This window comes from Chrysemys picta, unplaced genomic scaffold (genome assembly GCF_011386835.1).
Source record: "Chrysemys picta bellii isolate R12L10 unplaced genomic scaffold, ASM1138683v2 scaf157, whole genome shotgun sequence".
In the NCBI taxonomy this organism is placed as follows: Eukaryota; Metazoa; Chordata; order Testudines; family Emydidae; genus Chrysemys; species Chrysemys picta.
The window spans coordinates 8,923-81,011 of NW_027052864.1; the positions used below are offsets into that span (position 1 = coordinate 8,923).

The 72,089-nt window shown below is 45.4% G+C and overlaps 1 protein-coding gene and 1 long non-coding RNA gene across 4 annotated transcripts; both read right to left on the minus strand.

Annotated features, from left to right (window-relative positions):
- Positions 1-9,524: 9,524 nt before the first annotated feature.
- Positions 9,525-28,115, minus strand: LOC135978182 (uncharacterized). 3 transcript variants are annotated; one of them, XR_010595599.1, is made up of 7 exons: positions 27,992-28,115; positions 24,790-24,975; positions 24,093-24,316; positions 23,325-23,516; positions 17,614-17,683; positions 15,532-15,605; positions 9,525-10,454 (listed from the first exon to the last, which is right to left on the minus strand). It is a non-coding gene; the product is annotated as an uncharacterized LOC135978182 (long non-coding RNA). The 3 variants fall into 3 exon arrangements; XR_010595600.1 differs by lacking the exon at positions 24,093-24,316; XR_010595601.1 differs by lacking the exons at positions 9,525-10,454; positions 15,532-15,605; positions 17,614-17,683 and adding an exon at positions 18,659-21,272.
- Positions 28,116-59,796: 31,681 nt separating this feature from the next.
- LOC135978185 (olfactory receptor-like protein COR4) lies at positions 59,797-60,579 on the minus strand. The gene has a single exon (XM_065579218.1). The coding sequence runs from the start codon at positions 60,577-60,579 to the stop codon at positions 59,797-59,799; it is 783 nt and encodes a 260-aa protein (XP_065435290.1).
- Positions 60,580-72,089: the final 11,510 nt, after the last annotated feature.

Below are 72,089 nucleotides of genomic sequence, written 5' to 3' on the forward strand. Positions count from 1 at the left end.
GGAAGGAGACTCCACCACCTCCCTAGGTAACGCATTCCAGTGTTTCACCACCCTCCTAGTGAAATAGTTTTTCCTGATATCCAACCTGGACCTCCCCCACTGCAACTTGAGACCATTGCTCCTTGTTCTGTCATCTGCCACCACTGAGAACAGCCGAGCTCCATCCTCTTTGGAACCCCCCTTCAGGTAGTTGAAGGCTGCTATCAAATCCCCCCTCATTCTTCTCTTCTGGAGACTAAACAATCCCAGTTCTCTCAGCCTCTCCTCATAAGTCATGTGCTCCAGACCCCTAATCATTTTTGTTGCCCTCCGCTGGACTCTTTCCAATTTTTCCACATCCTTCTTGTAGTGTGGGGCCCAAAACTGGACACAGTATTCCAGATGAGGCCTCACCAATGTCGAATAAAGGGGAATGATCACGTTCCTCGATCTGCTGGCAATGCCCCTACTTATACAGCCCAAAATGCCGTTAGCCTTCTTGGCAACAAGAGCACACTGTTGACTCATATCCAGCTTCTCGTCCACTGTGACCCCTAGGTCCTTTTCAGGAGAACTGCTACCTAGCCATTCGGTCCCTAGTCTGTAGCAGTGCATGGGATTCTTCCGTCCTAAGTGCAGGACTCTGCACTTGTTCTTGTTGAACCTCATCAGGTTTTTTTCTGCCCAATCCTCTAATTTGTCTAGGTCCCTCTGTATCCGATCCCTACCCTCTAGTGTATCTACCATGCCTCCTAGTTTAGTGTCATCTGCAAACTTGCTGAGAGTGCAGTCCACACCATCCTCCAGATCATTAATAAAGATATTAAACAAAACCGGCCCCAGGACCGACCCTTGGGGCACTCCACTTGAAACCGGCTGCCAACTAGACATGGAGCCATTGATCACTACCCGTTGAGCCCGACGATCTAGCCAGCTTTCTATCCACCTTACAGTCCATTCATCCAGCCCATACTTCTTTAACTTCGTGGCAAGAATACTGTGGGAGACAGTATCAAAAGCTTTGCTAAAGTCAAGAAATAACACATCCACTGCTTTCCCCTCATCCACAGAGCCAGTTATCTCATCATAGAAGGCAATTAGGTTAGTCAGGCATGACTTCTCCTTCGTGAATCCATGCTGACTGTTCCTGATCACTTTCCTCTCCTCTAAACGTTTCATAATTGATTCCTTGAGGACCTGCTCCATGATTTTTCCAGGGACTGAGGTGAGGCTGACTGGCCTGTAGTTCCCCGGATCCTCCTTCTTCCCTTTTTTAAAGATGGGCACTACATTAGCCTTTTTCCAATCATCTGGGACCTCCCCCGATCGCCATGAGTTTTCAAAAATAATGGCTAATGGCTCTGCAATCTCACCCGCCAACTCCTTTAGCACCCTCGGATGCAGCGCATCCGGCCCCATGGACTTGTGCACGTCCAGTTTTTCTAAATAGTCCCGAACCACTTCTTTCTCCACAGAGGGTTGGTCACCTTCTCCCCATGCTGTACTGCCCAGTGCAGCAATCTGGGAGCTGACCTTGTCCGTGAAGACAGAGGCAAAAAAATCATTGAGTACATTAGCTTTTTCCACATCCTCGGTCACTAGGTTGCCTCCCTCATTCAGTAAGGGGCCCACACTTTCCTTGATTTTCTTCTTGTTGCTAACATACCTGAAGAAACCCTTCTTGTTACTCTTAACATCTCTTGCTAACTGCAACTCCAAGTGTGATTTGGCCTTCCTGATTTCACTCCTGCACGCCTGAGCAATACTTTTATACTCCTCCCTGGTCATTTGTCCAATCTTCCACTTCTTATAAGCCTCTTTTTTGCGTTTAAGATCAGCAAGGATTTCACTTGCTACAATACCCACCTGCTGAAGTGAAAAAACAGATTGACAGAGCCAGACGAGTACCCAGAAGTCACCTCCTACAAGACAGGCCCAACAAAGAAAATAACAGAACACCACTAGCTGTCACCTTCAGCCCCCAACTAAAACCTCTCCAGCGCATCATCAGAGATCTACAACCTATCCTGAAAGATGATCCTTTACTCTCACAGATCTTGGGAGACAGACCTGTCCTCGCTTACAGACAACCCCCGAACCTAAAGCAAATACTCACCAGCAACCACACATCACTGAACAAAACCACTAACCCAGGAACCTATCCTTGTAACAAACCCCGATGCCAACTCTGTCCACATATCTATTCCAGTGACATCATCATAGGACCTAATCACATCAGCCATAGCATCAGGGGCTCGTTCACCTGCACATCTACCAATGTGATATATGCCATCATGTGCCAGCAATGCCCCTCTGCCATGTACATTGGCCAAACCGGACAGTCTCTACGCAAAAGAATTAATGGACACAAATCTGACATCAGGAATCAAAATACTCAAAAACCAGTGGGAGAACACTTTAACCTGTCTGGTCATTCAGTGACAGACCTGCGGGTGGCTATATTACAACAGAAAAACTTCAAAAACAGACTCCAACGAGAAACTGCTGAGCTGGAATTGATATGCAAACTAGACACAATCAACTCCGGTTTGAATAAAGACTGGGAATGGCTGAGCCATTACAAACATTGAATCTATCTCCCCTTCTGAGCTAGCTTGATTATCACTTCAAAAGTTTGTTTTCTCTTAATTAATTGGCCTCTCAGAGGTGGTAAGACAACTCCCACCTGTTTATGCTCTCTGTCTGTGTGTGTATATATATCTCCTCAATATATGTTCCATTCTATATGCATCCGAAGAAGTGGGCTGTAGTCCACGAAAGCTTATGCTCTAATAAATTTGTTAGTCTCTAAGGTGCCACAAGTCCTCCTGTTCTTCTTTTTAAGGATTTCACTGTTTAGCCAAGCTGGTCGCCTGCCATATTTACTATTCTTTCTACACATCGGGATGGTTTGTTCCTGCAACCTCAATAAGGATTCTTTAAAATACAGCCAGCTCTCCGGGACCCCTTTGCCCTTCATGTTATTCTCCCAGGGGATCCTGCCCATCTGTTCCCTGAGGGAGTCAAAGTCTGCTTTTCTGAAGTCCAGGGTCCGTATTCTGCTGCTCTCCTTTCTTCCTTGTGTCAGGATCCTGAACTCGACCATCTCATGGTCACTGCCTCCCAGGTTCCCATCCATTTTTGCTTCCCCTACTAGTTCTTCCCTGTTTGTGAGCAGCAGGTCAAGAAAAGCTTTGCCCCTAGTTGGTTCCTCCAGCACTTGCACCAGGAAATTGTCCCCTACACTTTCCAAAAATTTCCTGGATTGCCTGTGCACTGCTGTATTGCTCTCATATAGATTGTTGAGTTAGACACTAATAAGTGTTTTATCTTTATTTTTCTAGTAACCATTTCTGACTTTTGTACCTCATTACTTATCCTCATTTAAAATTTCTTTGTAGTTAGTAAACTTCTTTTACTGTTTTATAGAATCCAGTGTGTTTAAGTTGAAGTGTCTGGGTAACTCCATTTAAGATAATAAGTTGGAATATTATTCCCTTAAAGGAGTAACAGACTTAAAATATTTGTATTGTCCAGGAGAGGGCTGAGCAATACAGGACATACATTTCTGGGGGGAAATCTGGGACTGGGGGTGCATTGGGGTCACCCTGCAGTATAACCAAGACTAGTGAGAACCAGAGTGTAATTGGCAGGCTGAAGTTACACAGACACTCAGTGTGTGGCTTGCACTTCGTTTGGCTATTTGTGAGTGGCCCAGTTGGGAGCTCTACAGCAAGGCATTGTAAGGCACCCAGGGTTGCAGGGCAGGGGCACACAGCCCCGCACTGGTTTGAATTGTACCCCAGTATGTCACAAGTTCCCACAACACTCTCATTGACCCTGAAATCAATGTCACGGGTAGGATTGTTAGCAGCTTTCTCAAATCAACGCCAATACCATGGCTCCCCGTTTTGGTGGGAATCACGCCAGCCAACGTCAGGCAAGACACTGCTGTGGTCCAGGAGAACAGCAAGATTCTGGCTGATCTGGACATGACGATCAGTGCCGGCTCCAGGCACCAGCCGACCAAGCACGTGCTTGGGGCGGCACCTGGTAAGGGGCGGCCAATCTTGGGGTGGCGGGGGGGTGCTCAGGGTTTTTTTGGGGGGGGGGTCAGTCGGGCGGCGCTGGGGGTGGGGTGGGTTGTTTTTGTTTCAGCGGCTGGGCGCGCGGGGGGCACTGGGGGGTGGGATTCGGTAGCGGCGCTCCGTGGGGGGGGGTGGCGTCGCTGTGGAGCGCTCTGTGCGGGGGGGTGTTCGGCAGAGCGGCTCGGCAGTGTTTGGTGGCGCGGCACTCGGCAGGAGGTGTGTGTGGCAGCGGGGGGGTTCGGCAGCACAGCGCTCGGCGGGGGGGGTTCAGCAGCGCTGCGCTCCGCGGGGGGGGGGGTGTTTGGCTGCGCGGCACTCCGCGGGGGGCTGGAGGGTTCAGCAGCGCTGCGCTCCGCGGGGGGGCGGGGTGTTTGGTTGCGTGGCGCTCCGCGGGAGGCTGGGGGGTTCGGCAGCGCTGCGCTCCACGGGGGGGTGTGTTTGGTTGCGTGGCGCTCCGCGGGGGGCTGGAGGGTTCGGCAGCGCGGCGCTCCGTGGGGCGGGGGGTGGTTCGACGGCGCTCCGCGGGAGGCTGGGAGGTTTGGCGGCACAGCGCTCCGCGAAGGGGGGCTGGGGGGGTTCGGCGGCATGGCGCTCTGCGGGGGGGTGGGGGGGTGGCGTCGCAGTGCTGAGGGGGTGTGTTATGGTGGCACTATGGAGGGCAGTACTCTTTTTTTTTTGCTTGGGGCGGCCAAAAAGTTAGAGCCGGCCCTGGGTGTCGATATCTTCTCCACAAATGGAAAAATAAAAGAATCACCAAATTGTGACTGTGATACAAACCATGCAACACACCATGGAGAATTGCCCCATTCACTCTTAGAGATTTGGCACAAAAGGGATCCACCTATCTACCCCAGAAGCACTAGAATGGCTTTCAAATCTCAATATTCAGTTATAATCCCAGCCCATTGCTTGTCAAATGCCATATGGAAAAAGAAGAAGAACAAGAAGAAAACAAATTAAGAAAAGAGTAGAAAAAACCTGAAACTGAACCAACTAAAGACTTCAGGAAAGTTAGTGTTTGAAGGAAATGCTACAGAGAACTGGAGAAAGTGGAAGGGGGGATTTAAGCTCTGCAGCATTGTGAGTGATGCAGACAAAAAGATGAATGGCTGCATTATTTCCTCATTTGGCAGGTGAAGAAGCAAGAGAGGTTTTAATACTTTAAAATTTGATAATGCAGCAGATAACGAAAAATATAAGCTTTAAAAAATAAGTTTGAGGCATACTGTGCCCACAAAGAAATGTCACATATGAGAGGCACAATTTTTTCACCAGCAGTCAGACAGAAGGGAAAATTATAGACCAACATGTGACTTCTTTAAAATGGCAGCACAATGTTGTGCATTTGGAGATCTGTGTGACTCACTCATTAAAGACCGCATTGTGCGTGGTACTGTCTCAGAGTCAGTACAAGCTAGGTGGTTGAGGGAGACTAATTTAACCCTTGAACGTTCTGTGGACATATGTTGTACAGCGGAAATGACTGCAAAACAATCGAATGAGCTGGGTGAACCCAAAACCATGTGCACACATTGCTGCATAAGTCTGCCTTTAGTAAGTACCCAGACATACAGTCATGGACTGGAGGATGTTCTGTGGTCAGTAAAAGCCTGTAATCAAGAGAAGTGAAAAAAGAGCAGTTAGAGGCAACTGAGGGTTGTTATAAATATGGCCACAGCCATGCCATAAAGAACTGTCCAGAGTATGGGCAAGAATGCCAAAGATGTGGCAAACACCATCATTTAGCCAAAATGCACAACTCTGGAAAGGAAAAGTCCCAGGGCAAACACATGTTTTCCCTCACAGAAGCAGATGAGCACTCACAAGATCTGTTCCCTGGTATGCTGTGTACTTAGCCATCCAAAGCTGAGTGGAATGTGGTTTTGCTCATTAATGATCACAAAACTGAGTTTTTAAATTGATATTGGGGCACAGGCCAATGTGCTGTCTCTAAAGTTATACAACACTTTAAAGACCGAACTACTTTGCAGCTCCACTATCTGGCTGATAACCTACTTGGGGGAAAACTGAAAGTATGTGGTAAATTCAGCTTGGACTGCGAGTATCAGGGTAAAAAGAGCATTGATGACTTACAAGCCATACTGGGTTTTGAGGTTGTGACAAACTTAAACTTAGTGCAAAGTGTCAATATAGTAAAAGAAGAACTGGAAGGTGACTGGGATATAGTTAAAGAATACAAGGATGTATTTGAAGCTACATGGCACTTGCCTGGTAAGCACATCATAAAGATTGACTCACAAGAACCACCTTTAATTCATGCACCTCGTAATGTTCCCGGGGAGTTAAGGAACAAAGTAGAAGAATTGTACCACATGGAACTTTTGCAAGTAATAATAAAAGTGCAATAACCTACAAAATGGGTCAATTCTATAATAACTGTAGACAAACCAGGTTGAGATGAAAAAAGAATATGCTTGGATCCAAGAGATATGAATAAAGAGATATGGAGAGAACATTTTCAATTGCCTACAGTAGAAGAAATCACGAGCAAGTTAGCAAAAGCTACAATTTTCATTTCTTAGATGCTAGTAGTGGATTTTGCTAAGTCCAGCCAGATGACAAAATGTCTAGACTCTGTATGTTCAACAGACCATTTGGCAGGTACAGGTTTCCCAGACTTCCTTTTGGCATCTTTTCAGCTCGTAAAATGTGCCAAAGAGTGACCCAACAGACATTGGAAGGACTGGAAGGTGTTGCATATTACGTAGATTACATAACGGTCTGGAGAAATACCAGAGGAGAACATAATGGAAGGCTCAAGAGAGTTCTAGACAGATGTTGTGAAAGGAACATCCAACTAACCAAGAGCAAATGCAAAATTGGCTATGACAGAGATAAAATATTTGGGGCATCACTCGACAAAAGAAGGTCTTAAACTTGACAACTAAAAAAATTCTGTTATAACTGAAATGGCCACAGCGACCTGTAAGGCTGAATTGCAAAGATTTTTTGGAATGGTTTATTACCTTGGGAACTTACATGTCAATAGTAGCCACTTCTGTAAGACAACTGTTGGAAAAAGATGCCGAGCTCTCCTGGATGCCAATACACAAGGTGGTATGTGAACACTTGAAAGAATTGCTTACAGAGTCACCCAGGCTGAAGTACTTTAATGTCAAAGAACCAATCAGTTCATCAGCAGATGCCAGTTCTGCTGGAGTAGGGCCTGTATTGCTGCAAATTGGGGCTTCTGTCACTTCTGCCTCTAGAGCTCTGACAAGTGCACAACAGAGTTATGCCCAGATAGAAAAAGGAACGCTGGCAACAGTATTTGGCTGCACTCGACTTCATCAGTTTATCTATGGAAAAAAAAGTAATCCCGTGCTTCTCCAAGCCATTTTCAGAAAATCTTTGTGCAGTGCTCCACCAAGGATTCAAAGATGGTTGCTAACACTCCACAAATATCAACTGCAAGTGGAATACAGACCATGGTAAGAGTTAGCAATTGCTGATGCTTTATCCAGAGCATACATACTGCATGGTGCCGGAGTAAGTTGATGTTGAAATATGTTACATGATGTCTTCTTTGCTTATTTCACAACAGAAATTGAAGGAATTTCAAGCTGCTATTGCAAATGATGTTGTCCTGCAAAACTTACTGTTTTGCAAGGATGGCGAGGAATACCAGAGGATATCTGTGCTTATTGATCATATAGAGAGGAACTAAGTGTGCAAGATGCACTTGCCTTTAACAGTGACAGAATCATAGTACCAGCAAGTCTAAGAACAGAGATCTTAGCTATTATCCATGAGAGTCTTCTGAGAGCAGAGCTATGTAAAATAAGAACTTGAGATGCTGTCTATTGCCCATAAGTGTTTAATTAAATTGTGGATATGGTACAGTCTTGCAACATACCAAACCTTCAGACACAAAAATCAAAAGAACCAGTGCTACCATATGAGGGTTCAAACTGACCTCCTTACCTGCTCAACTCCTTATGGAAAGACATCTAAGTACCAGATTGCTGACTTAATCAAAGTTGTTGCAACCTAACCTGATACAAAGAGACATACAAAGTAACCTAAAACTGAGGCAAGCAAAGCAGAAATATTTCTCTGACAAAGGTTCAAAGCCTTTATTATCACTGGAAAATGGAGAGGCTGTTTGTATTAGTCAAAAGGGGGGAGGGATAGCTCAGTGGCTTGAGCATTGGCCTGCTAAACCCAGGGTTGTGAATTCAATCCTTGAGGGAGCCATTTAGGGATCTGGGGCAAAAATTGGGGATTGGTCCTGCTTTGAGCAGGGGGTTGGATCAGATGACCTCCTGAGGTCCCTTCGAACCCTGATATTCTATGAAAAGGAACAAGGAAACCTGCAAAGGTGATTGACCAATGAACTGGTCCAAGATGATAGAGGCAGGAGATACCTACTGAAGAAACAGAAGCGATTTGATGAGCATTAAAAGAATTGTACAGGAGAATGAAAATATGGAACAAACAGAAACCGTGTTAACATCCAACTCAGAAATTCAGGCAATTACAAACCAATCTACTGAGTCTCAAGTAGTCAGTTTGAATACACAACAAAAATGGGACACTGAGACTTCTATTACCTCTAAAGGCAGAACGATAAGAAAACCTTCTAGAGATTAATTGTAGACTCTTAGCCTTGGTCTACAATATGGGGGAGAGGGGTCGATGTAATGTACGCAACTTCATCTATGTGAATAACGTAGCTGAAGTTGACGTACCACAGGGTCGACTGCAGCCGCTCCCCTGTCGACTCCGCTTCCACCTCTCGCAGTAGTGGAGTACCGGAGTCGACGGAAGAGCGATTGGGGATCGATTTATCACATCTAGACTAGACACGATAAATTAATCCCCAATAGATCAATCACTACCTGCCAATCCGTCGGGTAGTGTAGACGTACCCTTAGGGTTTCAGATTAGAATGATGCTAAATTAAATTAAAAATGAAATGTAAATATTTTTTTAAAAAGGGAGTGATAATGAGCAGGAACATAATGTTGCATGGTGTAGGAGAGGGGGAATATTGTGTAGTGAGCTTTATCAGCAGAAAACACGTTGCTACAGATTACACTTGCAGCCATACAGGGAAACTAGCAATTCCTATCAGTACAGCTCTCAGTCATAAATGTTTACTGTTACTTAAAGTCTTCAGTATCTTTTCTTATAATAACTAGTTGGCAACAGCTATTACAGATTGTCTTGGACATTGCTCTGCTACATCAAGGCCAGAGGTGCAGTTAGAGGTGTACATTTTGAGTGATTTGGTCCCACAGGCCAGGGCATACAGCCCCCGCAAAAATGGTCAGCTTTAAAAAAATTTAAATTCTCAGCAAAGTTTTTGTCCATAGCTGAAGGGAAATATACTCAGAACATAAACGAAACTCACATCGGACAACTTCCCCTGATCTCAGCTTGTGAACACCACCAAGAGCAAGCTGCAGAATACAGAGATTCAGAAGTTATTAGACTTTCATTCTAGTTCTATAAGGTGGTGCACAAGGCTGCTGTGCACCAGCTCTGACAGAGAAGCAAGAGTGCAATGAAACCTGTCAGTTTAAAGTTCATTTTTCAAAGTGTTCTAAAATTTACAAGCCCATTCAGATCAGGTTGAAATTTGGTATGCCTGGTGGGGGCCTGGGGTAGTGTCAGTCTGGAGTCATTTGGTTGGCAGTTCCTGATACACAGTCCCTAATTAAAAGCCTGATGTTGACAGGTTAGGGTGGCATTTATGGCCAGTTTTACCTTCACCTGCCCGGAAGGAGGTGCCTTGCAGAACAGAGATTTCGATGGAGCTGGTATTTAGGAGAAAGTATCTGGGAAACGGGGAGATTCTGCTGTTCTGAAGGAGGCTCAGCAAAATGTCAACTCCCCTGAAAGTTCATATTAGTATGAAATGAAAAAGGATTCAATTAATCAGTATCAAAAGTGTTTCTTACCTTATATTTCTGGACAGCCTCCTTAATGAGAACCACTGTGTGCATTTTGTGTACTGGGGATTTGTCACACTCCACACATATGAATTCCCCATCCTCTTCACAAAACTGACTGAGTTTTTCCTTGTGTCTCTCACACAGATTCTCCTTTTCCTCTTTTTCTTGTTTTAATCCCAATTGTTTAACGTGTTCCACTAAACTAGCCAGATCCCAGTTAGGCCTGAAATTCACTTTCTCAATCTTTTCTCTGCAGATGGGACAGCACAAAGGGCCATGATTTCCCTCTTCCCAGTTGTCACAGTATGTAGTTACGCAGGTTTTGCAGCTGCTGTGCCCACAGTCTACAGTCACTGGGTCGCTAAAATAAAATAAATTGGACATGTGGCTTCATCTTCCACTTCCCTTTCAGGAGTCTCTGAACAGGCCATGGCTGTTGCCCTCTCTGGGTTCTCATTCTCTCTTCCTGTTAAGAGTAGCAGACAAGAGACTTTTACAATGTAACAGCTTTAGTGAACCTACAGACTTGTCAATATTCCTATATATTCTTTAGGGCTGGCAAGTGATTAAAAAAATTAATCCCGATTAATTGTGTGATTAAAAAAATTAATCGTGATTATTCGTGAGATTAATCATGTTGTTAAACAATAACAGAATGTCATTTATTTAAATATTTTTGGATGTTTTCTACATTTTCAAATATATTTATTTCAATTAAAACACACAATACAAAATGTACAGTACTCACTTTATATTTATATGTGCACTGTCAAAAACCAAAGAAATTGTATTTTTCAATTCACCTCACACAAGTACTGTAGTACAATCTCTTTATGATGAAAGTTGAACTTACAAATGTAGAATTATGTACAAAAATAACTGCATTCAAAAATAAAATGATGTAAAACTTTTGAGCCTAAATTCCACTCATTAACTTCTTGTTCAGCCAGTTGCTCAGACAAACAAGTTTGGTTAAAATTTCTAGGAGATAATGCTGCCCACTTCTTGTTTACAATATCACCTGAAAGTGAGAACAGGCGTTCGCATGGCACGGTTGTAGTCGGCTTCACAAGATATTTACGTGCCAGGTGCGCTAAAGATTCCTATGTCCCTTCATGCTTCAGCCACCACTCCAGAGGACATGTGTCCATGCTGATGAACAGATTGCCTAGGAAGGTTGTGGAAGCTCTTTCACTGGAGGTTTTCCAAAGGAGGTTGGATAGCCATCCGTTGTGGATGGTTCAGACACAACAAATCGTCCATCTTGGCCAGGGGTTAGATTAGATGACCCTTTCAGTCCCTTCTAATCCTGTGATTCTACGAAAACCCAGAGTCACTTCATCAACCCTCTATTACAAGGCTCTGAAGTAGCAGGGCCCTGTACTGAGCTGTTGAAGAACCTGGCTCTTGAGCAATGTTCAGATTACCGCCACCCTAAATGGAAAGACGAGGTTTGACCAAGGTAGGTAGAGTTGGACCTGGTCTCTGAGAAGGGAGGGGAGGTGAAATGGTCCTTGCTACCCACGGATCTGACACTTCACAGGGACGGGATGAAGGAAGTGGGTGATAAAAGATGTGATCTAGGATGATCAAAGAGTTAGGGGCAGATTCTGATTCTTTTCCTGGCAGGAGGTAGTACCTTTCTCCTCACATGGTGCCACTGGTTTGAATGAAACTGGGGGAGAAAGTACTCAACATGATCAAAGTGATGAAATCTGGCTGCTAGCTGTTTTGACTGCATTGCCCATTGAACAGATGATTTCAGAGAACTATCCACAGTGACTTCAAGATCTCTTTCTCGAGTGGTAACAGCTACTTTAGACCCCATCATTTTAGATGTATAGTTGGGATTATGTTTTTCAATGTTCATTACTTTGCATTTATCAGATTTGAATTTCATCCGCTAGTTTGTTGCCTACTCACCCAGTTTTGTGAGATCCCTTTGTAATTGTCACATTCTTCTTTGGACTTAACTACCTTGAGTAATATTGTACTGTCTGCAAATTTTGCCACCTCACTGTTTACATTTTTTCCAGATAGTTTATGAATGTGTTGAACAGTACTGGTCCCAGTAGAGATCCCTGTGGGACACCATCATTTACCTCTCTCCATTCTGAAAACTAACCATTGATTCCTACACTTTGTTTCCTATCTTTTAACCAGTTACTGAACCATGAGAGGACCTTCCTTCTCATACCATGACTGCTTACTTTGCTTTAGAGCTGTTGGTGGGCAACCTTGTCAAAGGCTTTCTGAAAGACCAAGTACACTGTATCCAATGTAATTATATTATGGTTGCTATTATCAAACAATTCAGCTTTATTCACCTCTTGGATCAGACCTCATGCTTCACTTAGGTCTAAATCAAGAATTGCTTCTTTCCTTGTGGGTTCCAGGACTAGCTGCTCCAAGAAGCTGTCATTTATGATGTCTAGAAACTTTATCTCAGCATCCCATTCTGAAGCAACATGTACCTAGTGTGACATTTCCCAGGGTACAATCTGGACTGATAAACAGCTGTGTCCCTTCAATTCTCTAACTGGGGGTGCCTTTTACACTGCTTTCCCGTGAAAGCTATTACTCCTGGTGTCTTCACAAGCAGCCCCTAGCATGTAAATCACTCCCAGTTCAACTGTGAGAGTGTTCTGGCCAGCCAATCATGAATTATACTATAGGGTAACACCAGCAAATTTCCAGTCCCAGACATAGTTCTCCAGCTGAGGCCTAACCAGTGCTGAGTAGAGCGGTACTATCACCTCCCACGACTTGCCTCTGTTAATGCAACCTAAAATTGCATTTTCTTTTTTGCAACAGCATTGCATTGCTGACTCATGTTGAGATTGTGATCCACCACAACTCCCAGCTCCCTGCTCTTCCTCCAGGTACAGCCTGGGAAGTTAATTGGCCCACCTACCTACCTTAGCACTTTCATGCCTTGTGTGAGGTGCTCACATAGGATTGACCTCAATTAGCTATTCTGAAGTAAACACTATTTGGTCTTTGTCTCTGCTGTGATTTTACTGCAAGATAGTTCTGTCAGTGTAACAATATGTAAAATGCTTTGCATTGAAGACATAGCCTGATGAGACTGGAACATGGATGAGGGCAATTTGGCTGAGGTTCAGTTATAACAGAGTGCCGGCACTGATGTAGTTAAGGTTGAGTATCACTCTCTGTTAAAAGGTGGGCTAACCTAAGGACTCTAAAATCTAGATGCTTAATCAGGTTGTCTTGACATTTGCTGTTCTTCATGGGGATGCAGGGTAAGATTAATAGTCCAAATTGGGGATCAACTGTGCAAAGGTTCATGAAATAGAATCCCCCCAAAATATCATTTTACACACCAACTCATTTTTTAACTTTTTTGGTGCACACCTGGAGTTCAAACTATGACTCTAATCATCCCCCCAACTGATCTCAGTCATTCAGCATTTTCCTCAGCCAGTGCATGGCACCCACTGTCCATTTGGATAAGCTATATTTTAAAAGTTATTAATCTTTGTCATAACCATACAGCTAAGGGTAGCCTAGAATTCCTCCTTACCTGTAAGGGGTTAAGAAGCTCAAATAACCTGGTTGGCACCTGACCAAAAGGACCAATGGGGAAAGAAGTTACTTTCAAATCTGGGGGTGGGGGTGGGGGTGGGGGTGAGGGTGAGGCTTTGTTTTTGCTCTTTGTTTGTGTGCTCTCTCTCGGGACTGAGAAGGGCCAGGCAGAAATCCATCTCCTCCAAACTATCCTGAACTAGTCTCTAATATTACAAAAATAGTAAGTAAAGCCAGGCAAGGCGTGTTAGGTTATTTTTTGTTTTAGCTTGTGAATTTTCCTTTTGCTAGAGGGAGGTTTATTCCTGTTTTTTGTAACTTTGAAACTAAGCCTAGAGGGAGTTCCTCTATGTTTTTGAATCTTTTGTTACCCTGTAAAGCTACCTTCCATCCTGATTTTACAGAGGTGATTCTTTTACCTTTTCTTTAAATAAAATTATTCTTTTAAGAACCTGATTGATTTTCAATGTCCTAAAGACCCAGGGGTTTGAGTCTGTGCTCACTTTGTAACCAATTGGTGAGGATATTATTCTCAAGCCTCCCCAGGACAGGGGGTGTAAGGGCTTGGGGGGATATTTGAGGGGAGATAGGGCTCCAAGTGACCCTCCCTGAATGTTTGTTTAAATCACGTGGTAGTGGCAGCACTACCAAGGGCAAAGAAGGAATTTGTGCCTTTAGGAATTTTTTAACCTAAAATGGTAAAAATAAGCTTAGGGGGTCTTTCATGCAGGTCCCCACATCTGTACCCCAGAGTTCAGAGTGGGGAGGGAACCCTGACAACCTTAGAGTTTAGAACTCTAGATCAGAGCGGAATGAACTGCCAGACTAAAGAGACTGAAGTGTGCATGAAAAACTGAAAATTTCTGTGGAACATTTAGATAAAAAATGAAACTTTTTTGTTTTTATTGAAAAATTTCAAGTGAAACTATATTATTTGTATGAGCTGTACAGTTAAGTGCCCTTTTCATCCAAATCTACTTTTACAAGAATCATTGTTGTGTATGCATCTCCATGAGCCACCAGTATGATTACTCCAAGAACCTCCCGAGAGTCTGAATGAAAGGTGCATTCTGTAGAATGCATACAAAGCACTCCCACTGTGGGGTAGGAGGAAAAAGGAAGGTCTCTGGCAGCACCTCATTTGTGATCTCCATAGTTAGGCAAAAGTTTCTGGTTGCCGTTGAATCCATCCACACACCACAATGAAAGGACTCCCCCTTCACATCTTTTTTATTTTTTGATCCCTTTTCCTACAAATGCAGGATCCTCTATGCTCTATGCCTCTCGTTGAGATGGTTTTATTTTGTAGGAAGAGAGTTAAATTGACGGGAAGAGCATTGTAGTGTGTACACCTCCACTGTTTTGTCAACAAAAGCTTCCTTTTGCTGACCAAACTGTGTAGTGTAGACAAGACCTTATGGTATGTCTATACTTAAAATGCTATTGCAGCACAGTTGTGCTGCTGTAGTGCTTCATAGTCGACACTCACTACAGTGAGAGAACGGGTTCTCCCATCACTGTAGCTAATCCACAACTCAGTCAGTGGCAGGGTTGAAGGAGGGAAGACTGGTGGGTGAAAGGGAAGAGAGGGTTTCTGTCCAGATTGCATACATTTTCCCTTTGTAAAAGTGGCTGAGATTCAGGGTCAGGAAGTGTTGGGATGACAGAAAAAGTATGAAAAAAGAGTAAAGGCAGAAAAGACAGTATATTTCTGGCACTTATAAGATAAGTATATTTCTAAAATCACCTTTGTCCTAGTATCATAATTCATTTATTTTATATAATTCACAAGAATTAAAAGGTTTTTTGTCTAAATTCTATTCAAAACTGATGGACACACTTAACAAATCTAAACATGGGAACATGACATACTTGTGCAAAGACTTATTAAAAAAGAATTGTGTGCACATGAGTGTTATGGTGCAAAAGGTGAAGACGCCATAAAGCCATCTGTATCAAATGCAATACATGCAACAAAGAATTCAACATGAACCCACCGTATGAACTACATGTGGTCACTATTAGCCAAACTGCATTTGATAGATGACTGGATATCCCATTTGAAGGGCTGCTAAAAAAGAGGACATACTTGGTATTGTTGTTGTTGTTTAGTATTTATGTTTCAGTAGCACATAGAGGCCAACCAGGTCAGGGACTCCATTGTGCTAGGTGCTGCACATAGTCAATAAATGACAATCCCTCCCCCAAAGACATTACAATTTAAATAGGCAAGATATAACAGGTAGATGAGATAAACTAGTGCAGGGGTGGCCAACCTGAGCCTGAGAAGGAGCCAGAATTTACCAATGTACATTGCCAAAGAGCCACAGTAATACGTCAGCAGCCCCCCATCAGCTCCCACCCCCACTCCCAGCGGCTCCCACCCACCGGCAGTCCTGCCAATTAGCGCCTCCCCCTCCCTCCCAATCAGCTGTTTTGTGGCATGCAGGAGGCTCTGGGGAGGAAAGAGGGGAGGAGCGAGGTCACTGCAGGCTCAGGGATGGGGTGGGGGCAGAGCCTGTGGCAGAGCCAGGGGTTGAGCAGTGAGCACCCTCCGGCACATTGGAAAGATGGCGCCTGTAGCTCCAGCCCTGGAGTCGGTGCCTATACAAGGAGCCGCATATTAACTTCAGAACAGCCACATGTGGCTCCGGAGCCACAGGTTGGCCACCCCTGAACTAGTCGGTTGGGGATGGGGAGACAGGGTAACAAAATCAACAATAGACTAATTAATCAACAAACACTGCACTTTTAGAGAATCGACTAGATGCATATCATTGAAATAACTGGACTAACATTCCGATTTTTGACTTGGAACTACACTTACTGGGATTATGGCTAGACATGGTCCTGAACTATTCCTGTCACTATTGCATATTTCCCATATAATCTTGGCGGTAAGTCGGATAGGGCAAAACTTTCAAAAATGGGTTCTAATTGTTTGGGTGTCTAACATTAGACCTTAGATCTGATTTTCAGAAGCGCCCAAGCACTTGCAGCTCCCACTGACTTTCAAGGTATGTCTTCAGTGCAGATCTAGCCTGGAGTTTTACTCGGGTGGTGTCCCAACCCCACTCCCATGCACACACAAGTCCCACTCACTAGAGTTTATTGGTCCTTTCTACCGGCACGGCTGGGGGTGTGGGATAGTGCACCGGCTGCACTTTCACTTGGGTTGGTATTGCAGTGAGGTCACAGGCTAAATCACTCAAGTGCTGTCTGCTGATAGTCCTCCAACGCCTTCCCACAATTCAACCCCTCATCCTGCTGTGCCCTGAAGGACAGGCAAATTGTCCTAGAAAACACTGGGAAATAGACACAGAGCAGATCAGTTTACTGCTGCATAATGCACCATGGGATATGCCCCCAGAAGTCCTCCACAGGAGAGCACGGCACCAATAAGGCCACAGGAATTCAAGGAGGGTTTCATAGTGTGACCACTCATCCCTGGGCTGAGCTAACTTGGGTGGCTCAGACCGAGGTGCTGATCTTTTTCTTCTGTTTGTACAGCACCTAGCACAATGGGGGGTCCTGGTGCATGACTCGGCTCCTGGGCACTACCCTAATACACCTAATGAATAATATACCGCGCCTAGCACAATGGGGTCCTGGTCCATCTCTGAGGCTCCTAGGCACGTCTGTAATACACCTAATAAATACTGTACAATGCCTTGGATAGTGGGGACCTGGGCCATGACCGCGGCTACCAGGCACTACCATAATATACCTAATAAATAACATAACTGCAAGGAAGACATACCTAATCTGGAGTTGTGGATTCTTGGCACCTCTGAAAATCAGACCTTAATGTTGGGCACTTAAACATCGAGGCACTCAACATTAGAGTTTCCTTTTCATAATTTGGGCTTTAACCTCAGTGTTTCAGTTTCCCCATCATTAAAATTGTGACAACAATACATTTTATTTCACTGGTGGTTGGTTAGGTTTAATCAATTAATGTTTATGAAGCATCTGAAAACCTCAGAGGGAATTAGAAGAGCACAAGTATTTTTTAATTTCATTTTGTCAATAGTTGATTTATCTTGGCAAATTGGTCAGTGTTTTAAAACATTTGATACCTTTGAGAAGCTCTGAGTTCTCCAGTTTTGGGGTCCACTGCATGTTGGCTGTCCTTTTCCAACTGAAATACTGCAAGAAAACAAGAGGAAAAATACAACATGGTTACCTAACTGACAATCTTCTCCATTTACCTTCTGAGTTGACTCAAGTGTATTTAATTTCATCCTCTCCTTTGGGATGCATAGCAAGAATCTGAGTACTAGGGAGGATTAGTTCTTTATTTTTTAGGGAATAATCTGAATTGTACAGCCTCTAACATGGAAGCCCAGGGCTTGTCTACATTAAGCCTATATTTAAGAGAAACTAGGATATATGCTAGCAGATCCCAACCGTGGTATGAGCACAAAATGTCTATATTGGGGTAATCAATTATTTTTTGTCAAGGTCCAAATTTCTTGATCAAAGTATAGTCAGATTCCAGAGAAAATACAAAAATAACAATAATGACAATAATAAGTAAATAAAAAGATTCTTCATTTTGTTCAAAAGCATCTGGCAGTCCAGATTTGGCCCACAGTCCATATATTGGCAACCCCTGGTCTATAGTGTACACCAGGCCTTGAGCACTGGCCATTTGCAGGGGCCAGTGTGGAGCAGACCAACCCCAAGGCAAGCTCCAGGACGGATTGTGTCACACAGTCTTGTTTGGTGCACCTAGGAATACATAGTAGAGGTATAGCTTGTTCCTCCTGATATGCTGGCCACATTCCAAGGGCCAGGGTTTGGGGTGGTGGAAGGGCTTGGCTTCACTTCTTCCTTGCATCCTTTCTTGTAATTTGCTGCTTTGGGGGCTAGGGGCAGGGAATGAGAAGCAAGTTTAGTCCTTACAGCCCAGGGCCTGCTATTATGGCAGGCTTTTGTGCATCTGTACAAGAAGTGAAGGTGGATCATTTAGCATCCACGCCACATGAAACATGTAACCCAATGGGTGTGCTGTGTTTCTCCTCCCACAGTCTGATGCACAGATGATATGAGTCTACTACAGCTACCAGCAAGAGAGTTACTCCTATAGCTCTTAGAAGCTGATGCTTTAAGTTCTGATGGTCTTTGATTTGATCTCCATTGATGAAACATGATAATGGTCATCATACAAGGCCTTTCACAATCCAGCTCTTCATGTCCATCTGGGAGCCATGACACAAGAAGAGAGAAAGAGAACTGAGTGTGCTACATTTATCATAACAATCTCAAGGTGTGAACAATGCTGCACTGTTCAGGTGATTGCAGGCAAAGAAATGTGGGCAGGGAACAGATAGAGGCCAAGACAGTGGCAATGATGTAAATAAGAGGAAATGTTTATCCTCACTTAGAAGACATTTCAGACAATAAAAAGGAACATTAGAGCTGTTTGGGAATTTTCCATCAAAATATTTGACAGAAAAAGTGGTTTCCACAAAACCAAATTTGACCTGGGAAAATAGAAAAAAAAATCTAAACAAAATGTGTTGGGTCAGGTCAACATTAATCTCTGTTTCTGCCACAGTGCCGCATGGGAGCTACATTTCTTCAATGTGTAGGGTTCTGTAGCTGGACTACATCTCCTGTGATGTACCACAGTCATGGAACCTCCATGATACACTGGGGCAGTTCAGCCAGCAGGAGACATGTAAAATACTGTTTTTCGATCTGCTCTAGAGAAAAAAAAACATTTTAAAAGCAGAGAAACTGCAGCTAAGATCTGTGGTCTGCAGGTCACGCTTCTGCAGCATCCTGGAACCTTGCGGCAAACTGGAAACATTTTTAATGGTTCTGTTTAGGGGAAAAGTCCCCTTTGAAACTATGATCCTAAATCAGAAAAAAACACAAACACTGAGCAGTAAGGTTACAGAGAAGGAGATACTGTTGAGTCCATTGTAGGCAGGGCCTGATCTCCTTTCATTAGTATGATCATTACTAGCTCCCGTCGTCTTGCTGAGTGTCTCTGCCAGGTGTCTCTGATTGATGGCTCTCAACACCGTCACAATTAACTTTACAGCATCATCCTTCCCATAGTAGTTGATCAGCAGGCCAGCTATGTCTGTGGGATCTGTGTCCTGCAGCCGGCCCCAGGGCGTGTTGTTTGTCCCTCCACCAAGAGGTCATTCAGCTTAATCTTGAACCTCTTCAGATCTTTGTCTATCATGTCTTCCAAAGCATTTCTCAGGTGATCTTTCACTGTCTTCATCATGCTGCCCCCTCAGACATCTGAGCAAATTGCTAGGCCATCCAGTTGGTGTTAGAAACAGCTTCTGTGCCTGCAGACAGATCTCAGGGAGATTATTTGTTCTTACAGAAAGAGATGAAATAAGCAATTAGTTCCTATGCTTGTCTCACAGCTGCTTCCACCTCTGCCCCTTCCTTTTTGCCAGCCTGGTTCCCCTCACTGATCAAAATTAAAAATCCCAAATGCTGAATCATTGGCCCTGTGAGCAGCTCCAGGAGGTAATGTGTCTCAGATGGCACGATCCTTCCAGGACCTGTCTAGTGTGCACTCTTCACCTTTCATCAGCATGGTACAGGTTGCTCCACCACTACATGGGCCCTTTTTCGGCCAGTCAGTGTGGAGGAAAATGAGGTTCCACAACTCGCTACCCCTTTTTGGGAAATTTGCTAACCACAAGAGATGGTTGAAAACCACATGTAGCCATTCCCCTGAGTTATGGTGCTTGCTAATCGGAGTGGATTCTCCTCCTTCCTTGCATGGGTTCTTATTGCAAGGCTAGGTGCCTCCACCCGAGGTGACTCCTCTCAGTTCCTGGGACACAAGGGGTGCTGTCCCTTGGGAAAATAACTATGACCTCTCTTAACCAGGAGTATAACCCTGTACACAAGATATAAAATGCAGTAAGACAAACCCAAGCAAATGAAATGCCCCACCCAAAAATAACAATGTAACCAAGAGGGACCCTACTGGGGACAGGAAACAAAGGCTTTGTAATGCTTCCTTGGGTTCCCAGCATTGTGAAGAACCTCACTACCAACTGCCCTTAGCCTCAGGAAGCCATGTCTGTGCCTGCCAGAGGGATAGGCTCCCCAGATCCACTGACCATGGACGACACATGCATTCCCATTGGGGCCTCGCCGGCCCAGCTGTCCATCTGCAGTTAAGTGATAGACACACTCCAAATCTGCAGCCCCTCGAGCCTCTCCTTGGAGTACCCAGTCCCTGGTCCACTGGACATTCTCAGAATTCACAGATCAACTGCTTCCAAAGCAACAGTACAGCCCAGTTTACCAGCTTCACCTCTGATCACGGCTCCGCTCAACACACTGCACTTAGATATGTTTATAGTGAAAACTAGAAAAAGTTTATTTAACAAAGCAGAGATTCCAGGGATAGCAAGTAGAAATATTGGAAACAAATAGTTACATATAAAACAAAATCATAACGCACATTCTGGAACTTAGGCTTACTTAACAAGATACTCTCCTGTCAATAACGTTTAGCTCACCCAAAGTCTTTGTCACAGTGCTTAACAGCCCTGGTTGGCTGTGATGCATGGTGGCAGCTTGTCCGCTCAGTGAAAGACACAGGGTATGCCTCTACCTCCAGTATCAGTCACAAGACAAACACATTCATGCGTACACTGGTGGTTCGTCAGATAAACCCTTTATGAATGGTGGCTGTGGACAAAGAAGGTCTTCATCCAGGGCCCTAATTGAGAAAGTACTCACGGCACTGCAAGAAATAAACACAGCAGAAGTAGAAGCCAGTGTTGTGATGTTTGTTGACAGGTGTCAATTGTCGGTTCCTTTAGAAGAAACCAGAATGCTATCATCAATGCAATTTATAAAGAGTTTTGGAGGATCAGATTGAGAGGCAATAAATTGACTTTGCAATGTATTCCATCACATGTTGGCATATATGGGAGTGAGATAGCTGATAACTGGCAAAAACTGGAAGATCGGAAATTCAGATGCCAAGGACAATGGTTGAGGATATTGACACCCTATCAAAGTAAATATTAGTTGAAATAAATGATCCTTTTATCCAAAAGATAAATGATTCTCTGATATCAAAGCATCTCAGAAAGTAACATCCCCACAATCACGAGAGTGCAGACAGGGCATCCTGCAGGAAGGCAAATCTATAGATGGGACCAAGATATATCTAGTCTGCAAGATGTGCCAGGACCAGGCTTTCAAACCTGCCCACACTTTTGAATGTAACATTGTAAGGAAAGCTATGATCTTCAGAATTGGCTTCTTGGATCAAGCCCTTACAAAAGACCCTGTAAGAGTCACAGAATACATTCTTGAACTTCCTGGCTTAATATGATTACCAAAGGTGACCTGATATGGGACTTCATGGCTTGATATGGAACAAGAAAAGAACAACCTACAGAAATTTGATAGAGGGGTTTTTTGGTCTAGCAGACAAAGGTATAACATGATCCAAAGGCTGGAAGTTAAAGCTAGATAAATTCAGACTAGAGGTAAGGTACACATGTTTAACTTCCCAAGGGTTGTGATGGACTGTGATGGATTCTCCATTACTGGCAATTTTTACATCAAGTTTGGATGTTTTTCTAAAAAGTCTGCTCTAATTCTCAACAACTTTTGGACTTGACAAGAATTGTATTCAAAGCTGTGGATAAATTCTTTCTACAACTAACCACCCCTCCCGCTGTGGTATGTGTGTGTGTGGGGTCAAACAGCTGGAGGCAGGGGCAGGAGAGGGGCTGAGGAGCAAAATCTGGGATGGAGGGTAGGAGTTGGGGTTCAACCCAGGGGGGAGGTGCTGCCAGAAGAAATAAATGATCTGGGGGTTCTTTTTATGTGCCTTTTTGTTCCTGAGCCTTTATGGTGCAGTAGGCCCAGATCCACAAAAGTAGGAGCCTAAATCCCTGAGTGAATCTGGCCCTAGCAGTCTCATTCTTTTGCTGTTACCTCTCACAAAGAATTCATATACCTAAGGCCATTCCTACACTACAAACATATGTTAACTCAAGTTACATGAGCATACAGGTGCTGTAGTTAGTATGTCACTTCTATGCCTGCCTGCTTGGTGCCTTTTGTCGGTGGTGAGTGTACTCCCCAGGAGCACTTGTATTGGTTCAGAGTGTGGTGCACCATGCGTGTGTAACAACCATCCATCACAATTTGCTACTTCTCACCTTTGTCATTCTCTAGTCTAGGGGTAGCAAATTGTGATGGATGGCTGCATTACATGCTGGCTCCTGGCAGGAGGCGACAGTTTTTAAACTGTGGGGTGTGTCCCTGTAGGGAGGTGCACCCCAAAGTTTGAAAACCTCTGTGCTAAATAGAGGGCAGAATTCTGGGGGGGACATGAGCCAGTGAGCCCCCCCCCCACAATGCACTGCCTCCGGGGGGGATAAATATGCTTGCTTGCCCCGGGTGCTACAATGCTTAATTATGGCTCTGGTGTAGCACTTACATGAGCCATTGTAAGTGATATTTAGTTTGAATAAGGTTTGAAGAATATGTTCCCTAAGGTTTAACTGGATTGCTATGGAATTTCACTGTGGGAAGGAGCACGATGTCACAGTGCTCTCAACTACATTACTTTCATGGAATCCATTTTGTAAGTGAGGAATAGAGAAAAATGAAGAGAAAAATCAAATGCTGCTTCATTATGGATTGGCACTGAGTGGTATGAGGAGAGAAACAGAGAGAAGGTTCTTGTAAATCAAATAATATGATGTTTTATTGGTTAATAGTATCAAAGTTAAGTTATAGACAGTTAATGGCACATTATAAGAGGCACTACCTGTAGGAAATTCTCTCTCCCTTGGCTCTGAATCTTGCTGAGTTGCAGATTCCTGCTCCAGAGTTAAACCATCCTTCTCCCCTGGTGCTGGGGCTCCTTGAGTCTCTCGTTTCTGCTCCTGATTTACACCAACTTTCACCCCCAACTTTGGGGCTTGTGGAGTCTGTGATTCCTGCCCCTGATTTACACCATCTAGCAAGGAAAACAGAGAGGAAAGAATCCATTCTTAGTCGATGCAGCATATTTATCTTCCTCCTGCTGTGTGAGACTGTTAATTGCAGGAGGCTCAGCTGGATGGGAACAGGAGAGGCCTGTATAAAGGCCAGGAGCTGAGAGCACCTGGGGGCTACAGGGAAGTAGTCTGCAATCACTCCTTGGGGAAAAAAGGGGTCCGTGCTTGGGTAACCCAGAGGAGGGGAAGACAGCAAGGTATTGGATAGTGTGTACTTTGGCTGCTGATGAAAGGGCCACGAACTGGAACCCAGAGTAGAGGGCAGGGTTCCCCTACCAGCTACTGGAGGAGTGGTACAGATCAGGCAGTGGAGTGTGGCCTGCCTGGGACAGTTTGCCCTGGAAGACTTTGAAGGAGGAAGGTGGAAATATGCCTAGTGATCTGGCCGGAGGGCCACGTCATGAAGAGGAAGCACACCGACTCGCAGAGAGTGAAAAAGAGAGAGAGAGAGTTAGCCCCGGTCTATACTACGGGGGGGATCGACTTCAGCTATGCTATTGACGTAGCTGAAGTCGGCATATCTTAGGTCGACTTACCTCGCCGTGAGGACGGCAGCGAGTCGACCGCTGCCGCTCCCCCGTCGACTCCGCTTCCACCTCTCACGAGCTGGAGTTCCGGAGTCAACGGGGAGCGTCTAGATGAGACGTGATAAATTGATCCCCGATAGATTGATCCCTACGTGCCGATCTGGCAGGTAGTGAAGACCTGCCCCTAATCCCCAGAGTGGCCAGAAGGAGGAACTAACTGTGGTGAGTAGACCCTTTGACAATTTAAAACAAACAAAACAGGAAAATTCAATGATAAGATTCACTTAGTAATTTTATCTCAACCACATCGAACATGGTGTAACTTTTTAAACAGTCTAAATGTTACACATTCATAATTTTCAATTTATTCAGTTTTACAAAATCGGCAAATTAACACTGCAGTGTGAGCCATAATTTCAGAATGTTCTGACTTTGCACAGAACAATTTGTAATTGATTTTGCCTTTGTACTTATTTTTTTTTAATCTGCAAAGACAAAGGAACATTTTGTATTGCATCCTCTTCGGCTGATCTTAAAAGATTAAATTTAACAGAACTGTAACAGAATAAATGTTAAATCAAGTACAGATGGGAGGGAAATAAGAGTGTGCAGGTGTTGGGTGGTGTTGGTGACTTGATAGTGTTGGTGTTGCGTCTGGTCGTCCCTTCTGGCCTTAACCTCTCTGACTCTAAATAAGAGGTAATACCTTTGGGAAGGTCTGTCTCCTCCAGTTCAGGGTCTCGCTGAGTTGCTGATTCCTGCTTCCAGTTTAAATCATCTTTCTGCCTGAGCTCTGGGTCTTGCTGAATCTCTGATTCCAGCCTCTGATTTAAACCATCTTCCTCCCCTGGATCTGGAGGAGTCTCTGATTCCTGATGCAGATTTAAGATATCTAGCAAATAAATAAATAAATAAATAAATTATATGTATATAAGTACTTAACATACGATTCTCCTCCTTCCCTTTCTCGCTGGACATTAATTTATTTATTTTCTCAGTCAAATATTTGAGCTTCAATACAACAGTCCCACAGCACTGAGGAGACAGAAGTCTTCTTGATTTGTAACCACGGTAATAGGTAATATTGTATAAAAATGTTGGTGGGAGCCAGTAGGTGCAGACAAGATATGTCCCAGGACAAGTTTTTGGGAAAAAAACCCAGAAACCAAAATTTGGAAATATTGCTGTAGTGCCTCATTGTAGATTCAATGTCTCTAACTTCCATCCTCATCTATAGGCTGGGCTAACTACATCTCCCAGGATGCACCATGCCTCCTATCTTGATGAGGAAGACAGAGTATCATGGGAGTTAAGAGCTGTTCTACAATGAAAACTTGCATCAGTACAGATACATCTCTCAGTGGTGTGAAAAATTCATATCATCTGAGAGACACAGCTATGCCGACCTAACCCCTGGTGTAGACAGTGCTAGGTCAAGGCAAGAATTCTGCCATCAATCTAGCTATCACCTCTTGGGGGGTGGGGGTGGATGAACTACAGTGATGGGAGAACCCGTTCTTTTGCTGCAGTGAGTGTCTACTCTGAAACACTGCAGCAGCACAACTGTGCCACTGTAGCATTTCAAATGTAGACATACCCTAAGTCTGGTTTAGGGCCTCTCTGTATTGTCAAGATATCTATATTCTATATTCAGTATGTGGCTGGGCTTGCCAGGCCCTACATTCAACTTAATGACCTCCGTTTGTCTGTCTTTAATGGGATAACTTTTGAACACTGCGGCTGATCAAGTCTGAAATTTCAGGGATGTTCTAGGCATCAGTTGGACAGGAAGCTATTGATTTTGAGGGCAATGAGAAAACGATACATGAGGTATGTCTGCACAACTAGGTACCCGTGGCTGGCCCATGCCAGCTGACTCAGTCTCACCGTGTTCAGGCTGTGGAGCTATTTCACTGCTGTGTAGACTTCTGGGCTCAGTCTTGAGCTCTGGGACCCTCCCACCTCCAGCCCAGAAGTCTACACTACAGTTAAATAGCCCCACAGCCTCAGCCCCACAAGCCTGAGTCAGCTAGCACAGGCCATTTTTGGTGTGTAGACATACTCATGGAGTCCCTGTCATCCGTCTAGCAGAGCCACAGCTTCAAGCCCTTCTGTAATTGTCTATAGATAAAGAACTGGTTGATTCCATTAACACCTTCCAGCATCAGAACACCCCTGTTCATCTCTCCCCATCCTCCCAATCGAGTTTAACATGTTCACACCCTGAATGAGTTTGCTCCCAGATAGCAAGAAGACAAATAAGAATGGATGGGCGAGAATGGGGGAGGCACACAGAGCACCTGGTATACAGGGGATGGAGGAATGGGACACCTCAAGCATGTGGGAAAGGGGTAATGGGGTGCACACACACCTTGACAGGGGGACACAGTGGTGACGGGTTGCAAGGAGTCCTTGAACTAGAGGGGGATGGGTGGGGGCACCCAGGGAGCTTGTTGAGAGAATAGAGGGCTGAGAGGAGCCTGTGGGGGAGCAGTGAGCTTGGCCCACAGAGACTAACACAAAGCCACTTATACCCATTTTGTGACCAATGTAGACTTGAAGTTGAACTTCCAACATCATTTACATCTCCAGAGAGTCCATGAGAATTTTGCCTGCTCAGTCCAGCCTATACTTTTGCTGAGTTTAATCATTTACTTATTCAAAGTTTAAATCATAATAGAATCAACCACATTTCTGGCTTTAGGAACCGATCCTGCAGGCACTCATTGAAGTCTATGGAGTTATTCTAGAGTAAGGGCATGGCTACACTTGCAGATGTAGAGCGCTGTGAGTTAAACCAGAGAGCAGTGCATTGTGGTAGCTATCCCAGCCTGCAAATGGCTGCAATGTGCTTTTCAAATGAGGGGGGTGGGGTGGAGTGTGACAGGGAGTGTATTGTGTATATCTGTGGGAGAGAGAGTGGGGTTTTGGGGGGGCCGAGAGCATGTCAGCATGCTGTCTTGTAAGTTCAGACAGCAACAGACCCCTCTCCCCCTTGCGCCTCTCTCTCTCACACAGCATTCCACAGTAATGGTTGCTTTGTCTCGGAGCAGATAAGCAGCCGGCTGTCAGAAACGGAGCTTTCAAAGGGCATATCGGCATTCCTGCAGTGATTCCAAAACAATGACAAGAGTGGCCACTCGACTTAAGGGGATTATGGGACGTTTCCAGAGGCTGATTAGAGTGCAGTAATGCAACACCTCGTTCACACTGACGCCCCGGCGTTCCAGCCGACATGCACCAAGCATTAATCTTCTCACTGAGGTGGAGTACCAGACGCGCTCTAGCCCTGGAGTCAGAGCGCTCTACGTGCCTTGCCAGTGTGGATGGGTAGTGAGCTAGGGCGCCCGGGGCTGCTTTAATGCGCTCTAACTCGCAAGTGTAGCCAAGCCCTTAGATTGGTGTAGCTGACTGCAGAATTTGACAAATTGTATGCAGAACTGATTTCTCCCGTGGTTCAGTCCATCTCAGGAAAAGGACATTCTGCTTGATCTTGTTTCAATATACAATTAAATTAAAATAAATATGTTTTTTGCAGTTCAGCTAGTGAACTGAAGCACAATGTTAACCTTCTCAATAGAGAGCCACCTCAAAATGAGAGGATTCTTTGGGAATAAAACATTTTCAGAGAACTGCTAGAGAGAAGTTAAGGCCAATCAAGTACCAATATAAAATCCTGTGGGCCAAGCTGCATCGCCTAGACAGTAACCAAACTCCTTTTTTTATTTGCTAGAAAGCTCAGACTTCAAGAAGTCAAAAGAGTAAAAAAAAAAAAAAAAAAAAAAAAATTCCTATGAGATCAACCAGACTTTATTATTGAAACACTGAAAAGATCCTAGAAGAGCCATCAACTAGAGGAATTACCCAAATTTGAACTCAGATCTGACATTCGGTTCTCTAAAATATACCTTCATTTGCGGAAGCTAATGTCTTTTCTCCATCATAACAGGGAACAGCAAAGAGTTTCTTCCTTTTGTGCAATATTCTTGTAGTTCCAGCTGTGTGTATCCCAGTAACACCCAGAGCAGAATCTATATATAAACAGATATGAAGCATTTATTAGCACACTTACACTTCAAGTTTATTAATTTCCCAACAAACAACCTAAACTCTGCCCTGTAGTGATGCTACGCTTTACAATTATGATTAAGTGTATAAGTATCTGTGGTCCCACCCTAGATTACACTGATTTTTAAAGACACATTAGATTGTTTCATTATTTTCCTCATCATGTCACTACAGAGTAGAGTTAAGATGATTCAAGTGCCCAACGGCATTTCTAGAAATTAACATGTTTGGATTTCTTTTAAGTTTAACCTTTAACTCTGAATGTCCTGGATTTGTCATGCTTAGTGGGGATAGGAGGGATAATCACACACTCTCTATAATGTTTTGTCAACTAACTTAAGAATCATCTTAACATACTTTTTACCTAGGAATTTCCTTGAGTTCTGTGGGTTTATTTAAATTAAAGATTTAATTCATGAAACATAAACAAGAAACCCAAATGGACTGTTACCATGTGATATTTCTAATAATTTGAAGATATGTAATATTAACCTGATTTTGTATTTGTTTTTAGGGCCAGAGTCACCAGTACATGACAGCTGCTTTACCCCACTCCGGAGAAGTACAAAACAGCCAGAGGATCCTGGCCAGTTTACCTCTTTCTGTCCTACATTTCCCTGCACATCAACCACTGAGTTGCCCTCTGTTGTCTTCTTTGCTGAGTAGATCAGGGTGTTGGGATGTTTTTTAGGATTAATTATCCTTTTTTTCTATTGGTCTATTGTTCATTAAAACTGAAAGATTGTTTTTTAGCAGAGGCTGAAGAATGTTATTCTGCACAGAATTCCATGCAGCAGTACCATCTTCCAAAATGGCTGCCATCTCCCATTATTTTCAATGAGAATGAGGCAACAGGTGACCTCAGTTAAGATGCATCATAAGAACATAAGAATGGCCATACTGGGTCAGACCAAAGGTCCACCTAGCCCAGTATCCTGTCTTCCGACAGTGGCCAGTGCCAGGTGCCCCAGAGGGAATGAACAGAACAGGGAATCATCAAGTGATCCATCCCCTGTTGCTCATTCCCAGCTTCTGGCAAAACAGAGGCTAAGGACAACATCCCTGCTCATCCTGGTTAATAGACATTGATGGACCTATCCTCCATGAATTTATCTAGTTCTTTTTTGAACCTTTTTATGGTCTTGGCCTTCACAACATCCTCTGGCAAGGAGTTCCGCAGGTTGACTGTGTATTGTGTGATAAAGTACTTCCTTTTATTTGTTTTAAACCTGCTGCCTATTAATTTCACTTGGTGGTCCCCTAGTTCCTGTGTTATGAGAAGGAGTAAATAACACTTCCTTATTTACTTTCTCTACACCAGTCATAATGTTATAGACCTGAATCATATCTCCCCTTAGCTGCCTATTTTCCATCATGGTCAATGGAAGCAATGAGTGTGAAACTAAGGTGCCATCAGGGAAGATGGTTTCCCCCTATGTTCTTATGTGCACCTGGACATCTAAAAGTAGCCAGAATCTTCACCCATACTGAGAACAATAGGAAATGGCAGACATTTTGAAAGAGGGCAATTCTATGAGGCATTCTCTGTAGAACACAATTTTGTCAGCACTTGCTGAAAAAAATCTTTCACTTATGACAAACAATGGAAAAAAACCCACCATTAATCTTCAAACATTCTTCAAATGCAACCAATACATGAGATTTCAGTATACAGGAAGTTTGAAGAATCTGTCGTTCTATTACTGGGCTCAATTGGGACCAAAAAATGGTCTGATACAGAGTCCTAAATTTCTTAATAGACCTGTTTGTTTTTTCCTTGTTTAACTCAAAGTAATTAATGAAATAACTTTTCTACTCTCAAAAAAATCATTCCTGTCCAGAGAGGTAGTGTTGTAATGTTGCGGAGGATTTGCTGTATTCTCCATACAGAACTAAGTGGAAAATTCAAAGTGCAAAATTCAAATAAAAATTCAAATCAATCTTATCTATGGAGCCATGACTAGTAATAGGGACTGAAAAGTATTTAGTTACAAAGTGCATTTAGTAATGGGAGAATTGCCGTGTGCTCTCAATCTCCTTCCAGGGGGAATTTTGTTTGGTGCTCGTATATCAAAGTGTTAAGTGCCTTATATAAAAATAGAGGGAGGGAGTTCCAGAGTGAGTTTTTTGAGCCCACTTTTTTCTTAAGCATGTGTAGGACAGCTCATGGGACATGGATATATGGACTTGATTTTGGTGCTCATATAATGGATTTGTGGTATACTGTTAGGAAAAGGGGCAGCTCGGTAACTATGCAAACAATTTGTGATATTTTAAAATATTACAAAGTAGGATGACATTCTGAGCATGCCTTTATATTGAGAATATTGTCCTATAGTGATGTCGGTTACATTTTATAAAGTGTACCTGAGCACTAGAAAGACATTTTAAAATTTAACAAAATGCCTAAACAAGTAAGTAAGTAAATAAATAAAGGAAAATAGGTGCAAGGGGCAACAAAGAAGAGGCTGATAGAGCAAATCAAGCTAGAGTGTCTATTGGGACTGATGTGCTTTTAAGAGTGGTGACTGTGTAATTTCTTGTGGTGTGAAGCAATGGAGAAAAAGTTCAGATATCACCAGAAATTTACTGGTACACAGAAATTAGATCAAGACCCTTTTTATTCAAGACTTTTTTAAAAACGGTTTCAGCTTTTCTTCTGGTGCAAAGAACCCCTGTAAAATAGGACCCACGAATACAACAGACAAGGAAAAAGAAGGTTCAAATGACAATAAAAGCTGTGCTATCCGGCACTTTACTAACCGGAAAGCTCGAGAAACCGGCATTTCTGATATCCATTAAAAGTCGGGTTGGCTCACTACCGCGTGGCTCCCTGGAAGTGGCGACATGTCCCTGCTGCTCCTAGGCAGAGGAACAGCCAAAGGGGCTCTGTGTGCTGTCCCTGCCCTGCCCAGAGCACTGGCTCCACAGCTCCTATTGGCTGGGAACTGATCCCAATGGGAGCTGTGGAAGTGGCGCCTGTGGGCGGAGCCAGCGTGCAGAGCTGCCTGGCCATGCCTCCACCTAGGAGCAGCAGAGACATGTCATCGCTTGCGGGGAGCTGCACCAGCCGTATCCAGGACCCTGAAACACCTCCTGAGCCCCAAACCTCCTGCACTCAAACTCCCTCCCAGACCCCATGCCCCGCATCCCCTCCCACACTCCAACCCCCAGCCCTGAGCCCCCTCCTGCACCCCAACTCCCTCCCTCCATTGCTAAGTATAACTCTTAGTTAACAGGATTTTTTGACTAACCAGCACCCACCCCCCATTCCACCAACATGCCGGATAACACAGCTTTTTACTGTACTGGTGATTTGATCAAAGAGCTGGCCATAGAAAAGGTGCCATGAGACAAAGCTATGGACTGCACTATCCCCATGCTCACCATGAGTGATAGGACTCTCAAAAACTGAGGGATGCTTTGCAGACGGTTAGTGGGTGGGAGTCCTTTAGTGACAAATTTATAAGGGAAAATGGTATCTGTGACTAGCTCCCTATTTTTAACCGCTGAAGCAGACAGTACAAGGAGCATGGATGTAAAGTGGAGGGGACATTGTTTACTTTGTTTTACGATAGGGGATACAGTAATGTTCCTGAAGGCAAAGGAAAATGAGCCAGAAAGAGGCAGGGTATAATAAATGGATGAACAGAAATGTGAAGTTGTGCAAATAGGGTTAGGGTCATTGGGACACACCGATGGTTTAGAGGAAGACAGTAGAAAAGACAAATCAGTCAGTGACACGGTTGAAGGAGGAAAGAATGGTGAATGAAAGGGAAGAAGAAGAAAGGGTTTCTGTCCAGATTGCATACATTTTCACTTTGTAAAAGTGGCTGAGATTCAGGGTCAGGAAATGATTGGATGGCAGAGAAAGTAGGAGAAAAGAGTAAAGGCAGAAAAGACAGTATGTTTGTGGCACACATAAGATAAGTATATTTCTAATATCCCCTTTGTCCTAGTATCATAATCCATTAATTTTATATAATTCACAAGTATTAAAAGGTTTTCTGTCAAAACTGATGGAGACACTTAACAAAACTAAACATTGGAACATGCTGTGCAAAGACTTAGAAAATAGAATTGTGTGCACGTGTGTGTTATGGTGCAAAGGGTGAAGACACCAGAAAGCCATCGGTATCAAGTGGAATAGATGCAAGAAAGAATTCAATATGAACCCCCCGGATGAACTCCATGTTGTCGCTACTAGCCAAACTGCATCTGATAGAAAACTGGATATCCCATTCAAAAGGCTGCTAAAAAAGAGGACATGCTTGGTATTATTATTGTTGTTTAGAATTATGTTGCAGTAGCACTTAGAGGCCAACCAGCTCAGGGACCCCATTGTGCTGGGGGCTGCAGATAGTCAGTAAATGACAATCCCTCCCCCAAAGACATTGCAATTTAAACAGACAAGATATAGCAGGTAGATAAGACAAACTAGTGGGTCAGGGATGGGAAGACAGGGTAACAAAATTAACAGTAGACTAATCAATCAACAAAGACTGTATTTTTAGAGAATCGACTAGATGTATATCATTGAAATAACTGGATTAACATTCTGCTTTTTGACTTGGAACTACACCTACTGGGATTATGGCTAGACATGGTCCTGAACTATTCCTGTTGCTATTGCATATTTCCCATATAATCTTGGCGGTAAGTCGGGTAGGGCAAAACTTTCAAAAATGGGTTCTAATTGTTTGGGTGTCTAACATTAGACCTTAGATCTGATTTTCAGAAGCGCCCAAGCACTTGCAGCTCCCACTGACTTTCAAGGTATGTCTTCACTGCAGATTTAGCCTGGAGTTTTACTCGGGTGGTGTCCCAACCCCACTCCCATGCACACACAAGTCCCACTCACTAGAGTTTATTGGTCCTTTCTCCCGACATGGCTGGGGGTGTGGGATAGTGCACCGGCTGCACTTTCACTTGGGTTGGTATTGCAGTGAGGTCACAGGCTAAATCACTCAAGTGCTGTCTGCTGATAGTCCTCCAACGCCTTCCCACAATTCAACCCCTCATCCTGCTGTGCCCTGAAGGACAGGCAAATTGTCCTACAAAACATTGGGAAATAGACACAGAGCAGCTCAGTTTACTGCTGTGCAATGCACCATGGGATATGCCCCCAGAAGTCATTGTGATGTACACAGAAGGGCACGGCACCAATAAGGCCACAGGAATTCAAGGAGGGCTTCATAGTGTGACCACTCATCCCTGGGCTAAGCTAACTTGGGTGGCTCAGACCCAGGTGCTGATCTTTTTCTTCTGTTTGTACAGCACCTAGCACAATGGGGGGTCCTGGTGCATGAATTGGCTCCAGGGCACTACCCTAATACACCTTATGAATAATATACCGCGCCTAGCACAATGGGGTCCTGGTCCATCTCTGAGGCTCCTAGGCACGTCTGTAATACACCTAATAAATACTGTACAATGCCTTGGCTAGTGGGAACCTTGGCCATGGCTAGGGCTACCAGGCACTACCATAATATACTTAATAAATAACATAACTTCAAGGAAGACATACCTAATCTGGAGTTGTGGATTCTTGGCACCTCTGAAAATCAGACCTTAATATTGGGCACTTCAATATCAAGGCACTCAACATTAGAGTTTCCTTTTCAAAATTTGGGCTTTAACCTCAGTGTTTCAGTTTCCCCATCATTAAAATGGTGACACCAATACATTCTTATTTCACTGGGGGTTGGTTAGGTTTAATCAGTTAATGTTTAGGAAGCATCCGAAAACCTCAGAGGGAAGGCACTAGAAGAGTGCAAGCAGTAGGGTAGCTAGGGGGGTAGCAGGGGGAGTGGCCGCTCCCCCACTGAGCACATTGTCAAAAGTGGTGACTTAGGCGCCGACTCCCTGGGTGCTCTTTAGTACTTAGTGTACCTTTTTATATGGCTGTGCTTGCTTCTTATTCCTCTGTGGCCATAGACGAGCTATCCTTTGTGCATCAACTAGGTCCCATAGTATCCTCCTGTGATGGATCAGGGCTAGATCTGTACAATTTATGAATTCTGCTTGATATTCTGAAGCTGATTATACAAACCTGCTGTGTTATGAATGTCTCTCTACAAGTGGAGCCAGTACTGCTGACAGGCCCTGGAGCACATATGCACCCAACAGATGCATTAAGAAGGTGATTAGGACTTAACGACCCTATTCAGGTGTAAACATCTGGGATAATGAGTGAGCTGCATCCTTAGAAAACCAATTTAGCTGCCTCTAGGAGGGAGGGGGAGGGAAGGTAGGAGCATTGGAAAACTGTACCAGGACGAGAACAAATAGGAGTCAGACAGGAAGACAGCACTGGGCAGGAAAGAGCAAGGTTACAGAAGCTAGGTAACGGGGCTCCAGTGAGAGAGGTCACTCAGCACCAGGGCTTGAATTGTGCCGGAACACTCCGAAACACCATTCTAGCACCTTTTTGAGGAGCTGGAATGACATTTGGGTACTGCCAGTATCACTTAGCAGTGGAATTGGAAGTATGTTTTAAGGGGAGGGATAGCTCAGTGGTTTGAGCATTGGCCTACTAAACCCAGCGTTGTGAGTTCAATGCTTGAGGGGGCCTCTTAGAAATCTGGGACAAATCAGTACTTGGTCCTGCTAGTGAAGGCAGGGGGCTGGACTTGATGACCTAACAGGTCCCTTCCAGCTCTATGAGATAGGTATGTCTCCATATACTACTTTTTTTTAAAGGATGGAAGTGCATTTTAAAAAAAAAATTCTTCGCTGCTTCGCAGCGGGTGATGCCTTTTTTTATGTGTTTGCTCCCCCTGCTCTTAGAACCTGGCTACACCACTGAGTGCAAGTACCATTTTTTAATTTCATTTTGTCAATAGTTGATTTATCTTGGCAAATTGGTCAGTGTTTTAAAACATGTGATACCTTTGAGAAGCTCTGAGTTCTCCAGCTTTGGGGTTCACTGCATGTTGGCTGTCCTTTTCCAACTGAAATACTGCAAGAAAACAAGAGGAAAAATACATCATGGTTACCTAACTGATAATCTTCTCCATTTACCTTCTGAGTTGACTCAAGTGTATTTAATTTCACCTTCTCCTTTGGGATGCATAGCAAGAATCTAAGTACTAGGGAGGATTCGTTCTTTATTTTTTAGGGAATAATCTGAATCGTACAGCCTCTAACATGGAAGCCCAGGGCTTGTCTACATTAAGCCTATATTTAAGATAAACTAGGGGTATGTCTACACTACGAAATTAGTTCGAATTTATAGAAGCCGGTTTTATTGAAATCGGTTGTATACAGCCGATTGTGTATGTCCACACAATAAAATGCTCTAGGTGCTCTAGTCGGCAGACCGCGTCCACAGTACGAGGCTAGCGTCGACTTCCGGAGCATTGCACTATGGGTAGCTATCCCACAGCTATCCCACAGTTCTCGCAGTCTCCGCCGCCCCTTGGAATTCTGGGTTGAGATCCCAATGCCCGGATGATGCAAAACAGTGTCGCGGGCGGTTCTGGGTACATGTCGTCAGGCCCCTCCCTCCCCCGTCACAGCAACGGCAGACAATAGATTCGCGCCTTTTTATCTGGGTTACCTGGGTTACCTGTGAAGACAACATGGAGCCCGCTCAGCACAGCTGAGCTCACCGTCACCATATGTCCTCTTGGTGCCGGCAGACGTGGGACTGCATTGCTACACAGCAGCAGCTGCTAACTGCCTTTTGGCGGTAGACGGTGCAGTAGACTGGTAGCCTTCATCGGCGATCTGGGTGCTGGCAGCCGTGGGGCTTGCCTTTTGGCAGTAAATGGTGTATTATGACTGTTAGCCGGCCTATTACAAGTCGGGTCATCGCACGTTAGCAGAGTCTTCCCTGAGCAGCAGCTTGTGCAATAGGCCTGAAGACCATCGTCATACACCGCCCCGTATTTGCTGCCAAGCACCCAGAAAGATGCCGAGGGCTATCAGTCACGCTGCACCGTCGTCTTAAGATGTAAAAAAATAGATTTTCTCTGTATTCATTTGCTTCCCCCTCCCTCCGTCAAATCAACGGCCTGCTAAGCCCAGGGTTTTCAGTTTAATCTTTGGGGGGGACCAGTCTGTGACAGTTGTTTGTGTCTCTCCCTGATGCACAGCCACCGTTCTTTATTTTAATTCTTTATTTTAATTCTTTATTTTAATTCCCTGTGCCTGTACGCCATGTCGTCACTCGGCCCCCCTCCCTCCTTCCCCTAGGCCATCAGATACTACGTTTGCGCCACAGCTCGAGCCGAGAAGCGGTTCGCGCCTTTTCTTTGAATTCTGGGTTGAGATCCCAATGCCCGGATGATGCAAAACAGTGTCGCGGGCGGTTCTGGGTACATGTCGTCAGGCCCCTCCCCCCTCGTCACAGCAACGGCAGACAATAGATTCGCGCCTTTTTACCTGGGTTACCTGTGCAGACAACATACCACGGCAAGCATGGAGCCCGCTCAGCTCAGCTGAGCTCACCGTCACCATATGTCCTCTGGGTGCCGGCAGACGTGGGACTGCATTGCTACACAGCAGCAGCTGCTAACTGCCTTTTGGCGGTAGACAGTGTAGCATGAGTGATAGCCGTGGGGCTGGCAGCCGTAGTGCTGCATTGCACCAGCCCCTTCCAGGCGATGGTATTTTATGACTGGTACCCGTCATCGTCATACTGGTATGGCTGTCAATCATGGCCACCTGGGCAGACATGCTACTGTTTTGATGATGACGGTTACCAGTCATAATATACTATTTTCTGCCAATTGCCCAGTATTGTCTGCTAAGCACCCAGAAGAGGCCGAGGGCGATGCTGGGTGCTGGCGGACGTGGGGCTGGCAGACGTGGGGCTGCATTGCTACACAGCAGCAGCCCCTTGCCTTTTGGCAGATGATGGTATTTTATGATTGGTACCCATCGTCGTCGTATTGGTATGGCTGTCACTCATGCTGCAGCGTCGGCTGCCACCTTAACATGTAAAAAATAGATTTGTTCTGTGTTCATTTGCTTCCTCTTCCTCCGTGAAATCAACGGCCTGCTTAGCCCAGGGTTTCCAGTTTAATCTTTGGGGGCACCATTCTGTGTGACAGTTGTTTGTGTTTCTCCCTGTTCCTGTACCTGTACGCCATGTCGTCACTCGGCCCTCCCTCCCTCCCTCACTCCCTCCCGCCCTCCTTCTCCTGGTCCATCAGATACTACTTTCGCGCCTTTTTTCTGACCAGGCGCCATAGCTAGCACTGGGATCATGGAGCCCGCTCAGATCACCGCGGCAATTATGAGCACTATGAACACCACACGCATTGTCCTGGAGTATATGCAGAGCCAGAACATGCCAAGGCGAAACCCGGACCAGGCGAGGAGGCAATTGCAGCACGGCGATGAGAGTGATGAGGAAATTGACATGGCCATAGACCTCTCACAAGGCACAGGCCCCAGCAATGTGGAAATCATGGTGTTACTGGGGCAGGTTGATACCGTGGAACGCCGATTCTGGGCCTGGGAAACAAGCACAGACTGGTGGGACCGCATCGTGCTGCAGGTATGGGACGATTCCCAGTGGCTGCGAAACTTTCGCATGCGTAAGGGCACTTTCATGGAACTTTGTGACTTGCTTTCCCCTGCCCTGAAACGCCAGGATACCAAGATGAGAGCAGCCCTCACAGTTGAGAAGCGAGTGGCGATAGCCCTGTGGAAGCTTGCAACGCCAGACAGCTACCGGTCAGTCGGGAATCAATTTGGAGTGGGCAAATCTACGGTGGGGGCTGCTGTGATCCAATTTGCCAGGGCAATGAAAGACCTGGTGATAGCAAGGGTAGTGACTCTGGGCAACGTGCAGTCAATAGTGGATGGTTTTGCTGAAATGGGATTCCCAAACTGTGGCGGGGCCATAGACGGAACCCATATCCCTATCTTGTCACCGGAGCACCAAGCCACCGACTACGTAAACCGCAAGGGGTACTTTTCAATGCTGCTGCAAGCCCTGGTGGATCACAAGGGACGTTTCACCAACATCAATGTGGGATGGCCGGGAAAGGTACATGATGCTCGCGTCTTCAGGAACTCTGCTCTGTTTCGAAAGCTGGAGGAAGGGACTTTCTTCCCGGACCAGAAAGTGACCATTGGGGATGTTGAAATGCCTATCGTGATCCTTGGGGACCCAGCCTACCCCTTAATGCCATGGCTCATGAAGCCGTACACAGGCAGCCTGGACAGGAGTCAGGACCTGTTCAACTACAGGCTGAGCAAGTGCCGAATGGTGGTGGAATGTGCATTTGGACGTTTAAAAGCGCGCTGGCGCAGCTTACTGACTCGCTCAGACCTCAGCGAAAAGAATATCCCCATTGTTATTGCTGCTTGCTGTGCGCTCCACAATATCTGTGAGAGTAAGGGGGAGACCTTTATGGCGGGGTGGGAGGTTGAGGCAACTCGCCTGGCCGCTGATTACGCGCAGCCAGACACCAGGGCGGTTAGAGGAGCACAGCAGGGCGCGGTGCGCATCAGAGAAGCTTTGAAAACGAGTTTTGTGACTGGCCAGGCTACTGTGTGAAACTTCTGTTTGTTTCTCCTTGATGAACCCTCCAACCCCCCCCCCGACCCGGTTCACTCTACTTCCCTGTAAACCAACCACCCCACCCCACCCTCCCCTCCCCTCCCGCTTGCAGAGGCAATAAAGTCATTGTTTTTTCACATTCATGCATTCTTTATTAGTTCCTTACAGAGGTAGGGGGATAATTGCCAAGGTAGCTGGGATGGGTGGGGGAGGAGGGATGGAAAAGGACATACTGCATTTTAAAACTTTAACTCTTATTGAAGCCCAGCCTTCTGATGCTTGGGCGATCATCTGGGGTGGAGTGACTGGGTGGACGGAGGCCCCCCCACCGTGTTCTTGGGCGTCTGGGTGAGGAGGCTATGGAACTTGGGGAGGAGGGCTGTTGGTTACACAGGGGCTGTAGCGGCGGTCTCTGCTCCTGCTGCCTTTCCTGCAACTCAACCATACGCTCGAGCATATCACTTTGATGCTCCAGCAGACGGAGCATTGCCTCTTGCCGTCTGTCTGCAAGCTGACGCCACCTATCGTCTTCAGCCCGCCACCTCTCCTCTCGTTCATGTTGGGCTTTTCTCATCTCCGACATTGACTGCCTCCACGCATTCTGCTGTGCTCTATCAGCGTGGGAGGACATCTGCAGCTCCGTGAACATCTCGTCCCTCGTCTTACGTTTTCTCTTTCTAATGTTCACGAGCCTCTGCGAAGGAGAAACATTTGCAGCTGGTGGAGGAGAAGGGAGAATTGGGTTGTCCATTTAAAATGGGGTTTCAATGTAAAAGGAGGGGGCTGCGGTTTCCCGGTTAACATGCGGCACAAACACAAGTAAACCACCCCCCCCCACACACACACACACACGATTCTCTGGGATGATCACTTCACCCCTCCCCCCCACCGCGTGGTTAACAGCGGGGAACATTTCTGGTCAGAATAGCAGGAATGGGCGCCTCTGAATGTCCCCCTTAATAAAATCACCCCATTTCAACCAGGAGAGCTTTCTGGAGATGTCCCTGGAGGATTTCCGCTCCATCCCCATACACGTTAACAGACTTGCTTGCTTTTTTTTTTGTAATGTTTACAAATATTTACAAAGTTACACTCACCAGAGGTCTCCTGTGTGCCCTGAGGGTCTTGGGTGAGTTCGGGGGTTACTGGTTCCAGGTCCAGGGTCACAAACATATCCTGGCTGTTGGGGAAACCGGTTTCTCCGCTTCCTTGCTGCTGTGAGCTACCTACAGTACCTCCATCGTCATCTTCCTCGTTCCCCGAACCGTCTTCCCTGTGTGTTTCTCCAGTGAGAGAGTCATAGCACACGGTTGGGGTAGTGGTGGCTGCACCCCCTAGGATCGCATGCAGCTCCGCGTAGTAGCGGCAAGTTTGCGGCTCTGCCCCGGACCTTCCGTTTGCTTCTCTGGCTTTGTGGTAAGCTTGCCGTAGCTCCTTAATTTTCACGCGGCACTGCTGTGTGTCCCTGTTATGGCCTCGGTCCTTCATGGCCTTGGAGATCTTTTCTAATACTTTTCCATTTCTTTTACTGCTACGGAGTTCAGCTATCACTGCTTCATCTCCCCATATGGCGAGCAGATCTCGTACCTCCCGTTCGGTCCATGCTGGAGCTCTTTTGCGATCCTGGGAGGACTCCATGACGGTTACCTGTGCTGATGAGCTCTGCGTGGTCACCTGTGCTCTCCACGCTGGGCAAACAGGAAATGAAATTCAAACCTTCGCGGGTCTTTTCCTGTCTACCTGGTCAGTGCATCTGAGTTGAGAGTGCTGTCCAGAGCGGTCACAATGAAGCACTGTGGGATAGCTCCCGGAGGCCAATAACATCGAATTCCGTCCACACTACCCCAATTCCGACCCGCAAAGGCCGGTTTTATCGCTAATCCCCTCGTCGGAGGTGGTGTAAAGAAACCGGTTTAAAGGGCCCTTTAAGTCGAAAGAAAGGGCCTCGTTGTGTGGACGTGTCCAGGCTTAATTCGGTTTAACGCTGCTAAAGTCGACCTAAACCCGTAGTGTAGACCAGGCCTAGGATATATGCTAGCAGATCCCAACCGTGGTGTGAAAAAGATGGAAAACTGAAATGGGTACATATTTCACAAATTAAATTGTTTACATAAATGATGATGATGTAAACATCCTGGATGTTCTGAATTCTTTGCAGAAAAGAACATCCCGGAACCGAGCTTGAGGCGCAGCTTAACCACATGTAGCCCTTCCCCTGAGCTATGGTGCTTGCTAATCGGAGTGGATTCTCCTCCTTCCTTGCATGGGTTCTTATTGCAAGGCCGGGTGCCTCCACCCGAGGTGTCTCCTCTCAGTGCCTGGGACACAAGGGGTGCTGCCCCTTGGGAAAATAACTATGACTTCTCTTAACCAGGAGTATAACCCTGTACACAAGATATAAAATGCAGTAAGACAAACCCAACCAAATGAAATGCCCCACCCAAAAATAACAATGTAACCAAGAGGGACCCTACTGGGGACCGGAAACAAAGGCTTCGTGATGCTTCCTGGGAGTACCCAGCATTGTGAAGAACCTCGCTACCAACTGCCCTTAGCCTCAGGAAGCCATGTCTGTGCCTGCCAGATGGATAAGCTCCCCAGATCCACTGACCATGGATGACACATGCATTCCCATTGGGGCCTCGCCGGCCCAGCTGTCCATCTGCAGGTAAGTGATAGACACACTCCAAATCTGCAGCCCCACGAGCCTCTCCTTGGAGTACCCAGTCCCTGATCCACTGGACATTCTCAGAATTCACAGATCAACTGCTTCCAAAGCAAGAGTACAGCCCAGTTTACCAGCTTCACCTCTGATCACGGCTCCGCTCAACACACTGCACTTAGATATGTTTATAGTGAAAACTAGAAAAAGTTTATTTAACAAAGCAGAGATTCCAGGGATAGCAAGTAGAAATATTGGAAACAGATAGTTACATATAAAACAAAATCATAACGCACATTCTGGAACTTAGGCCTACTTAACAAGATACTCTCCTGTCAATAACGTTTAGCTCACCCAAAGTCTTTGTCACAGTGCTTAACAGCCCTGGTTGGCTGTGATCCTCAGTTCATAAGATGCATGGTGGCAGTTTGTCCCCTAAGTGAAAGACACAGGGTACGCCTATACCTCCACAGTTATACCCCATAAACCCACTGTCTCCACTGACAAACAAGATGCTGGATGCTTTAGCTTGTGTGATTCTTTCTTGTCAATTTCACTACTCTTGATTAACACTTGGTTCAGTTTGTAAATAGGCCACTATTGCAAAGCAGTATGAGATAGAGGGAGAAGTGTCTGCTACTCTCTGCTCGAAAGAAACCAGTTTATCACCTCCTGGTGACCAGTCCTAATTCACAGACTTTAAGAATATAATTTTCAGTACAGAACCATAACTCCTTAAGTGTTACCCATATGTGTCTGTATATATATATATATCATTTCACAATTATTATGATGACCGGGGGTCACTAGCTCTCAGAAGAGCCCTCATATGCCACCTTTGTTGAACTGATGATGATGTTGATGGAGTCTCTCATCGAGTTTGACAGATGAGCTACAGTCACATATTGTGGGTCCTGAGATGAGACCAAAGGCCATTTTGGACCTGTGGCCCTGTCTACAAGAGGAAAAACAATTGTAAATGAATGGGAGCTACTTTTAGCTTTACGCCTCGCATGTGTTGGAGCAAGAACACAGTTTCATTTTACTCCATTGATGACAACAAAGGGAGCTGAGAAGCAGCCTTGGTCAAGGACATGAACCAACTTTCCTGCATGATAAGATTTAATGTTGTTGACAAACTTATCTGGGCAACCAAACTTGTGGAGGATCGTCTACAGACCATCTCGATTTACAGAGTTAAAGGCCTTAGTAAGATTGATAAAAACGATATACAGGTCTTGACTCTGCTCTCCTGTATTTGCTGGAGTGCAAAGATCTTGTTGCAAGTATCACTCCCAGGATGGAAGCCACATTGGCTTTCAGGCAGTAACGTCTCTTCAAGTTAGCATGACAAGCAGTGTCAAGGAGGGAGGTGCACAATGGTTATAGCAAGAAGTGTGATAGTCTTTCTTTTTGTAAAGGTGAAAAATATTGTCATCTTTAAGTTCTTGTGGCACATCCTCTGTTCCCAAAATCTTAAACAGAGGCCAATGAATGTCCTGATCAGCTCATAGTCCCCAAATTTGAAAATCTCTGCAGGAATGCCATCTGGATTCACTGATTTTCCATTTGCCATTTGCTTGACTGCTTTCCGTACTTCAGTTATGGTCAGCAGAATTGAGAGTTGGTCTTGAATTGGAAATTGTTCAAGATCATCAAGGGCTGACGCGGACGTGGTGGACAAGCAGTTTTGAACCTTAATAAAGAGTTCAGTGTTCAGGATTGGGTGTGATTTTGACCAGCCTGGCCCTGAGACTTATCATCAGTGATTGCACTGGTAACAGTATCCACCCAGAACCAGGCCTAAAGTAGTAGCCCAGAGGATCCAGGACTACTGTTGGTGCTGGCTGGAACCAAAGAAGCTGACCAGGGCTCAAGTGACTGAGATGGTGCAGCTGGAGCAGTTCACCCAGATCCTCCTCGTTGGGGGGAAGGAGTTGGTACAGTGACAGTGCCCAGCCACCCTCATGGAGGCCATCTCCTCGATAGAAGACTAACTGTCTGCCGAAGGATCTGAGCCTCAGTCCTGTAAACTGGGGAGCCCAGGGAGCTGGGTCAGTCAACAGATTGGGGGGGCGCAGGCCCGAGATAGGGAGTCCCTGACACCAACCCAGGCCATTCATGACCATAGTAACGCCCACCCTCCCTCAGAGGGAAGAGGGTCTTCCAAGGGGAACCTGGAGTCGGTGTTACAATGTTACAAGTGTGAAGGAGGGGCATTTCCACTGCAACTGCTCATGCATGGATTGTAGCTAGGGCAAAGTGTGGGTGTCCAGCCTCCAGGCAAGAAAGAAGGGCCCAGCCAAGCTCCTGGTATCCCTGAAGGTGAATGGCACTCCGGTGATGGCCATAGTCAACTTGGAGGTATAACCAAATGCTTGTCCGGGCCATTCTGGTAGAGTCTCCCAACCTGGTGTTAGCCCCCTTACACATAAATTACACAATGAATCCATGAGGATGTAAGACTGTACTCAGTCGCCTGGGTGAGGCTGGTGGCCGGCTGCTGGGAGGAGATGTGCCGAGTCAGCCTGGTCCCACCACTGGTCTACCCAGTGATCTTGGGGCACGACTGCTGGTGGTTCTGCAAAATCGCTCACTTGTGGAAGACAGAGCAAAGCTAGTGAATATGGAACTATTGGGCTACGAGGTCCCAGATAACTAGGGAGAAAGCCTTCTGCCTGGCCAGAGATGCTGGTACCCCCTCACCCCTTACGAAGCTGAGGCACCAGAGGAGACCAGCTAAGACTAGCTGGACATAGATGTAGACTTCCTGAGTGAGCAAAGGGAGGACCTGACACTGAGCCGAGCTGGGGAAGGTGGCAGATCCCAAGCAGGAGGAAGGTGCCAGCCAACGACCCCTCCTCCCCCCGCCCATGGGCCCTGATTCAAGAGGCATGATGACCGCCTCTACCAGCCAGCTAAAGAACCCTAAACCATAGGTGCTGACTTCGTGGGTGCTCCAGGGCTGGAGAACCCATTGGGTAAAATTGGTGGGTTCTCTGCACCCACCAGCAGTTCCCTGCCCATCTCACCTCTGCTCTGCCTCCTCCCCTGAGCGTGCCGCCGCGTCCTGCTTCTCCCCCCTCCCTCCCAGCACTTGCGCCATGAAATAGTTGTTTCACACGGCAAGCCTGGGAGGGAGGGGGGAAGAGGGAGAACACAGCATGCTCTGGGAAAGAGGCAGGGCCGGGGCGGGGATTTGGGGAGGGGTCCAATAGGGGCAGGGAGGGGCAGAGTTTGGGTGGGGACTCTGGGGCAGGGGTGGAGTAGGGGCGGGGGTGGGAGGGGTGCAAGCACCCACCGGTGCTGAGAAAAGTTGGCGCCTGTGCCCTAAACCCAGGAAAAATTCCAACAATTGCTAGTCTCGTGAAGGTTCTCATGCAGGTTACTAAACCTAGCGCACTCAGTGCCCCAGGTGGGGCACTGGAGAGGGAGAAGGCCCTATAACGAGTGGCACGGAGGTTTTTCTGGCCAGATATCGACCACAGAGTTTGAGATTTCTGCACCTCCTGCCCCAAGTGCCAGTGAGCTGGCTCAAAGGGGGTGCCTCGGGCACCCTTGATACTTCTTCCCATAGTGGGCTGCCCTTTGAGAGGATTGGCAAGGACCTGGTAAAGAAAAGTGGGTTGGGTGCCGATATAGCCTTGTAGTAGTAGATTATGCAACCCGGTACCCCAAGGCCAAGCCATTATGGACGACTTCGGCCCCCACAGGCTCCTAAAAATTTTCAATAATTTGTCCATAATTTCCCATAATTTTCCAATCATAAACCAGAGAAGCAAATGAAAGAGATTATTGCAATGCAGTTAATTCTATTTACTTTCTTAGTTGATAGAGACCTATTGATTTACCTTCCAATGCAAGTGATGAACAGAGAGGGTCAGAAATTCAGCACCAGTGGGAGAAAAAAAAAATGCTTCATCAGACAGAAAGAATTCCTCCAAGTTACAGATCAAGAGAAACTTCCTATCAGTCTCCAGACTGTACAGGGAGATTTTGCCAAATCAGTAAAGTGCCTGAAACCACTATGGTTTATTGTTAAAAGCGGCCTATTCAGCAGTCTCAGCTTGACCATGGCAGGAGGGGAGGGGGTTTGGGGTGCCACAGAAAGGGCAGCTTGACCCCACGTCCTTCCTGATAAGAATTGTGTTGAAGTTGCTGATACCTGCATTTTAAAAGAGCAGGATGTGTCCCAGGAACGTCTATTGGGGTCTCAAGGCTGCAAACTCTGGAAAAACCCACACCTAGTTAATCAATAATCAGAAGGAGCCTCTTGCTTGACCATTGAAACTGCTTACTTAGCAAATTTTCTTTAAGGGACATGTCATTCTATTACTAATGTATAAATAAGGGGGGAAAGTTTGAGGTAGTTGGACTTGTTTGGGGACTCTTTTGGACTCTTTTTGGACCCTCCCTCTGGATACTTCTTGCGGTCCCCACTGGCAGACGGAAGATTTGGTCACCGGAAGCCTGCCGCTGTGTCACTGGAGAGCCACACTCTGCTTTAGTAATTATCAAGGCTTGGGGATGTTTTACTAAACCTGTTGCGGACGTGTGTAAGTGCTTGAGACTAAGTTTAGCTTTAAGTGAAAGCACTCTTGTGTTGTCCTGTTTGTGCCAGCCATCTATCGGTCGGACGGCCGTGTCTCCCCTGGTTTATTGCCTGACACCACCTTACACAGAGTCAAAGTTACCAAGAGCTTTGGGTTGACAGAACCCCGGGTAACAAGACAGGTTTCCAAATCCTGCCCCAACAAGCTATCCAGGGTGGTAAACTGCTTCATCAGGCCTAAGGGGCCTACAACCTGCAACAGAATCCAGCACCAAGCACTGCAAAATGCTGTCATCCTACTGCGCTGAAAAGACCATACACACTTGGGAAACTTTCTCAAATAGCCACTCCACCAGCACCCACCAATCAACAGCCTGCCTGCATTCCAGGAGTTCACTACATTCACTCATCAAGAGGTTCTGGGCACCTGAAAGAATTCTTGACTCCAGACTTGTGAATCTGACCCATGATTTTCCTGGCTTATGAAAGAGAGTCGTGATCAGCTTGGCCAGGACTGAAAGAGCCAACACCTCGTTCAGTGAAGTAACCTTCCCTTCCCTTCCTCCTTCAAACACACAATAGTTCGACCAACACTCAGGACACCCACCGTGGATACATTATTTTTAGCCAGCTACTGCCCACTGTCCTCTCCATTGGCAGATTCTCACCAGCCTTTGCTGCATTGATGAGTCTTTCCAACAGATCCCTCAGGTTGATGGCTCTCAGCACCGCCATGACTATCTTCTGATCATAGGCTTTCCTGTAGTTGATCAGCTCGGTGGTGACCTCCACAGGCTTTGCTGTCTCCAGTATGTCCCGGGAAGCTGAGCCATCAGTTTCCTTGGGAAATACCAGAGTAAATCTCCAAATGTCTCAGGAGTTCCATTCTTCAGACTTTCTTGGCTGATTTCCAGGACATCACTCAGCTTTGGCTTACAAAGGAGCTTGTGAAAAGCTTTCCCCTTCCCTGGAACACAAAATGAACATCTGATCTGAACGGCTTTCTGAAGACAGGGATTCCCAAACAGAAACTTTTGTTATTTCGGAGGTCATGTTGTCAATTCTGAATAATAACTTACAGGAGAAAATACAATGGTAACTGGCAAGGAAAGGCATATTTGGCTAAACCCACCCATTAGATCCGGCTCCTTTATTTTTTTTAGACAAATACTTTTTGTTTCACATTAATTTCTTGCCCCCTTCTCTCCAGAAGCACCATGAAGACAGCAGCAGGAGTTGGGGAGGAGGGGCTGATGGCATCTAGCCCTTTCAGGGCAGCACATGTGGAGTGCATGGATCTGCGACCTGAGGAGGCAGGGGCTGAGATCAGAGCATGCTCACTGGATGATCTAGAGAAAACACATCTAACACAAAACTTGAAAAGCAAAGAACTGAAAAGTTAAGATGAACACTGTACAACCGCTTTTCCTCCAACCAGAGACACACATCTTAACCCTTCCACAATCCCCATACACCTCAGAAAACTGCAAATTTAACTCTGTCCCCAGTAGGGATCCCAACCTTTCAGCACCTCCTGCTACCTATTCGATGCCACTACCACTACCATATCAGACTAAACTCCCTCCCCTGTTCTTGACCTCCATCTCTTCTGCACAGTTTTGTGAATTCACTCATGCTTAGGTTTGAAGATTTTCTTCTTCAATTCAATACAAAAGCACCATGACTAGCAAAACCCATTCCCCATGCATCATATTAGCCCCATGCTTCTTACGGGCCACAAGGTTCAGATGTGGAGAACATTAGGGGGGCATATGACAAAAGGCAATATAGTATTCCACTCCTGAACTGTTCAGAAAGACATCTGCATACTGGACCCAATGGAAGTAGTCATGTAAACCACTTTCCCTGTTGGATTACATCAGTTTATGTGGATTAATTTAGGATAAATAATGCCAATATTTTAACAAAATAATTACACAGCACCAGTGAGACCCTCAAAATGCTCAGTACGTATACATTTCTGATTTTAAACACTCTGCATTTTTTAGACATAGGAGTATGCAAATCCATGAGTCTCTTTTTAGAGATAATCTTTTTCATCAGCTCCTTGGTTGTTGTTGTTTTTTTTAAGCCAGTTTTTATCTTAGATCTTGCAAACTACTTAATAGATTTACTTAAAAATCCAAAGAAAACTCAAGCTTCACTCAGAAATTTTATCCTGAAAAAGTGGGAATGAATACATAATTTTTCTTTAACAAACACAAAAATCACCAAGTTGAAGCCCATTTAGTGGAAACTTTAACTGAGACATCACTACTGCTCTACCATACTAAGTTGCTCAGTCAGATAAACATTTTTATTAATCTCCAGTACAAATGTGCCTTTCCTGGAACTGCACCTTGGCAGGGTGTGAAGGATTGTGTGTTCCACTGAACCCAAGAGCTTTGCCACGAGGAGTTTTAACTCATAGATTCATAGATTCCAAGGCCAGAAGGGACCATTGCGATCATCTAATCCGTTCTTCTGTGTAACACATGCCAGAGAATGTCCCCAGAATTAAGCATCCAAACTTGATTTAAAAACTGTCAGCAATGGAGAATCCACCATGAAACTTGGTAAATTGTTCCAATGGTTAATTACTCTCACTGTTAAAAAAATTACACTTTATTTCCAGTCAGAATTTGTCTAGCTTCAACTTCCAGCCATTGGATCATGTTTATACTTTTCTCTGATAAAGTGAAGTTCCCATTATTAAATATTTGTTCCCCATTTAGGTACTTAAAACTGTAATCCAGCCACCCCTTAACCTTCTCTTTGTTATGCTAAATAGATTGAGCTCCTTGAATGTCTCACTATAAGGCAGGTTTTCTAATCCTTTAATCATTCTTCTGATTCTTCTCTGAAACCTCTCCAATTTATCAACATCATTCTTGAATTGTGGGCACCAGACTGGACAGAGGATTTCAGTAGCAGTTGCACCAGGGCCAAATACAGAGGTAAAATAATCTCTGTACTCCTACTCAATATTCACCTGTTTACGCATCCCAGGATCACTTTAGCCCTTTTGACCATAACATCACATTGGGAGCTCAAGTTCAGCTGATTATCCACCATGACCACCAATCATTTTCAAAGACACTGCTTCCCAGGATACAGAACCCCATCCTCAAAAACGAGAAGGAGTCTGGTGGCACCTTAAAGACTAACAGATTTATTTGGGCATAAGCTTTCATGGGTAAAAAACCCCCCACTTCTTCAGATGCATGGAGTGAAAATTACAGATGCAGGCATTATATAATGACACATGAAGAGAGCTTAAGAATTGTTTCTTCCTTTAACACTCAGATGCCCAACTCAGGTCAGCTACTATGCCTGGGAGATGAATGAATTTCATCAAATCTGGTCTCTGACCTCTTCCGAGAGAGCAGTAATCACTGCTCTGTGGAGTAATTCTTCCTGTCTGAGCCATTATGAATGACAAGGGCTAATTGTTGAGCCAGAAGAGAGTTTCAGAATGACTCTGTAGCCTGCTGGTTAGAGCATTGGTGTAGGAAGACCCAAGTTCAAATCCCTTCTCCACATCCCAGAAAGGGAGGATTTGAAACGTGTCACATCTAGGGGATGCAAATATGTTTCCTTACCCTGGGCACTAAAATGCTTAGTTACAGCTCTTGATCTGATGTGTGAAGCACCCACAACTTCACCAAGAGAGGGAAGTCTAAGACGGAGCCTCCAGGCTGAATGGTGCAGGTTTAACTTCTCTCACTTCCCCACCTCCTTTTGTGGACCCACTCTGGCCATGCCTGGCAGAGGGGCACTAGCTTTGATCACCATCCACCACCCATAGGCTTGGGAGCAGCCCCCCGCCAAAGGACATTCCCTTCCCCAACTGCCTTTGGGCCTGTCATGTGTTGACCTGTTTTGATTGTCCAATTCCCTGCAGAACCTCCCAGGCAGAGGCAGACAGGATTGCCTCTGCCCTGGGGAAGCTCGTTGTGGGGTAGGTTTTGCTCCTGCCTGCCTCACAGGCTCTTTGGGGTAAGGTGCCTCATGCTCCATGCATGGGTGCTGCTCAGACTGGTGGTGCTAAGCCTGGAGGGAACTGGTGGCAGTGTACTGCACTGTGGGGTAGCTGTAGATAAGGTCAATGTCAGGTGCTTTCTTCTCCCTGTCCCAACTAAGGGCCATTGGGATTGGTTCCCACGTAAAGGGATGTGGGTGTAGCATTAGCGTGTGGATGTTTGTTTCTTCCCCTGGTGGTATCTCCCCTTCCAAGCTGGGTTCACCACCTCCAGGATGTGTTGGAGCTCATCACCCGAGTTTCCTGGAGGGGTGTTGGGAGAGTCAGTGCTCCTGTTCCACTCAGGAAGGAGAGGGCCTTGCTTGCAGTGGAATTTTCCTTTCCATTTCCCCAGTCATGTGATTTCTCGCAACTTTTAGTTTCACGCCTTGCCCCAGTCTCTTCTAGCCAGGGTTCAGCTCCTGCAGCATCCTTCTCTCTTCACTTCAGCAACTGCCTTTGTAGGAACCAAAGCAGAGTTGCAGTAGCTGCTTCATCCCAGAAAAGTGAACTGGAACTTCTGAAAGCTGGTAAGGTAAAAGCGGTAGAGTCCTCAGTGAAGTGACTGTGTACAAATGACCCTTCTTACTCGACAGGTTTGCTGCACGTCTTCATTTCAGATCTGCAGACAACAACCCCTCTTAGTCCTGGAGTGAATTCTGTGGCTCTAATTCTGCAGCTGCTCCATGCACAAAGCTCCCACTGAAGTACATTGAGGTTCTAGCTTTAGCACATCACTTAATCTGTGCTATTTATACAGTGCTCATCACTTGGTGTGCACAAGCAGGTGTGCACCTAGGCTCTTTGAGCGTGTGATCTGGCTTCTCACTCTCTGGGGCAACAGGAGGCAGTTCAGTAGCCATGGCCCAGGCAGGTCTTGGACTCTCTGCCAAGCCTTCCATGAGTGCACTGCGTGGTGGTGAGTTTGGAACGTGGGAGCTGGAACTGAGATGCACCAAACTCCTGGATGCCACTAAACATCCATTAGCAGGGATCAACGTTCAGTCCCTACTGGGCTGGGCTGTATTCACCCCGTCACCTCGCAGTGAAAGGCTCTGCAGCCCATTAGCAATGTGGTGAAACATCCAGTCCCCTAAAAAGTGCTAATTTATGAGAGGGCGCACCTGTATATCACATCACAAAATAACTATGTTAGAAGAATGTCAAAAGTTAAACCCAAAACTTAGGAAATGTCACTATTACAATTGTTCTTATAGGAGGACGCTGGAATAAACATAGTTCTAGACATGGTTTTATATTGTGAAATAGCAAATTTAGTGGTAGTTTGAGATGTTGTTTGAGTCATTGTTTGTTTGTTTGTTTTCCCGCTTTATTTTGGTTAATCAATTGAGGTGAGCTATAGGATCTCCTCTTTTTAAAACACAGGGTGGGGGATCCAATAGAGCTCACACAGCAGGGTCTTTGGGCAGAGTGGGCCCATGCTGAGTGCCCTTCCTGCAGCTCAAGAGTGGTGGAGACCCCACCTGCAGGAAACTCCATAAGGACAGGTCAGAACTCAAGGAATGAATTTCTCCTGGAAGGCAGCAAAGCCTGATCCTGGGGAGTGTAACATGCACCCTCATTTCAGCACCGTGGGGCCAGTTACAGTGGGATTACATGAGCACATATTATATTTTTTCCTGCCTGGTCATGGTCAGAGTTTAAATCTAGGATCTTTGGGTCCGTAGCACATGCCCCCTCTCCCACTTGCGCTATAGGAGTAACTGGCAGAAGAAGCTGGCTGTTATTCTTTATGTAGATCAGCCCACATTTAACTTTTGACATTCTTCTAACTTAGTTATTTTGTGATGTGATATACACGTGCACCCTCTCATAAATTAGCACTTATTAGGGGACTGGTAACTTCCGGTTCTCTGTGTTCACCTCAGTGGCTCACAACAGTTCTCAGTCTAGTCCCCTTACTTCAGGGACATACTGTGGTCTGATTTAGCCACTCTCATCATCGGCTAAAGGAGGGTGGTAAATCTCTTAGTCTCTAGTGGCCTCTTTGGGCATGAAGGCAACAAGCTAGACCCTGCAACTTGGTCTTTCTACCACTAGCGGGGGAGAATTGCAGGGGGATTACCTCTCCCTGCCCTTTGCCGCTGTACCAGCAGGGTTCTCCCCTGGTGCCCAATGGTGTCCGTACTTGTTCAGTTCTCCCACAGCGCGTCCTCCTCACACAGCTCCTGACGTGTGCAACTGTCTGACTGGGAGGCTTTTTTTTTAATTGGTTCCAGCCAGCCCTTGATTGGCTTGAGCGATCTCAATCAACCTACCTTCCTTAACTGATTTCCAGAAGGTTTTTAATTGACCCCAGGTGTCGTACTTAGCCTGAAGTAACTGCCATTTGGTTGCCATGGCAACAGGGATCTGTTTAGCCTGGGGCTAACATATCTGTTTTTTATCTCCAGGCCAAATCCAGACTGCCAGGCGCTTTTCAGTGGATGGTGTGAGCAGAGACAATGTATGGGTGGGGCATGCGGAGTCAAGCACCCCCACCTTTTTCTGGGACATCTCTGGTGGGGATGCTCAGAAGTGAGGAGGCAGCACTCCCACTGTAGAGGCGCTCTCCATGTGTCCCTGCAGCCTGGGGAGGGATGAAGCACCAGGCTGCCACCTGAGCTCCTCTCCCCAATACATGGGTTTGTAGGAACTTTATTTCCAAAACAAAATGACCAAAACACAAAAACGTTGTGAAAGTGACGTTAAGGTGGCAGGTTTGAGTGGATTAGTGCCTGTAAAACTGGTCAAGAGACAGAAAGCAAAGAGTAGGAATAAATGGATAGTTGTCATTTTGATGGATTGGATCACAGAAACCCCCTTGGGGCTGCCAACTGATGTGCCAAGACTACTTCTGCCCCTGATTTCTTGCCCTGGCAGCTTGGGACTTCAGTGCCCTGCCTGGTTTGAGCCAGACCCGCTAGCCTGCTGCAAACCCAGACCCGGTCTTAACCACGTCCCCTAACAGCTGTAGGCTTAAACTGAAAGCAGCTTAAGAATTGTTTCTGCCTTTAACACTCAGATGCCCAACTCCCAATGGGGTCCGAACCCCAAATAAATCTGTTTTTACCTTGTATAAAGCTTATACAGGGTAAACTCATAAATTGTTCACCCTCTATAACACTGATAGAAAGATATGCACAGACGTCCCCCCCACCCCTGGTATTAATACATACTCCAGGTTAATTAATAAGTAAAAAAGTGAATTTATTAAATACAGAAAGTAAGATTTAAGTGGTTCCAAGTAGTAAAAGACAGAACAAAGTGAATTACCAAGCAAAATAAAATAAAACACGCAAGTCTAAACCTAATACAGTAAGAAAACTGAATACAGATAAAACCTCACCCTCAGAGGTGTTCCAGTAAACTTCCTTTTACATACTAGTGTCCTTCTAGTCTGGGTCCAGCAATCACTCACAGCCCCTGTAGTTACTGTCCTTTGTTCCAGTTTCTCTCAGATATCCTTGGGGGTTGTGAGGCTGAGCCAGCTGAAGACAAAATGGAGGAGTCTCCCATGTGTTTAAATAGACTTTCTCATGTGGGTGGAGACCCCCTCCTCTCTCCTATGCAAAGTCCAGCTCCAAGATGGAGATTTGGAGTCACATGGGTAAATCACATGTCCATGCATGACTCAGTTTTTACCGGCAGCAGCCATTGCCCACATGCTATCTTGACAGGTTTCAGAGTAGCAGCCGTGTTAGTCTGTATCCGCAAAAAGAACAGGAGTACTTGTGGCACCTTAGAGACTAACAAATTTATTAGAGCATAAGCTTTCGTGGACTACAGCCCACTTCTTCGGATGCTATCTTGAATGTCTCCAGGAAGACTTCTTATGTGGATTGGAGCCTTCCAAGATCCATTGTTCGTTAAGTGTTTCTTGATTGGGCACTTAATTTGCACATTCCTTTCTCAAGAAGCTGACCAGATGCTTTACTAAGGCTACTTAAAAATCAAGCAAGTACACAGCCAATATTCATAACTTCGAATACCAAAATGATACATGCATACAAATAGGATAAATAGATTCAGTAGATCATAGCCTTTACAGAGATATGTTACATGGCATATGTAGCATAAAATATATTTCAGTTATGTCATATATACCTTCATAAGCATATTTCCATAAAGCCCTATGGGGTGCATCGTCACACCCACCCCTAACTCCCTGCTCCCGCCTCTCTTCTGATTGGCAGATGGGACAGCCATTTGGGAAAGGACTGCACAGCCTGCTAGTCAGGTCAGGTGTTACCACTGCAGTGGCACAGCGAGCCCAAAGGGAACCTGCACTGGGGGATAAGTCCAGGCAGCACAAACCTGAACTGCATATAAGAACTGGCCCCAGATTAAAGGGAAAGAGGGATGTTAATCTGAGGTTGGAAGGGGCCTGGAGACTGACTGTGATTGGTGGGCTTTGAGATCTGGGATTTATTCCCCACTCCTATTGATTGTGCTTTCCAGTGGCACTGGGGTTCTGCCAGTGCTGATGAACATGGTGGCATAAATCCATGCGTTGGAGCAACCTCGGGGTGCATTCTTGCCCCTCCAAAAGTGGAGGAGAGTTTGCAGCCATCAAGGGAGCGCACGCTGTACAAGGCAGCTCTGTCCTCTATCCCAATGCATCAGGATGGCAGTGGTCACAGAAGGAGGGGGAACTGCCTCCTCTGAATCTTTCCTTATCATGGGACTAGCTTATGGCAAGTGCCACTAAAGTTCTTCCACAGCAGTTCCCTATCTTCTCCTCTTCTCCAGGGCCATGAAGTTGCTGCTTCTTTTGGAGAGTCGTTGCTGGTTGGACCCTAGCGAGAGGTGTGAGCTTATATGTAACCGGCCTCTCTGCGCTTCCTAAACTTTTGATCTACATTCATTGGTGCAGGCTAGTGTAATATTTTATGACCTTTTACCCACTTCCCAACAAATTGAGCTCAGATGAGTGGTAGGCTTGCTAGACCCTGTTTATTACAGCAGCCCCTCTCCCTCCGCCCCATGCCTGCTTATCTTTTCATTCCCTCTCTCATATCCTTTGTCAATTCACAACTCAATTGGGAATACGTAAATGCCTCCGCTTGGCTCCCAGTGATACCGCTTTCTGCTGTCCGTATTCATGCCGAACATCACCTTACTCTGTGAGTGCCCCCAGTGATTTCAGTGGGACTAAGGTCTATTCAATCTGAGCAGAAATGTCATAATTGGGCCCTGATTTTCTTCAAATGCTTTCACTTCTTTCCACAGCTCTATTCCATAGCTTGTCTCTCTTCCTTTTAATGGTTGTTTCTGAATCAGAGAGTATATCATTTTCAAAGCATCTGGCCTATGGAATCCTTCATGTCTCAATCCAGAGTTTAGGATATTTGCCACAGAGGAGGAAAGGAAGAGGCAGGCCTTTAAGAATTCATAGGAAACAAATTTCTTATTAATTCAACTCTCCTCCCTTCTATCTCCTTTTCATGCAAAAATGCCCTGCGATGTGAATGTCAGGTGTGGTACCTGCTAGAAAGGACATATACACACCACACCAAAGGCCTCCCGATGGCTCAGTTATAAGAATGTTCTTGTTGGTAACCATTTTCTACATCACCGGACTCTTACTGATGGGTGACCTCTCATTCCTGCAGTAGTGAATTGGACAGCTCATGTGTATCAACATTCACCAACATAAGTAAGGTATTTGCAATGTATCTAAAGCACATATATGGCTCCAGCTACTGCAACAATTGAGTATCTCACAAGCTTTCAATGTATGTGTCCTCAGAACACCAACCCTTCCTTTCTGTTTGGCCTTTTGCTCTCAGTATTGGTCAAAGTATTCGTTCACCTGCTGCAACACTAGATAAGCTCTTGGATATAAACATAATGATGATAATAAGATATATTGGGAATGTGTAAATGCCAGCATCTGAAGACATACCTTGAAAGTCAGTTGCAATGGGCATGGTTAACAGAGAAGTATATTTTTGTGTGTGTAGAAGATAACTTAATGCTCCTTAACCCTTTTGCTGCCAAACCTGCCATTCTTTGGGAACTCTTTTCTTGCAGCCAGTGAGACTGCCACTCCAGTCCAGAGAGAGCCTTGCATTGTATCAGAGCATCTTGGCAAGACATCCAATTCCCGGCTCAGGGTAGGAGGGGCTATAGAGAGAGATGACTCTTCCCAACAAGAAAGAGTTAAGTATTGCAGCAGATTCTATGCCTTGAGCTATAGCCCACTGGAGTCGATGGCAAAGCTGTCATGGAGTTCAGCACCTTTGCATCAGGCTTTTATGCCATTGGTAAAGGCAGTGAAATCTAGGAAGTTGTTCCAGATTTACATGTGCGCTGGTAAGCACAGGCTTTGGCTCAGTGGCTCCACTTACACACTTCTATGTAATATGCCAATAGCTGCTGAAATAACTGTCATATTCTGAACAGAGATAAGAGGGTTATTGTTGCGTATGTCCATAAGTCAGAGATCAAGATGTGTTGGGAAGACATAAAGAGACTCATAGAAACCTAGATTTTTTAAAGTGACTTAACCATGCTGAAAGCACCAATATCTTTATCTAGAGTTGAACTTCCTTCATAACACAGGCACAAGACCCTCACCCAGTAATTTGTCCATTGAGTCCATGAATTCTGTTCAAGCGATAGAATATGATTTAGGAAGATATATTGCCTTGATTTTAAGACGTTACGTGATGGAACATCCACCATAGTAATAGGTAATTTGTTCCAATAATTAATTATCCTCACTAAGAAAAAGGTGCACCTCATCTTGATTGAGTTTATTTAGCTTCCAGCCACTGAATCTTATGCCTCTGTCTGCAGAATTAAAGATTTTTACCCTATTGGAAATCTTCGTCCCACACAGGCGCGTATATAGCATGTTTAAGTCACTTCTTGACCTTCCCTTGGATAAACTAACTAATAAAAATAAGATGTATCAGTAGAACTCATTATTTTCTGGGCCAGATCCTCATTTGCTGTCATTCGTGTAGCTCCATTGACTTCAAGCGACTTCAACGAAATTATACAACAACCTCGGGTCTGGAACTCAGTTCCTAAACCACAAGCCAATACTTGCTGTGCTAAAGAAGAATTTCAACTGTTAGCAGTAGAGCTGTGCAGAGGACAGTGATTGCCAGGGAGACGTTGTGAAGGTCAAAAGTATAACTGGGTTCAAAAAATAATTTCATAAGTTCCTGGATGATCGGTCCCTCAATGGCTATTATCCAAGATGGTCAGGGACGCAACACCATGTTATGAGTGTCCCTAAACTGCTGACTGCCAGGAGCTGGGAGTGGATGACAGGGGGTGGAACACTTGATAATTGCCCTGTTCTGTTCATTCTCTCTGAAACACCTGGCATTGGCCATGGTGGGAGACAGGACACTGGGCTAGATGGACCATTGGTCTGACCCAGTATGACCAGTCTTATATTCTTAGGTGATGGGCTGCGTGATGCTTTCTGTTAAGATGGCTGATGCAGGTATCTGGATGTGGCTCTGTTTTTCGCCCCCTTCGTCTGCCTACACAGTTCTCAGCTCTAGGACACCGCTGCTTCTGTAGGCCACGCAGCAGGCCTCGCAGCTTTAGAATTGCTTTTCCCCCTGCCCTGGGTCTGAGCTGTGTTCTGGGCAGGGGAGCGAGATAAAAACTCCACGGTGTTTGGGTGAGGGCAGAAAGGGAGTGGCAGCAGCAGGAAGCAGAAGGGAGCAAATTGCATGAAAAAGAGGGGAAATGTTTGACTGGGCATCATGGGTCTGAAAGGCAGCGAGCCTAGGGGTTAGGCTGTGATTCCTCAGACCACTTCAATCTCTCCATTCCTGAGGGAGCTCTGCTAGGTCATACGCATAAAATCAAAGGATCCTAGAAGGAGCCTGGCATGTGGTTGAAACTTGCTCATAGCTCAATATAATTATTACTTTTACAGTAGTAACTGGAGGTGCAAATTGAGACCAGAGCCGCATTGTGCCAAAGAATGCATGCACACCTACACCACAGTGACTCACTAACTCTCTGAGAACATGTCTATAACTGCAATGTAATCCCTGGGCAAGTAGAACTTGCATTAGCAGACCCTGGGTTTGTTAACATAGGGTTTGAGAATCTACACTCATTTGTAACCCCAGGGTAGGGGCTCCAGCATCCACATGGCATTAAGGAGGCCCCAATCCAACCCCCATATCCCAGACTTCCTAGCACACTCCTCAAATGTGGGCACTCTATCTCTTTGTTCGTGGTGCAGTGTGGAAACAATTGATCATCCAGAGGACAAAAAAACTCAGCCTGTGGGATACTTTTGGCTGACTCCCAAAGCATGAGTCCAGTGTGGCTCTGTCTACACTGCAAACCAATAAAGAGCTTGAAACCTGGGTCTCAGCTTGACTCAGGCTCAGACCTTCTATCACTGTGGGGTCCTCAGACGGTGGGTTTGAGCCCTTGGTTAGTGCAATTTGTGTGTAGATAGAAGAGAGCTTGACTTGATCATGAGTTTGAACCCTGGGCTTACATTGCAGTGTGGACGTACTGTGAGGTGTGTGGTGCTTTTGGTATTCACTGTTGTAATTTGCCATGCCCAAAAGTTTCAGCAATGGCCAGTGATTTTGGTAGCCTCTGTTTATGGGTGCCCAACTTCAGTCCCCTCGGTCCTGATTTCCAGAAACTCCACCACTCCAGCTGAGGTGAACGGGAGCTGTAAGTACTCAGCACTTAGGAAAATAAGGTCCAAGGTCTTTTACGTTGAGATCCCAATAACCGTGGCATTCACAATCAACGACTATCCTTGAAAATGTGTCTGTATATGTTTGGTCACCTAAATTACCTGGTCTTTAATTGTGTGACTCCTAAATTCACAAAGAGTTGTGTGTGGGACTCTTGATGTGAGTACTCAAGAAATATCAGATCCCACTGAGCATTCACGACATTCTCCCTTCCAACAAACACAGGTTGAATATCATTTCACGCACACAAATGTCTCCCAGAAAACAGAGGAGTTGGGCTGTGGATCTGATTGAAGCAAAATCACAAAATTTAATTGAACAAATATCTGTCAACGTTTTTGGACATTAAAACCCGTCCTGGTCATTGCTCATGAATCCATTGTTGCAGTGCGAACTTTTCCCTTTTATGCAGTAATTCTAAGCAATATTTAAATCAGCCTCTTACATCTTACACTGAAAAATCAATTTCAAAGTATTTTATTATAGGCACAGGGGAGCAAACCATCATTTAATAACCGACATGGCTTTTTTATGCACATAAGGCCTCTAGTCAGGAACGCATCTCTCTTCAAAGCAGCACCTAAATACCTGTTTAACTTTAAACATGTGCTTATGCCCCACTGAAGTCAAAGGGAGACAAACCTAAACATGTGCTTAAGGACTTTCTGAATCAGAGCCAATGGGCAGGTCTACGCTACGGGGACTGGTTGATCTAAGCTACACAATTTGAGTTACGTTAGTAGCGTAACCCAAGTTGACATGGCTTAGATCTACTTACCACAGGGTTCACACTGTGCTGGGTCGACAGAAGAAACTCTCCCATAGACTCCTCTTACTCATCTCGTTCTGGTGGAGTACCGGAGTCAAAGCCAGAGTGACAGTCTGTCGATCCAGTGCGTCTTCATTAGACCTGCTAAATTGTCCCCTGGTGGATTTATCGCTTCAGCATTGCTCCACCCCGTAGTGCAGACAAGCCCTATGTGTGCAGAGAAGCCATTGAAGGATTGGGTTGTCCTATTATGGCACCCTTTGGGGAAAGATGGGCCCTCAATTTTGTCTCTATTGCTCTCCTCAGGGCGTCCTTCACATCCTTGTTCCTCAGGCTGTAGATGAGGGGGTTCAGCATGGGGATCACCACCGTGTAGAACACGGAGGCCATTTTGTCTGTGTCCAGCGAGTAGCTGGTGCTGGGTCAGAAATACATGAAGAGAATTGTCCCATGGAACATAGAGACGGCCGTCAGGTGGGAGGTGCAGGTGTAGAAGGCTTTGCGCCTGCCCTCGGTGGAGCGGATCCGCAGCACAGTCACAATAATTAAGATGTATGAGATGAGGATGGTCACAATGCTGATCACCTCAATCAGACTGCCAAAGAGGAAAACGAGTAGCTGATTGATGGAGGTGCCGGAAGAGGAGAGCTTTAGAAGTGGGTTGAGATCACAGAAAAAATGATTCAGGATATTGGAGTCACAACAGGATAATCTTAGCAAACCGCTGGTGTGTATCACAGAGTTCAGGAAGGCCCATAGATATGAACCAGCCACCAGCCGTAGGCAGTGCTTTGGGGACATGATGACCATATACAGCAGCGGGTTGCAGATGGCTACATAACGGTCATACGCCATTACTGCCAGCAGAAGGCACTCAGAGATGACAAACAATATGAAGCTAAAATATTGGATGATGCAAGCTGGATAGGAAATAGCTTTCCTCTCGGCTAAGAAGCTCATCAGCATCTTGGGAGTGATGACTGTGGAGTAACAGGCATCCACGAGAGATAAATTCTTGAGAAAGAAGTACATGGGGGTGTGGAGTTGGGGGTCGATCCTGATTAAAACCATCATCCCCAGATTCCACACCAGGGTGATAATATAGATCACTAGGAACAGCACAAAGAGGGGGACCTGCAGCTCCAGACGATCTGTCACTCCTGTGAGAATGAACTCGGTCACTGCCGTACAATTTCCTCCAGCCATTCATTCAGCCTTGGGCGCTAGCTGCGGGATCAACCATAAAGGAAGGCATTAGTTCTTATGCAAATGGTGTATGCTAATATAAAGAACTGTGGTCATATGCGTAAAGACCCTTTATCTCTAGGAAAGTGCATTACCCTGCCATTTAGTCTGATTTACACATTTTGACCTGTATTCTGTTGATATTTTAATTTCACTTATTAGTGTAGCCTCACAGACTCAGTGGAATGCCTCACATAAATAAAATTAAGGAATAGGTTCAATTTTGTGGGACTGGTACCTTAGACAGTAGTAGAATCCATGGATCTCCATTATACCTGGGAACAATAACATGGTTAGGAGGAACGCATAGTTTGCATCGCACTCTGGTTATTGGTTGACAGTTTCCCCCACCGAAATATGCCTCCATGTTTTTAAATCATCGGCTACCAACTAGAACACATTATGCACATACTTTCATTGAGAAAATATTTCAAAAATGGAGCTTCTAAATGTATCCCTTCTGGACACTACAGCCATGCTGACTAAATCCTGTAGCTTCTTGTTCTTTGGCTGCTGGAAAATTACCTTACGTACACTTCTAATGATCAGAGAAAAAGTGTGTAGCCAGGGGTGAATATTTCTGAGAAAATGAACAACAGTGAATATATTTTTAGAAACATATATTTATAATGATAAGAAAAAATATTCTATGTATAGATTTATCTTTTAACCTGTCTTTATAGAGATAAGAAACTGCCTGTAAACCTATTTAATCATATATCAATATCCTCAATGCACCTTTTTCTTCACCCCATGTCACAATAGTGATTGCCAAATCATATAATTGTTAATTGTACTTAGCTCATGTCGCACATTCCAGTTTGTGAAATTATGGGGATGGCTTGGTTCTCATTCATAACACCCTGGCAATGTAAAAGGTAGTGAACGTCTAGTGTGATCATCAGGTATGTTTTTTGTGGCCAAAGATCAAGAAAAAGTGTGTGTGTGTGTGTGTGTACATATTCATGCACATGCCGTACATACACACACATGTCTTTCATTTCTTTACACACTCTTTGGTTTTGGCCAAATAGCATGTCAGTCAGTCGGCATTCAGACAAATATTACAAATAAGTGGGTTTTAGCCCACGAAAGCTTATGCTCAAATAAATTTGTTAATCTCTAAGTACTCCTGTTCTTTTTGCGGATACAGACTAACAAGGATGCTTCTCTGAAACAAATAAAATGATTATTCAACTTCAAAGGCAGCTTGCTTAACGTGCACTTCTACAGAAGATAGAAAGGAAGAAGGACTTGACTTCTTTCATCAAATGCATCCAAGCAAAGAACAATAGGTCATTTAGGGCTTGATCTTGCATGGATCTGAGCATTCTTCCCTCAGTCCAGCAGAACATTTAAGCAGGTGCATATCTTTTCATAGAATCATAGAAAAGTAGGGCTTGAAGAGGTCATCTAGTCCATCCCCCAGTGCTTCTAAACCTTTTATTGTTTTTATTGCTCTCCCCTGGGCTGTCTCCAATCTATCTCCATCTTTCCTGAAGTGGAGCACCCAGAATTTTAAGCATGTTGATTTCAAAGGGGCTTCTTACATTCTTAAAGTTGCTTAAAGTTAAGCATGTGCTTATATGTTTCTTTGGATTGGGGCTAACGTGCTCAGTGCCTTGCTGGTCTGAACTGTTCTTCTGGATGAGCTGAGAAGTTGGGAAATGTCTGTAGATCCTAGGAGTGCTGTTAAGCAGAACCACAAAGAAACTGGAGGGATTTGACAGTTTTATATGGCATGGTGTGTGGATGCGGATGCTTAAGGAATACTAAACATTATGCTTCAGGGCTTAAACCAATCTCTTCTCTAACTATGAGAGATCAGGGCGAGATGGGGGAAAGGGCTGATTATTCCACATCTGCCTATTGAAGGTTATTAAACCTTCTTTTGAAACATCTGGTACTAGTCACTATCAGAGACAAGACACTAGATGGAGCTCAGGTCTGATTCAATCTGGTAATTTCTGTGTGTTTATTCAGTGTTTCATAAAAAGACCGGTGAATCCAAATGCTTCTGCAGACCAAATTCCTTCTAAAGAGACAATCAGAACCAGAGATCAGATAGTTACATTCTAGCAAATTTCTATTAAGCTATTTCCTACCCCCACTTTTAAAGGAAGTGCAGGATTGATGACCATAAATATTTTTTAATGCTAAAGGAGCTCTCCTGCCTGTTCACAGATCTCAGTTCCTAAAACACTATCTATCTATCTATCTATCTATCTATCTATCTATCTATCTATCTATCTATCTATCTATCTATCTATGTGCAAGTGAAAAGTGCTCTCAAAAGAGGCTGTAGAATTCCCCTCTATTTAAGTCAAGGAAAGATGGAGTTAAAAACATCAGAGAAAAGACTAATGTAAACACATTCTACATAATGCTCAGTAGAGCATCTGAGCTGACCATGTCACTGAAAGCCCATCCGATTCACAGAAAATGATTTATTTTCATTGGACTGAGCCTTGGTAGACATTGTCTCTGCTACAAAGTGTTAATGAACATGCATTCCAATACGCCGTGCTCGCCACAACCAAACCTCCACACGGCACTCAGAGAAAGAGCTGAGCCTTACGCTGTGCCTTGAAAACTCAGAGTTTGGATGTGTGTGCCCAGGGAAATGACCTCCAGGTGTAGGAGACCCCCAGTGAGAATGCTCGACCATCACTCCCCACATATTTAATCTCAGACTCATTGAAGTCTATGGCAAAATTCCCATTAGCTTCAATGGTCCCGGATGTCCTCCTAGGTGTAATATCCCCTGCAATTCAGTGGACACCTGCATTTGGCAGTAGCTGTGCTTGGGCTGAGTGGCTCATTGTAGAGAACATTGCAATAATCCACTCCAGAAGTCACCCAAGGTATGGACTGTAAGAGAGAATTCATGTGAAAGACTCAGAACAATCTCCTTTCTGTTCCCACGTGGCTGCATTATAGATTCAAATAATCAACAAGTTGACTTCTGCAAATTTCTGCCTTGGGCAAGGTGTTCTGAAAAGAGCTATTTCCTGATGTAACTATCAAAAGGAGATTTCAGTTTTATTGTACTGGAAATAGTGTTCACTCCTACCTTCGGAGAGATGTCATCTCTCTTGATTTCAAAGTATAGGATGGAAGTGCGTTTATGTTTGGCATAGCATCATTTGGGAGAGGATCCCTGTAGCACCTCTGAGCTCTGATCATCAAGACAAGTAAGGGCAGACTCATTAAAATACACCGTATTTCTCTAGGGGACAGGGGATAATCACATGCAGATGCATTATCTTGAAAAGTTTTGCAAAGGTTTTTGCCACTGGGGGGATATGGGCTCTGTGCCTGATGTAGAACACATCCCTTGTCTCCCCGACCCAGCACCTGCTCTAGGAGGCAGGTTGGAGCAATCCAGGGGAAGGACAGGGTGTGGTTATACTGTGCTGGTGGAATGGCCCGGGGTAGGTTTAACATCATTCTCATCACTGATTCCCAAGGGGCTGTAACAGTGCGGCGGAGAGCGTGACTTGGTCCCTGGCATGCAGCATCTGCTCCAGCAATGGTACCTGCCATGTTCCATCCTGTTTGCCGGCCCAGGGTGCTACTTGCAATGTATGATGCTGGTTTTCCAATTTACTTGAACTCTGAGAGCATGACCTTTGCTAACCTGAGAATGCAAAACTTTGTAAACTTTTAATCCTTTTTAAAACTTTGACTTTGTGTTTCCTAATTATGTTATGGTTTAGTTTATTGATGAAAGCAAACTTAAGTAACGTTAAAGGAAGGGGTTTTTGTTTGTTGATTTCCTTTGTTTTTTTTAAATAGAAAGAAAATATTTTATATATGTGTTATTTAAACAATGAAGCTCTTACTCATGTGTTGTTTTCAGTATATAGTTTATTGCCATTGTTATCTTTGTGAAAATCTCTGTTTCACCACTCAGTGCCGTGTTGATCAGAGTATGGAAAGTAATTAAATTAAACTGTATTAAAACAAAACTTATTTTATGCAATTTCTGTTTCAGTGAAAGTTCTCAGCTAGAACCCTGAATGTGTAAGAAGCAGATAAACAATATCCAAGAAAAAGAGCTGGAATTTTGCATCTTGTTTTCACCTGGCCCTTACTATGGAAAGTAGCAAACAACTGCCCTTTGGAAAAAAACACTGGACCCTATCACGGGACAAACCCAAATGAGCACAGCAGGAGGCTGTCCTGCCTGTCCAAATGTGGCCCTGTTTCATTACCAACTTCCTTCCTGTGATGATGTTCTGGGGGCAATCAGTTGTCAAAGGTAACTGTTGCCATGGTAGCCAGGGTGCCAGTCATTCTCCCCAAGTATGAAAATGAACTGGAGGGAGGGAGTGCTGAGTGGTGGATTATCTCTGATGTCACAATGCTACTGCTCAGGCAGCACCAGTGGGCAGCAAATGTGTAGTGCGTATGTGGGGGAGGGGGGAACGGGGGTGGGGGGGACAGGCTTTCCCAGTGCTCCTCTTTTGCAAATTTCCTAAAGAAGCCAACAACATAACTACACAGAATACACATTAATGATGATTCCACACACATTATTGTTCTGGCTCCTAAGAAACAAATTAGCAAAACATTGCGAACTTCCAGCAAGAGAATTTTATGTTTTCTCTAACTTCTCTGCTTGTGTGCCACAAAACATAAAAGACACAATCTCATAAAAAATGAAATAAAATTCTGAAGCCAAATGCCCTTTTGAAACAGAAAACAATGGAACCATTTCATTCTGGTAAGTTTACTCTTACTGAAGCACTTCACTTTTCCTTTCCCTTTCACAGGGAGGAGCCTAAATTAGGTTTCCCTAAATCCATGATCGGAATAGCGAAGCGAAGCCTCACTAAAAGCCAAGCAGCTCGGAAAGAATGGGATGAGCACAGTACAGTAGAACCCTGTTTATCCGACCCTCCATTATCCGGTTCTCCATATTAACCCAACAACCAGCACACACAGGTCCAGAAATGAGCAGTATCTGTTATGGTCACTAGATGGCGCTGCAGCCTCGCACTTTCCCATTCATCTGATTATCTGAAGTTTTAGTTAACCAGTCTGGCCCTGGTCCCAATTCAAGGGGATAAACGGGGTCCTGCTGTCCTTGTGAGTGATCATTTGATGCAGGTGATCTGCTGCAGTTGTTACTCCTCGTGGAAAAGTACAAATTGCAAAACTGATGGGAGGGGCCTTCCGAGGTGGTAGGGAGGGGTCACACTGTTACCTGCAAAGTACACAGGCCTCGCAGCAGGGATGCACCTCGGGCTGTTAAAAGTGCATCACAATAGTGAAGCTGTTGTCAAGATGCTATTCTGTGCAGAGGATTGTAAGACAGCCCCTTACGGATCTGATGCCTGAATACCACTCGAGAGCATTGAGGTGTGTGAAGAGGTCACCGTAACTGAAAAGACAGAGGTTATGACTGTGCTGGAAAGTCACTGCCAGGTATTATCTAGCAGGCCAGGCCTGACTCACAAAAGTTGTCTAAGATTAACACTGTGGAATCACAACCTGCACCCAGCAAAGCACCCCACAGAACTGGTACATTGCAGCAGCAGGTTCAGAAGGAGCTGGCAAGCCTGCTGGACATGGGAATAATTGAAGAATCAAACAATCCCTGGGATGAGGAGGTCGTTTTGCTGATGTTTACAGGGAGCTCCTCCCGAGTGTGGGGGGCAGAATGGGAGAAAGCACAAAGGGGCTTGTTTGAAGCTTTAACCAGTGAGTGATGGAGGCGAGCTTCATGGGCCATGTAACTGCGAACATTTGGTGGCCTTAGACCAGGGATGGGCAAACTTTTTGACTCACGGGCCACATCAGGGTATAGAAATTGTATGGAGGGCCATGAATGCTCACAGAATTGGGGTTGGGGTGTGGGAGAGAGTGAGGGCTTCGGCTGGGGGTGCAGGCTCTGGGGTGGGGCTGGGGTTGAGGGGTTTGGGTGCGGGTGCTGTCAAGGGCCCTCAGCAAAGAGCCTGTCATGATACATGCCATTTAGCTGAGCCCTGGCGGGATCCTTATCAGGCAGGATAACAAGGGTGATGCTGCAGCTGGGAACAGTGAAGATCCTGCCAATGTCCCTGCAGGCCAGGATGTGACCTCAGATTATCTCAGGAGGACCAGTTTGGAGAAGATATCAGTGAAAACTGTGGAGAGGGGGATGTGCCTGGCCAGAGACTGGAAATCCAGGTGGTTACTGCAACTCTCTAACCCCTCCCTCCCATTGTTTTCTAGATAAATTGTACTTTCAACACTGAGGATTTTGGAGATTATGGCCAAATCATTTACTGTCCTGGCTATTATGCCCCGTGCATTGCTGGGTGTGTGTCTGTGGGGTAGTGCAGACGCCACAACATTTGCATGGCCTCCTCTGCCTTCCCCTCCCCTCCACCAGCCTCTGCTGGGCACAATCCCAAGTGGATGCAGAGCACGGGGGGGAAGGTTTCTAAAAAGCCAACGTTGCTGTTTATCCAAGAGGTCAGAGTATGGGCTCCATGGCTTGTGCTGAAGCCCACGGTCTGTAGCAAGTTCACCAATAGAAATCAGTGTCTCTCTGTCCGTTTCACGGCAGGCAGGCAGGTGGGGGTGGAGGGGTTCAAACACCGCTTGGATCAATGCTCTCCATCCTAGCTCAGGCTTTGGTTGGTTTCCTTCATCCCCCCCCCAGTCCTGGTAGCTTATTCTGGGAAGTTTCTCAGGCAGCATGAATTCTCAATGGCCTTTCAGGAGAACCGGGAGTGCAAACCTGCTAGGACTTCCATAATAGCCAGGTCCCTACCAAATTCAGGGCTCAGTTTGACTAATTTAAAAACCCTCTGGCCTTGAAATTGACCAATGTTTCCATCTGAAATGTCATGGTATTGTAACCATGGGGGTCCTGACCAAAATAGGAGAATAGGGGAGTTCAGCGGTTGTTGTAGGGGTCACAGCATGGCCACCCTCACGTGTGTGGTGCCTTCAGACCTGGGCTCCAAGGGCAGCAGCCAGCAACCTTTCTGAAGCTAGAGGAGGTTCCCAGATGTGCAGGAGGGTTCCTGCTGTTGGGAGCACCTCAGCTCCTACCTACTACTTGGGAGCACCTTGGCTCCTACCATTTTCGGGACATCTAGAAAAATAGACACCTGAGCCCCAGAAGGAACGGCAAGGGAAGCCCCGAGCCTAGGCTGCAGATGCCTGGCAGAAGACCCGAGCCCGGACACCCAGAGTGCCAGCAGGAGTGGGGAGGGGCATGAAAGTCCTGAGCCCAGTTCCCCAGCACTGGCTGCAGCCACAGGGGGCCAGAAGCTCTGAGTCCGGGCACCCAGAGACATGACTGGAGCAGAAGCTGCCAAGGCCAAAGCCCTGAGCCCAACGCTGGGCTGATGCAGTGCACTCACTTCTGCACTGCCTCTGGAGGTGCATCTGATATCCCCACGCAGAGGAAGTCCTGTCACCAGCCCGGCAGACAAACAGCAAGGAGGCCCCTACTGGGGTGCTCCTGGCTCGGGGGCTCCCAGCAGGACGGGGAGATCGGATATCATGGGGCAGGGCTAATTCGATCTAGCCAAGAAAGGCACAACAAGAATTGGGCTTAAGATGGTGCAAAGTGTGTGACATTTCATAGCTCTGGAAATAGAGACCACATTAGGAGATGGAATTGTATCACAATCTGTGCCTCTATGAAAAACTCAGTGTGGGGTGAGGAACAGACTCTGTTGTTTTACCAGGTGGCCTGGTTGCTCCCCAGAATCAATAATGAGCAAGTGGGGAGATCCGGGGTGTAGCTCAAACATCCAACCAGGCTGGCCAGGGGCAGGCATCAGGCCTGAAAGGGAAAGGTGAGTGTGGCAGTGACTTCACAAAGGCCTTTGGCAGGAACTCAGCCTATTGGGCAAAGGTGATGAGGCGTCTGTGACCTCACAGAGCTCCCTTGACAACAGCCAGGCAGGACAGGGATGCAGGGCAGGGGGAACCTCAGAGACCCCCTGTAGCCTTGCTGCAGCAAGTCTCCATCTCGTGGTTCTCTCAGAGGACCAAGAGACCGTTGTTGTGGAGGACATTCTGTGCGGTTTTTTTTTCATATCGGACTGGATTTTTTTGAAAGAAATCGTCATCTGTGTAGAAGGTAAGAAAAAATATAGGCTCTAAGTACAAGATAGGGGACTCTATCCTAGCAGATTCAAAGGCATCACCACCCTCCTAGTGAAAAAGTTTTTCCGAATATCCAAGCCTTCCACACTGCAACTTGAGGTCATTGCTCCTTGTTCTGTCATCTGCCAGCTCTAAGAATTCCATGAGAATCAATCTTTCATTAGGAAAATAATTCAAAAATACAAATACAAAAAACGTTGAGTGAAATCAATCCATCCTGATCTTTAGTGGCTGGGGGTGTGGGCCTCGGAGGCCAGACTGAGACCCTCATTGGCTAGTAACACCCAGGAAGCCAGTAAAAAATTCCAGTTCTCTTAGCCTCCATAATCCAAGGACCACCTGAGGGCTGCGGGAGATAGAGGGGTGCTGAGAATGTCTAGCTCATGATTGAAAATACAGAGATGTGCTATTGACTTTGGTTGGGGGACAAGTATCAAATCCGTCGGGATTCTTGTCCCAAACAACAATCATCCATTGTCCTTTAGAGCACAAGGGCCCTAACACACCTGACATGCTCAAATCTCTCTCCTGCTAGGACTTAGAGAATTTTCTCCATCCCCATGATACAGAGGGAAAAAGAAAAGAAGTGACCTCTCTTTGGTCACACATCAAGGTTATGCCAGAGCTAGAAAGAGAAGCATAAGAAAAAAGTTGTATCAAAATGTTTTGCTTTTAAAACTAACTGATTTCTTAAACCAAGGAAATTTGATGTGTGGTTAGTGAACTGAAATGATACATTCTGGTCTCCACGTGTTTCTAGATTGATGAACCAGTAGATCCATCCCTTCACAGGTAGTTTTTATCCATAGATTGAGGGAGGAAAACAAGTTTGCCTGTTTTGTGAACTCCCAATGGCTATCTTGAATTTCAACGAACTAGTCGATTGAACTGAACTATTTGAATAAACTGAAATGAAGACAATATTTTCTGCACCTTTCAAGGAAGTTATTGCTGTCCAAAGCTAGGCTAGCATTTCAGCTAACTTTCCTTCCAGGGCCTTAGCTACCACATCAGTGGTGCGACTGTCTGAAAAACTTGGCAGTGAACATATTCCACTTAATGTTCTTTTTTCTCTTCTATTTAAATTATTTAAAAGATTGTCATAAATTTTGCCCTTATCAAAGGTTGTCAATTTCACGTTTAATTCTGACAGCGAGGGAGACAAGCCACTGGAACAAATTACCCAGGGGAGAGGTGAAGTCTCTGTTTCCTGGTGTCCTCACATCACAACTGCCTTTCATTCTGGAAGGGTCCTTTTAGTTAATTACAAGCAATTGGGCTTAATAGGGTGCTGAGAGTCTGAAATTTCATAGCCCGTGATATAGAGGCCAGATTAGGAGATTGAATTGTTTCACAATCTGGGCCTCTATGAAAAACTCAGTGTGGGGTGAGGAACAGACTCTGCTGTTTTACCAGGTGGCCTGGTTGCTCCCCAGAATCAATAATGAGCAAGTGGGGAGATCCGGGGTGCAGCTCAAACATCCAACCAGGCTGGCCAGGGGCAGGCATCAGGCTGCCAGGGAATGGTGAGTGTGGCAGTGACTTCACAAAGGCCTTAGGCAGGAACTCAGCCTATTGGGCAAAGATGATGAGGCGTCTGTGACCTCACAGAGCTCCCTTGACAACAGCCAGGCAGGACAGGGATGCAGGGCAGGGGGAACCTCAGAGACCCCCTGTAGCCTTGCTGCAGCAAGTCTCCATCTCGCGGTTCTCTCAGAGGACCAAGAGACGGTTGTTGTGGAGGACATTCTGAGGAATTTTTTTTCATATCGGTGTGGATTTTTTTGAAAGAAATCATCATCTGTGTAGAAGGTAAGAAAAAATATAGGCTCTAAGGACAAGATAGGGGACTCTGTCCTAGCAGATTCTCAAGTAGAGGTATAGAGGTTCGATATCTCTGTACTGGGCACTGGTGCAACCACTCCTGGAATATTGTGTCCATTTCTGGTGTCCACAATTTGAGACAGATGCTGATAAATCAGAGAGGGTTCACAGAAGAGCCACAAGAATGATGAAAGGATTAGAAAACCTGCCCTGTGGTGACAGACTACAGGAGCTCAATCTAAGAGAAGGTTAAGCGGTGAGCCTATGGGAACAAATATTTACTAATGGGCTCTTCACTTTACCAGATAAAGGTTATGAGCAGACAATGGCTGGAAGTTGAAGCTAGACCAATACACACTGGAAAAAAGGCGAGCATTTTAAACATCAGAGTTTGGAGCAATTCACTGAGGCTTGTGCTGGATTTTCCACAACTTGCCTGTTTTAAAATCAAGATTGGGTGTTTTACTAAAAAATCTGCTCTAATTCCTATGGGAATTATTTTGAGGGACGTTCTATGGCCGAAGCAAAACAGAAAGTCAGACTGCAGTGGTTTCTTCTGGGCTTGGAATTTATGAATCTGTGACTCGCTGGGGGTGTTTGGAATTTGATCATTTTGCTTCCCTCTTCCTCCTTCCCTCTTGTCCCTTACATTGGTGTTGTAAGCTGAAGGGCATTGTGACTTTAGAGCAGTGGTTCCCAAACTGAGGTTCGTGAACCCCTGGGGGTTCGCGAAATGTTACAGGGGGTTCTCGGGAAAAAATTCCCTAATGGCGGACAGAGCTGCCCCTAGGGACCCCAGGCACCATGGGGCCAGCAGCCCAGAGCCCCTGGACTTCCAAGAGGTAAGCAGATCAAAGCAAGCATATCTATCACACTGAAGAGATTTAAATTTCAAGACTCCTTATAAGAAATGGAAAGGGAGGTAGATATTTTTGGCTGTTTTAAAAATGAAATAGGCAGCTAGGATTGTTTTTACAATTATTATGAAGAACAAGTTTAAACTTTGTTGTAATGTGCGTTGTTTGCCTGGACTGCTCAAGACCTGAATGCTTGTGTAGGAGGAACTCTTTAAGTTGGCTTCTTAAATACCTTTATGCTTGTTTCACATCTGATACTCCTTGATGAAACATAGGAGCCTTGTCTTATAACAGGCTTATTCCAAGTGTTACAAGCTACGAAAGTGAGATCTTGGAAGAGTGTTGCTGTTTTCATAATATAATAAGAATACTGTAATGATAAATAATAATTAATAATGAATAGTGTGTAATAAGCATGTCATAAAAACAAATTGTATATTTCCAAGATCACTTCTTTTCTAATTTATACTCAGGTAAAGTTGAAAATCCCTGGAAATATTCATTTTTGGGAGGGGGTTCATGAGACTTGACATTTTAGTGAAAGGGGTCCACAGGCTGTTAATATTTGGGAACCACTGCTTTAGAGTGAATTCAGACAGTCAGAGCTAACTCTCCACAGGTGATTTGCATAAGTCAGTAAATGAGCCTGCAGGTTTCCATGGGAGCGATGCC

Bases quoted from the DNA above. Each gene is read 5' to 3' on its own strand.
- LOC135978185 (XM_065579218.1), bottom strand. From the start codon at position 60,579: ATGGCTGGAGGAAATTGTACGGCAGTGACCGAGTTCATTCTCACAGGA.